Source organism: Suncus etruscus, chromosome X (genome assembly GCF_024139225.1).
Source record: "Suncus etruscus isolate mSunEtr1 chromosome X, mSunEtr1.pri.cur, whole genome shotgun sequence".
NCBI lineage: Eukaryota > Metazoa > Chordata > Mammalia > Eulipotyphla > Soricidae > Suncus > Suncus etruscus.
In genome coordinates this window covers 9,599,682-9,671,770 of record NC_064868.1, presented here as the reverse complement: position 1 = coordinate 9,671,770, position 72,089 = coordinate 9,599,682, and the positions used below count along the sequence as shown (strand labels likewise).

The 72,089-nt window shown below is 44.4% G+C and overlaps 1 protein-coding gene and 1 non-coding gene across 2 annotated transcripts; both read left to right on the top strand.

Moving 5' to 3' along the window:
- The first annotated feature begins 11,095 nt into the window (after nt 1-11,095).
- On the top strand, nt 11,096-11,201 carry LOC126000238 (U6 spliceosomal RNA). Its single transcript, XR_007492594.1, has one exon. It is a non-coding gene; the product is annotated as a U6 spliceosomal RNA (small nuclear RNA).
- A 3,871-nt stretch (nt 11,202-15,072) lies between these two features.
- On the top strand, nt 15,073-69,544 carry TXLNG (taxilin gamma). The gene is made up of 10 exons (XM_049766797.1): nt 15,073-15,179; nt 42,210-42,507; nt 45,719-45,810; nt 54,926-55,096; nt 57,065-57,259; nt 60,319-60,438; nt 62,439-62,513; nt 65,194-65,286; nt 67,338-67,433; nt 68,122-69,544. Exons 1-10 carry the CDS (start codon nt 15,078-15,080, stop codon nt 68,326-68,328), a joined length of 1,449 nt encoding a protein of 482 aa, XP_049622754.1. The 5' UTR covers nt 15,073-15,077; the 3' UTR covers nt 68,329-69,544.
- Nucleotides 69,545-72,089: the final 2,545 nt, after the last annotated feature.

Genomic DNA, 72,089 nt, shown 5'->3' with positions numbered 1-72,089 from the left:
CTATGTTCATTAGCTCTATTTGTAATAGCCAGTATCAGGAAACAACCCAGGTGCCCGACAACAGAAAAGTGGCTAAAGGAACTGTGGTACACAGGTGAATAGGATGCAGCTAAGAGAAAAATGATATCATGAAACTTACCTATACATGAATGAACATAAAACTATTATGCTGAGTGAAATAAGCAAGAAGAAGAGAGATAGACACAGAATGGCCTTACTCAGCTGTGGGATCTAAGAAAATTAAAAGACAGTACGACAATATTACCCTGAGACAATAGAGATGAAGGTATGGAAGAAGCAGCCCATGATATGAAGCTTACCACAAAGTGTGCTAAGCTGAGTTAGAGAAACAACAGCACTAACCACTCCATGACAATGATAGAGAGAAAAATACAATGTCTATCTCGTAGACAGATATTGGTGGAGGAGGAGACAAATACCAGGCATTGGTGCTGGGAATGTTGCACTGGTGAAAGGGGCTGTACATTGAAGCACAGAGCAGGTTCACAGTGTGAGTTAACGTAAATTGTCGATGACGAACTACAAACACAAATGTGCAATGGTTAGTTACTCCTCTTCTTCCAAAAGAGCATTCGGGCTAGGACCATCACTCACCGGGCTGAGCCCAGGAGGGAGGGCTCCACGGTTCAACTGCTGGAACCCCCAGGTCACCTGCACACGGACATAGAAACCCTTTGAGCAGAGAACATGAAATAAACCCCAGCACGACAGGTGTAGACCAAAAGTCCAAACAAGAAAATGTGTGTGGAAGAGGCATGCACATGCATAGAGAATTATACCACACAGTTGGGAAAATGGTGGAAGGTGAGGTACTTTGTTTGTTTGTTTGTTTGTTTTTATGACCCAAACCAGTGACTACGGGAGGGATCACTCCGGGCAGTGCCAAGAACACCTCAGTGCTAGACACCTATGTGAATTCAGCGGCATGCAAGCAACACCTTCACCTCTGCACTATAATTCTGAATCACCACCACTCCTCCCCAATCGCCGCTCTTTTCTTTTATTGGCTGTTGGGCAGCGCCCAGTAGTCCTCAGGGGCTACAGCTCTGGACTCTGAGGTGGCCCTGAGCCCTGTACATCTGGACCACTCTAGTACGGGGGTTACAACCTGGACGATCAGCCTGCAAAGTATGCCTTCAGCTCATTGAACATGCTCTCTTGCTCAAGAGCACACTTTTGATGCCACTGACAAGAATTAGCACCGTTACTTTGTTGAATGAACAGAACTAATGCTTGTGAGAATAGATCTATGATTCAGAAACCTTGAGGCAGTTCAAAATCATTTCCTAATTGGGGGCCAGAGAGATAGTCCAGTGGGTTTGCTCCAAAACCAAAAGCTAAACCAAGCATTGGCTAGCTCAGTGGAGGGCTACCTTGATTTTCAACTGAGCCAAATCTCGCCAAAACCACAGTTGAAATTTATTTTGTGAGCTACATTTTTAAAACCGAAACTCCGTAGGATGGCCCACTGTTTTTAGTTTCAATCATTTTATTGAGAATATTCTGCATGCAAGTACCCACATAGATCGGGAGAATACAAATAACACAACTAATAAAACAAAAACTTTTGAAAGATTATTTATCGATAACGTTAAATTCCGTAAAATTTGCCTTACACTGTAGAGAAAATTACACCCTGACAATGACTGACAAAGTCACAAACACTAATGTGAACATTGGCCTTGGTTCTAATCAGAGCTGTGTGGAGCCGGCCACTGGGGCTGCACCCAGGGCACGCACTGATAGAGGCTAGGAGCAGAGTCCTGACTCCTGGAGGGGCCACCCGGCACACAGAAGAGCCACATTAAAAAGTGTAAAGAGGGGCCGGGCGGTGGCGCTAAAGGTAAGGTGCCTGCCTTTCCTGCACTAGCCTTGGACGGACCACGGTTCGATCCCCCGGTGTCCCATATGGTCCCCCAAGCCAGGAGCAACTTCTAAGCACATAGCCAGGAGTAACCCCTGAGCATTACCGGGTGTGGCCCCCCCCCAAAAAATTAAAAAGTGTAAAGAAAGGGGTGTGGCCCCCAAACCAAAACAAAACGAAAAACAAAAACAAAAACAAAAAAACCGTTGCTCACGGCCATGGCTTGCTGACCACTGGGCTAGCTCTTCAAGCTGTACCTTGCTTGTCTCTATGTTTTGTTTTGTTTTCTTTTACATTTTTTTTAATTTTTGGACTCATCCAGTGAAGCTAAGGGGTTACTACTCTTAGGTATGCACTCAGAAAATAATCCTGGCTTGGAAACTGGTACATTGGGACTGAAAAAAAATCAATTGAGAGCAGAACATTCTGGGTTATGCAAATGACCTCAGGGCATTGCCAGTAGGGAAACCGGAAGTGGTGGTCTCCATAGTCAACGAGTCCTTCCACCATTCCTGCTTGTCTTCCTGGTTTGCGATTGAAGGTGTGCATGGAATATCGATGACAAACTACAAACACAGATGTGAAATGTTTGGTTACTCCTCTTCTTCCAAAAGAGCATTCGGGCTAGGACCATCACTCACTGGGCTGAGCCCAGGAGGGAGGGCTCCACGGTTCAGCTGCTGGAACCCCCAGGTCCCCTGCACACTGACATAGAAACCCTTTGAGCAGAGAACATGAAATAAACCCCAGCACTACATGTGTAGACCAAAAATTCAAACAAGAAGAAACTGTGTGGGAGAGGCATGTACATGCCACACATTTGCCACACAGTTGGCAATGTTGTGGAAGGTGAGGTATTTTGTTTGTTTCTTTTTATTTCTTTTGTGGGAGGGACACCTTTTGCCCTTCTATTTGTACTTTCTCTCCAGCCCCTATTTAGTATTTATTCAACACCTTTTTTGTTTGTTTCTCAGTTCACTTTTATGTTTTCAGTTTAGTCACTATCAATTACAGTTGTTTTTCTTTGGGGGGGTACTTCCACCAACACCACATCAACCACCAGAGTGTTGTTTCTCTCCAATGTTGTCTAAGGGTTACACCATCCTCTCCCCCACTATGGTAAACTTGGTTCTAAAGGCTATTTTATATATTCTGTTGCTTTGGGGCCATTAGTTATTCTGCTATTATACTTCTTTACAACCCAAAGAGGAGAGTTCATGCTGTATCTGTACCTTTTCTTCTCACTTCCTTAACTTGGCATGATACTCTCCAGATCTATCCAAGGGGCAGAAATGTGTATAATTTTGTCTACTCTTAGAGTGTACTAGAATTCCATTGTACATATATGCCACCATTCGTTTAAATGTTTGGGAAAACTTACCAGTAAATCAATCTGAGCCCAGGCCTTTCGTTGGTGGTGGTGGTGGTTGTTTTTGTTTCTCAAAAATGATGTTGAAGGCTTACTCTTGACTATGAGCTCAGGGGTCATTCCTAGAGATGCTCGGGAGACCATATACAATTCCAGGGATCAAACTGGGGTGTGCAAGTGTCAGGTAAGTTCTCAATTTACTGTAGTGTCTCTCCAGCCCCACTGAGCAGTTACTCTTGGAAGTACTCAAGTGACTATGTTATGCTGGCTTTAAACTTGGGTCTCTCCCCTATGAAGCCTGTGCTCAAGCCTTGTCTCTCTGGTCCTATTTCTGCCTTGGAACAGGCTATGTTTATCATCTGTGAACAATTTTTCACTTACTTCATAGTTCTTTGTAATGACTGGAAATTTTCAATGACTATTATCTGGGGACCATGAAGAAAGTTCAAAGATTCAGGCTTCTTGACCTATCCCAATTTATTTCTTGCTCTACATATGGTCTTCTACAAACCACCAGAAAGGAATCCTGTGACCAAATCCCAGATGAACCACAGGTAACATAGGAATTACTAAATGACCTGTGTCACAGCACTGTCTTTCAGGCATGAGACTGAAAGCCACTTCCTGGCATCGCCTTGCATGCCAAATGATGTTAAAATGGCATTCTGTTTGGGTTCTAACAATATGACAAAAATGTATGTTCTCTGGTGCACTGCAACCAAATGCGTTCAATCCTGGAAAATAAATATTGTGACACTGTGTATACTGTAAGCAAAGTGTATGGGCCAAGTGTTCCTTGCCTCTACTCTGCAATGAGGAAGAAGGGGGAAATAAAGAGAAAGGGGAAAGAGGAATTGGTCTATTTTTATTATTTTTTGGGGGGGGCTACACTTGTTGGTGCTCAGGACTTACTCCTAGAGCTGTGTTCAGAGATTGTAAAATTACCACACATACTGTATTTACAAACCCAGGTGAATGAGTCTGAATCAGGGTAGAGTATGAAATAATCCAAACCAGGATGAAGGTGAAAAATGTATATTCTGGGAATCTTCTACTTAGTATGGAGATCCCCTGCATCCTCAAACTCTCATTTTTATTGAGTACACTTTTATTGAGTACCTCAAGTGGAGTAGTCAGGACAGAGTAAATACAGATAGCGCAGGCTATCCTGAGCCAGTCTTACCAAGGTTTACATGTAAAGCAAAAAAATTTTTGGAGTAAATAGAAGTTGCAAACTAACATACAAAGGAACCAGGGATGATCTTTGTTTTAGGTAAAATAATGTGAAAACCAACAGCCATCACTCTTATTTAGGTGGAAAGCCACACCTGCAGCCACACATTCAGAGGTTAGTTACTCCTGGCTCTGAACTCAGGAATCACTCCTGAAACCATATGAGGTTCAGGGAACCATATGAGATGCCATACCTATAATTGAACTCAGGCTTGCTGCACATAAGGAAAGAACCCTAACCGACATGCTATTACTCTGGATTTTCAGGCATTATGCTTGGAGGTACTCAGGGGACTTATTCAGGTCCAGGGATTGAACAGAAGTTTGCACGTTCAAAGCAAATGTCTTAACTACTCAAGTATCTCTAGTCCCTTATTTTACCATTTTTCTAATTTTATTTATCTTTTGGTTTGGGGACTATACTTGGAGGTGTTCAAGGATCATTCCTAGCTGGCTTAGGAGATCATTAGCATGCCAAAGATTGAACCCAAGTCAGCTGTATGCAAGGCGTGGATCTCACATATCATACCTCTCCCACATATCATTTTGCCATCCTAATTTGCAAAAAAGACAAAAGGTAGCCAAAAATAAATGTGATGAAAAATATCCATGCAATTTAAGAAGATACTAAAATTCACCTAAAAATGGAAAAGATAGAAAATATTCATAGATTCTGGAAGACAACTATCCCTAATGCCAATCTTCTGCATTTTATATGGTCCCCTGAGTACTCCCGGAGATATTCTTGAGTAAAGATCCATGAGTAATGCCTGTGCACTGGATGGTGTGGCCTCCAAACAAAGGACAAAACAGTCACTATCCCTAAGAGCAATGAATAGGGTAGCCTTCTCTCCACATCCAGATAAACACTAGTTTTAGGTTTAGTTGGGGGGATGCAGGAACTTGACACACAACTAGGATTCTCAGTGTGAATGCAGAGCTCCTGGAATGCCAGAGATTGAACCCGGGTCAGTTGCATACAAAGCAAACATCTTACAATAGTTCCAGCCTCAGCACAGCTAGTTTTTCTTTTCTTTTCTTTTTTTTTTTAAAAAAAAACAGTTTATTTATTGATTGGTTGGTTGGTTTTGGGGCCACACCAGGAGATGCTCAGGGATTACTCCTGGCTCTGTGCTCAGAAATCACTCCTGGCAAGCTCGGGGACCATACGGGATCCCAGGAATCAAATCGGGTCTGTTCTGGGTTGGCCGCATGCAAGGCAAATGTCTCACTGCCATGCTATCTCTCTGGCCTCAACACAGGTTGTTTTTATCTTTGTGATGTGTGCCATAATGCAAAATTTTGTTGTTAGTGGGTTTTTATGTTTGGGATTTTTTTTTTGAGGAGGAGGGCCATACCTGTGGTGCTCAGAGCTTATTCCTGCCTTATTTACTGCCATGGATCATTCCTGGCAGTGCCCAGGGGACCATATGGAATGCTGGGGGGGGGGGGAATTGAACCTTGGTCACCCATGTCTAAAGCAAATGCTGCAGACATTATACTATTGCTCTGGCCCGTCATTATTGCTTTGATTTGTACATCCCTGGTGATGGATGATGCAGACCATTTTCTTATATGCCTTCTGGCTTTATTGTCTTTTGTGGGGGGGCACACCTGGTAACACTCAGGGGTACTCCTGGCTATGTGCTCAGAAATAGCTCCTGGCTTTGGAGGACCAAATGGGATGGCAGGGATAGGACCCAGGTCTGTCCTGGGTCAGTTGCATGCCAGGCAAACGCCCTACTGCTGGGCTATCACTTTGGCCCCATTCTTATCTTTTCCTTAGCAAACTTTATTTTCATTAATTCTCCAGTTTTTGATATGATTGTCTTATTTTTTTATCTTACCAGGGCCTCATATATCTTGGGTGTTAATCCTTTTTTAGATCACTGTTTTTCTCTTGGTCTCTGGTATATCATTTAAAAAATTGTATTTTAAGGGGCCAGAGAGATAGCACAGCGGTGTTTGACTTGCAAACAGCCAATCCAGGACCTAAGGTGGTCGGTTCGAATCCCGGCATCCCACATGGTTCCCCGTGCCTGCCAGGAGCTATTTCTGAGCAGATAGCCAGGAGTAACCCCTGAGCATCGCTGGGTGTGGTTCAAAAACCAAAAAAAAATGTATTTTAAAATTATATTTAAGGGGCCAGAGCGATAGCACAGCAGTAGGACATTTGCTTTGCACACAGCCAACCCAGGACTGACTCCAGTTCCATTCTCAGCATCCCATATACTTCCCAAGTGCCAGGAGCACTTTCTGAGTGCAGATACAGGAGTAATCCCTGAGAACTAACGGGTATGACAAAAAAAGATATTTAAATTTTTTAAAGTACCATGATTTATAAACTTGTGCCTGAAATACAAATCCAGGGCAGCCATGTGCAAAGCAAACACCCTATGCTAACACACTGTGCTATCATTCTGGCCCCAAAACGTTGTAAAGTGTTTCTTGTTGTTTTGACATTTGGGCCACACCCAGATGTGCTCAGGGCTTACTCCTGGCTCTGTGCTTGGGGATCACTCCTGACTGTGTGCTGGGTCCAGGATCAAACCTGGGTTGTTGAGGGCAAGGTTATCAGCTATACTGTCTCATCAGCTCCTCTCTGACAAAAAAAAATTTTTTTTGTTTTTTTGGGTCACACCCGGTGGTGCTCCGGGGTTACTCCTGGCTGTCTGCTCAGAAATAGCTCCTGGCAGGCACGGGGGACCATATGGGACACCGGGATTCGAACTAACCCACCTTTGGTCCTGGATCAGCTGCTTGCAAGGCAAACGCCACTGTGCTATCTCTCCGGGCCCGACAAAATTTTTTGGAAGGGATAATTAATCCTGGGACTGCGCTAATAAAGCATAATCTTTTTTCCCTTTTTTGAGGGGGAAGGTGATTTTTTGGCCACAACCAGTGGTATTTTGAGGTTACTCCTAGCTCTGCACTCAGGAATCACTCCTGGAGGGCTCAGGGTACCATATGGGATATCAGGGATCAAACCCCAGATCAGCCTCATGCAAGGTAAGCACCTTACTTTATTATCTCTCCTGTTCAAAGCACGATCATTTTCTAAATTCTTCCATGTCTGCTAGAAATGTGAATGTGTGTAGCAAATGCTGAAATGGGCAGAAAAGGAAGAACCAGAATGAGTTCAGAAGGATGGTCTCAGGCAATGGAATTAAATAGTATGATCTTTGTTCTAGGAAAAGGCAAATGTGCCTTTTGATCACCTTCTATCCCCAGTAGTATGCAATAAACATAAAATTCCACTCTTCACATGGAATACTATTCTTGGCTGCTTTAAAAGGTAGGAGCTTTTCTTTCTCTAAATATCATCATAGGTGGATGAATCTAGTGGTTTTAATTGATTTATCAGTCCTTCTAGAAATAATGCCAATGTCATTGTAAACCTCCCTCCTACCAGTAGAAAACAACAGTCCTTCAGAGCTTACTTGGCAGTATTTCTGTCTTATGAATTAGTTGATTGTTTTGCCTGTTACTGCCTGGGATCCTGATTATAAATCATGTAGATAGCAGTTAAGAAGGTGCTGGGGTCAGAGAGATAGCGCAGTGGATATTGCCATACCTGGGTTTGATCCCTGGCACCATTGTTGGTTCCCTGAGCACCTCCTAGAGTGATCCCTGGGAACAGAACCACAAATAACTCCTGAGCACAGCCAGACTGGCCTCCAAACCAAAATAAATAAATACATTCAAACAATTTTTAGAAAGCATTTGGTTTTCATGAGTTTTGAGTCAATGATTAACCACCCAGTGAAAATGTTCTCTTGCCACATGTTGAAGAGTGATCTTGGTCCCACAGCTACAGACCTGAGGTGGTGTCAGGTTGTCCCAGTGTAGTTGGTGGACTTCACCACCAGGAGGCTTTCCAAGAGGTAGATGTCACTTTGGGAACCTGAAGGTTTGGCCTCATCTTGTAAAGATTCAGGAAACTGGGTGATGAGAGCATTTGGTTATCCAGAGCCTCTTGTTTGTCATGAGCATGTGTTAAACATGTTCTCTGAGCCTGGCATTCTCCTGGTCCTTGGAAATACACGGGCTGTATTCCCTGGCTTTCCCTTGATTACCAACTGTAAAGTGTCAGGAAAACCAGGAAAACAAGCTCTTGTCCTGGACAGGACAAGGATTGGCCTGATATAGGCAGTACTACTGCCAGAGATACCTAAGTCAGAGTCTCAGCAAACAGGCTTCCTGGAGAGACCACCCATAAGGTTCCAGAATAACAGCCCCTGAAACAGATTTGCAGCATTCAGAGGTCCCTTTAGGAGTAGTGAGCCTCAGAATGGGATCCAGCATGGAAATGTCTTCCAAATGGAAATTGATGTTCTCTCTCTATGGTCTACCCCATGTAGGGAACCAGGTTGCAATGGAAGGTTTGGTGAGGCATCACTTTCCCAAACTTTAAAATGCATTACAAAGCTATAGTCATTAAAACAGCATGGTACTGGAATAAAGACAGACTCCTCAGATCAGTGGAATAGACTTGAATATTCAGAGAATGTGCCCCAGATATACAATCAATTAATCATCAATAAAGGGGCAAGAAATGCAAAATGGAGCAAGGAAAGCCTCTTAAACAAGTAGTGTTGGAGCAACTGGTCAGCCACTTGCAAAAAAAGCAAATTCAGACCTCCATCTAACACCATGCACAAAGATCAAATCCAAATGGATTAAAGATCTAGATATCAGTCCCAAAACCATAAGGTTATTGAACAACACATAGGTAAAAACACTCCATGACATTGAGACTAAAGGCATCTTCAAGGCAGAAACATCACTCTCCATGCAAGTGGAAACAGAGATAAACAGATGGGACTATATTAAGCTGAGAAACTTCTGCACCTCAAAGAATATAGTGACTAGGATACAAAAGCCACCCACAGAATCGGAGAAACTATTCACCCAGTACCCATCAGACAAGGGGCTAATATCTATGATATACAAGTTACTGACAGAACTTAACAATCAAAAACCATCTAGCCCTTCAAAAAATGGAGAAAAGAAATGAACAATTTATCAAAGAAGAAATACAAATGGCCTAACGACACATGAAAAGATGCTCCACATCACTAATCATCAGGGAGATGCAAATCAAAACAACAATGAGGTACCATCTCACAGCACAGAGACTGGCACACATCACAAAGAACGAGAACAATCAGTGCTGGTGGGGAGAAAGGAACTCTCATTCACTGCTGGTGGGAATGTCGTCTAGTCCAGCCCTTATGGAAAACAATATGGAGATTCCTCAAAAAACTGGAAATTGAGCTCCCATATGATCTAACTATACCACTCCTAGGGATATACCCTAGGCCTAGGAACACAAAAATGTAATACAGAAATCCCTTTCTCATGCCTATTTTTTATTTATTTTTATTTATTTATTTATTTTTATTTTTTATTTTTGGCTTTTGGGTCACACCCAGTAGTGTTCAGGGGTTTCTTCTGGCTCTACACTCAGAAATCGCTCCTGGAAGGTTCGGGGAACCATATGGGATGCTGGGATTTGAACCACCATCCTTCTGCATCCCAGGCAAACACACTACCTTCCCATTATCTCTCTGGCTCTAATCACACCTATATTCATCGCAGCACTATTTATAATAGTCAGACTCTGGGAACAACCAATATACCCTTCAACAGATGAATGACTAAAGAAACTGTGGTACCAAATGGCCAAAACGCATATGAAAAGATGCTCCACATCACTAATTGTCAGGGAGATGCAAATCAAAACAACTATGAGGTACCATCTCACTCCACTGAGATTGGCACACATCACAAAGAAGGAAAACAAGCAGTGCTGGTGGGGATGTGGAAAGAAAGGAACTCTCTTTCACTGTTGGTGGGAATGCCGTCTAGTCCAAGCTTTATGGAAAGCGATATGGGGATTCCTCCACAAACTGGAAACTGAACTCCCATATGATCCCGCTATACTACTCCTAGGAATATACCCTAGGAATACAAAAATACAATACAAAAACCCCTTCCTTCCACTTATATTCATTGCAGCACTATTTACCATAGCAAGACTCTGGAAACAACCAAGATGCCCTTCAACAGATGAATGGCTAAAGAAACTGTGGTACATATGCACAATGGAATATTATGCAGCCATCAGGAGAGATGAAGTCATGAAATTTTCCGATACATGGATGTACATGGAATCTATTATGCTGAGTGAAATAAGTCAGAGAAAGTGAAAGACACAGAATGGTCTCACTCATCTATGGGTTTTAAGAAAAATGAGAGACATTCTTGCAATAATTTTCAGAGACAAAAGAGATGAGGGCTGGAAGATGCAGCTCCCAACATGAAGCAAACCACAAAGAGTGATGAGTGCTGTTAGAGAAATAACTACATTGAGAACTATCCTAACAATGTGAATGAATGAGGGAAGTAGAAAGCCTGTCTTGAGTACAGGTGTGAGTGGGGTGGGGAGGAGGGAGATTTGGGACATTGGTGGTAGGAATGTTGCACTGGTGAAGGGGGGGTGTTCTTTACATGACTGAAATCATACAACTACAATCATATTTGTAATCACGGTGTTTAAATAAAGATTAAAAAAGAATATGAAAAAAAAGGAAAGAAACTGGTATGTGTTCGCTTCGGCAACACATATACTAAAATTGGAATGATACAGAGAAGATTAGCATGGCCCCTGCGCAAGGTGACACACAAATTTTTGAAGCATTCCATATTTCTCAAAAAAAACCTGTGGTAAATAAATGATTATTCCTCCATCAGGTGAGAAATCATGACATTTTTCTATGCATGTATGGACATGGAAACTATTAATCTGAGTGAGATAAGTCAGAGGGAGAGAGAGACACACACAAAATAGTCTCACTTATATATGGGTTTTAAGAAAAATAAAAGACATTATTTTAATAATGCCCAGAGATGAGGGCTGGAAGGACCAGCTCACAATATGAAACTCACCTCAAGGAGGAGTGAGTACAGTTAGAACACTAACAACTACCATGACAATGTTAATGAGTGAGATAAGTAGAATACCTGTCTTGCATACAGGGAGGGGGTGTGGGTGGAGGGAGATGAGGTGCATTGGTGGTGGAAATGTTGCACTGGTAAATGAGGGTGTTCTTTTTGTGACTGAAACCCAACTATAGTCATGTTTGTAATCACGGTGTTTATTTTTTTATTTTTGGCTTTTGGGTCACACCCAGTAGTGTGCAGGGGTTTCTTCTGGCTCTACACTCAGAAATCGCTCCTGGAAGGCTCGGGGGACCATATGGGATGCTGGGATTCAAACCACTGTTCTTCTGCATGCAAGGCAAACACACTACCTTCATGCTATCTCTCTGGCCCTAATCACAGTGTTTAAATAAAAATAAAACAAAAGAAACCTGTTAGCATTTAAGGTAAAAAAAAAAAACATAATCTAAGCAAAGAATGGTGTGTCTTCAACTCAATGAGCTGAATATAAAGGATCCAAGACCTATCCTTTCTTTGTAAGCTCCAAGTCATTCTGGGTAGTGCCAACCATGTGGACTACCCACGTATAAGAGGAGGAAATGGGAAAGCATCCAAGAACTTCGGGACAGCTTTAAACCAGCACAGTTTACGTTAAAGGTGTTACAAGACAAGTTGAGCGTGGATATTTCTCGCAGGAGCAGCAATTGTTCTTTTTTTATTTGAGCAACCAACCGGCATGGTTTTTTGTGAATGTTGTGAATCACTCTACAAATTCTTTCCTCACTTGTCAAGAAATTTAAAATAAAACTATGCCACACCTTCAGTTTGTGTACAAGACCTAAGGCATGTGTCTGATGGATTCAGTTTACCCATGATTTCATCTTACTTTTCATGTTCTTCTTTACTCTCCTTTCTGTTTGGGAATAGTTGAACCTGGAGTTTCACTCATGCTTATATGTGTATGAATGAGAAGATAGAACACGATAGACAGATATCATGGAATATTACACACACACACACATATATATATATATATATATATGTTCACAGTCCACTCAAATCCCTTTTGAAATAAGGACATATGTAAATAAAAGAAATACAATGAAATGCTTTTAATTTTTTTTCTTTTTTCTTTTGGGTTTTGGGCCACACCAGACAATACTTATGGGTCACTCCTCACTCTGCACTCAAGAAACTATTCCTATGGGGCCAGAGCAGTGGCACAAGCAGTAGGGCATTTGCCTTGCACAATGGACTATGATTCGACCCCCTGACGTCCTATATGGTCTCCCAAGCCAGGAGCGATTTCTGAGCACATAGCCAGGAGTAACCCCTAAGCATCACCAGGTGCGACCTCAAAAAGCAAAAAAAAAACAAGAAAGAAAAAGAAACTATTATTGGAAGGCTCCAGAAACCATATGAGATGCCAGAGATCAAACCTGGATTGGCTGCATGTAAGACAAATGCCCTACCAGTTGTGCTATCAGTTTGGGCCAAAATGTTTTTTATGTCTGAGATCACTTGCACGGCTCTTGTTTTTTCATAGTTACATTTGACAATATAAATTTTCATTTCTTTTTTTAATGTATTGGATCACCATGAATCACAAAGTTATGCATAATTGAGTTTCAGGTACACGATGAATACCAATCACTTCACCCGTGTTCATTTCCATTTGTTTTCTTTTTCTCTTTCTTTTTTTTCTCCCCCCCCCCCCCCCCCCCGGTCTTCTTTTAGACTATATATACCAAGCAATTGTCAGGGGTTATTCCTGGCTTTGTTCTCCAGAATCACTTCTGGGGGGCTTGGGAAACAATATGGAGTGTCATGGATCAAACCTAGGTTGGTTGCATGCAAGGTGAGAGGCCCCCCTACTGTACTATCACTCCAGCCCCAAACTTGGGCTTCTGGTATGCACTCCAGCACTTTTAAGTCATATTTCCTGCCCCTAAAATTGTTTTACATTTATCATTTTAGTACCGATTATACCATAACTAAGGTGCATTCTGACACTCAATTTTCTGGATGGATTAGAAGAAGCATTACCAATTGATTTATTTTGCATTTTGCCGGGACAATTTTTAGCCACTGCCAGAGGAGCTTGGGTACCATGTATTTCTGGAGATTGAACCAGGGATTTTCACATGCGAAACATGTGGTCCTTGCTAGGCTTTCATCTTGAAAGATGAGTTGTGGTGGATAAGCCACAGTTCTCCCAGTCCCTCCAATTCAGTAAAGGTTAGAGAATCTGAATTTTGCTTCATTTACTGCTCCAGGTTTGAAATCTCAGAGTAGAACTAAGGTGTTTTGCCTGTGAAATAAAATAATGGTGCTTTTCAAAAATGTACAACATAATTAAAATTAATAGGTAAAATTTCTTCAATATCAAACTTTACTCACAAAAGCGTTTTTTTTAATATTGACTCTAAGAGTAGCCCCTGAGCACACTAGGTGTCCCCCTTTCCCCCTAAAAAATAATATAGGATTTATACAAATTTTCCAAATAAATTATTGAAGGCAATATGTCAGCAATTTAATGATGGCCTGTGACTTTCAGAAGCTTGTTGGTTACACGGGGAGATATAGTACAGTGGGTAAGGCGCTTGCTTTGCAGGCGGACAACCCGGGTTCAATCTCAAGCACCCTTTATGGCCCCGATACCCTGAGTTACTTCAGGAGTGATTCCTCAGTTCAGGAGTAATCCCTGAACTTCGGGTGGTGGGGAGGAGGAGGAAGAGGAGGAGGAGGAGGAGTTTAGCCTTTGGAGAACTGGTTCTATTAGTTGGAAATGGGGAACCTTCCTGGAAAACTCCACTGCCCCTCCTCCAGCTCCTGTCAAGTCCAGAAAAAAAATAAATTCAGCAAACCTACTTTATTTTTTTAAACCAAATACAAAAGCTAGCTGGGGAGGGGAGGGGGGAAGCAGGATACATTCAACATGTATTGATCGCCAGCTATGTGCAAAGAACGGTAAGATCAACCCAGGCGGTTCAGCTAAGGTGACTGGCAGGCAGCCCAAAGCCCGCAGGCGCTGGGGATGGTGGGAATGGTGCAGGCGCCACTGGGGCAGGGACAGGTGTCCCAGCCTGAAACCTCACACTTTGAAAGTCTCAAATTCTGTCCTAATCTCCCCCCAAATGATTCTGTTTCCACTCGGAAGGATAGCAGCAAAAACCAAAGCACAACCAACGCTGCCCCGCTACCACTCCCTTCCAACACGGGAATGTTTCTCAACTTTTCTGCAGGCTCCAAAAGAATATCATCCGGTAGAAGAACCGCCAAGAAACTACAAGTCCCAGTAGGCTCCGTGAGAAGCCCAGCCGCTCCGCTGGGAAGGGCCATAATTCACCAATCCGGCTAGCTGTGAATCCGCGGCTTGCTGGGATTTGTAGTCTCGTCCGGAGACGCCCTGTCTGCGCAAACTCGCGCGCCCTCTGAACGCCCTTCAGTCCCGCAAAAGTCCTGCTCAGGCCTCGGTGTTCCCCACCCGCCTTACCGCTTGTCCCCTCCGGGGCCAACCTCCTCCGGTCACGTGAAGACGAGGCAGCCACGCGATTGGCTGGCTGTATTTAGGGGCGGGGCGCGAGGACCTACGAGGTTCCGTGCCCCTTGTTGGGCCGCTTGTTTGGCTGTTGCCGTCACCTCATGGCGACGCGCTTAGAGGAGGCAGCTTTGGCTAGAGGCGGCGGCACTGAGGAGGTGGTTGAGGCCGGACGGAGCGGACGGCGACGGAGTCCCCGTCAGAAGGTCAGTCTGGGGGGGGGGGGGCTCGCGTTGCAGCCGAGTTGAGGAGTGATCGGACGACCTCTGTCGGGGTCCACCTTTGGGGTACCTTTTGCCCGGGACAAACATCCGGTCCTTTTCCCTCCGGGGGTGACGACAGTGGCAGCAGGTGCGGGACAGCGGGGCTGGGAGGGACCGTGCACCAGAAGACGACCTTTGGGGGTTCGGGGTGGGCAGGAGGCGCTGTCGGGGGTTCGGGGGCACCGGGGCTCGGTGGGGGCGCGCCAGGTGTGACAGCCACGTGCGGCGAGCGCCGCGGCTCTCCGGAGTGCCAGCTGCGCTGTCTCCCCGCTTCTCGCGATCCCCGGGCTCCGATCGCGGGGCGCCGCCGTCCCGGGGCAACCCGGGGGCTCACCGGCTCGCTCTTGCAGCGCGGGACAGGTGCGCCGGGCGAGTTGCGAGGTGCGCCCGGGTGGTGCGGGGAGACTGTTGCGCAGTAAGATAAGCGCCCGGGAGCCGGGGCTGCCTCGTACCTCCTTTTCCTGGCCCCTTGGCACGAGCCAGAGGGGCTGTGTCCCCCCCCCCCCCCGCCAGCAGACCCCGGTCAGGGGGCTCGTATCCGGGCACCCCGGACTACACGTGGAGTTGGAAATGTGGAGGCGGCGCAAGATCCCGCAGTTGCCAGCAGCATCTCGGGGTAGCGGGTTGCCCCTTCTTCCTGCAGGCCCCCACCCCACCTCGCTTCCTCGAGCCCCCCCCCCCCCCCTCGCTGGCCGATTTCTCCCCTTTCTTGATCCGATGAGCGGAAATTTGATTGCCTCCCGGACTCTGGCCTTTGGTCTCAAGCCGGAGACAAACTGGAAGTTTTCCCCCCTCGCTGTAACTTTGACTCACGTCAAGGAGTTTTCAGTGTCTCCCTGGAAACGGGGGTGCTCGAGCCCTTCAGAATGGGAGAATTCCACTTGTGCCCGAGTCGGCGGGTGGAGTTCGCAAATGATTGCACAACGAGTGGGGTTCAGGGCTTCCAGCGCCGGGGAAAGGAGAAACTTCAGGGTATAAGGGGTTCGGAACTGGCCACCCCAACTCTCCTGGCGGTTGAACAGATTGGAACTTTCTGGCTTGTTGGACATCTGGCTTGATCACTCGGAGCTATTTAATATTGCTTAGTTCTGCATCTGGAAACTGGACAGATTACGACATGATCTTTTTTTTTTTTTTTTCTCTCCTGCGATTTGTGAACTTGGGAAAAGTAGAGCAAAGGTTCGGTTTACATCTGAGTGTCCAGAAGTAGCTTTGGGGCGCCTGTTTCTCTAAGGTCAGGTTTTTGTTTTTGTTTTGGTTTGGTTTTATGTCTCTGCATGAGGGTGTTATTACTTCTCAGTTACCTCTCTTTCTTTTTCTTTCTTTCTTCTTTGTACTCTGAAAGTTCCAGTACTTGCAGGAGTGAAAAAGAAGCTGTGGGCCCGATGTTCCCCAGGGAGTCCACAGTCACTTTGGACATTTCACTTACTCCCCAAGAGTGGGGAGCCAATCTCGGGCTTTGATTTCCTACGTCCCCCAGGGGAGGACTCAGATAAAACGCCTGTGCTATTGAGGACATAAGTTCCCTTTTATGCCACTGGGATATGGGCAAAAACCGTGAATTAGGAACTGAGCTTGAATCAGCCAGCACTTTACCCTGCTGAGATAAGACGTAATGAGTTGGGCCCCTGCACTCTCTCCGAACTGCGCTTAACAGCTGTACCTGGCTTAACAGCTGTACCCTGTGTAGCCCTATGCGGGGCTGACTGCGTTTGCTAACATCAGGTTGCTTTCTTCTTTACTCAGGCTTTTCCTTGTCCTTTTTATCCTTTGGGTTTCCAATTGCCATGGAATTGAAATCCGTGCTGAAGTATTCGTTTCTGAATTTATATTTGAAAAATAATAATCAAATGTCTCCGGGGTCTGCCAATAATTGCTTTCATCGCCATAGATAGACCCTTGCTTTTTTGATTTCCTCCTGGTTTTTGACTTGAAAAAAAAAATTTCCCCCCAATTTCTAATTTAACCTTTGTCCTATTTTTCAGGAAGCAGAAATGTTTGAGTTGTTTTGAAAATACTGAAGGAATTAAAGGAAAAGTGCCCATTTTGTCATTTGGTAACATGATGGAACTTCAAATGAGAAAATTGGAAATGTGCCTTTATTTGGTTCCTGGTTGTTTTAACCATTTCCTTAGTCACTCTTGACCTACTACTCAATTAATTGTGGCATTGTTTCATAACTATATTTAACCGGTCTTCTGAGGTCATTTTATTCTTCTAAAATGCACATTTGTTAGCTTTATGTTTTGTTTATTTGTTACAGAATTTTATTTTATTTTGTTTTTTGGGGGGCCACACCTGGTGGTGCTCAGAGATTACTCTTACTCTGTGCTCAGGTTCAGTACTGGTGGGGCTTGGGTGACCACATGGTCTACTAGGGATCAAACCCAGGTCAGCCACAAGCAAAACCATCACCTTCCCCATGTACTCTCTTCAATCCCTTGTTACAGTATGTTGAATAGTCTAAAATTGTGCTCTTTAATGTGCTTGCCATTAGCCATATGGGGCCATTTAAATGTTCATTAAATGAGAAACAATAGCAGTGTATTCCTCAGCTGCTTTTGAATATTTAGTAGCCAGTGTGACCATTGACTACTCTCTTTAGAGCAAAACTTGAATATTTTCATCATTGTCTAAAATTCTGCTGGACAGTATCTAAAATGATGGGATATGCATTATCAAGTACCGTATTACATGCATTGTTTTTTAGAACATCTGGTACATTCACATTACTTCCTACATCTCCAGGTAGAAGTTATTTTACATGGTTGATTTTTCGAAATTTGCTAGGTCTTTTTCTTTTCTTTTTTTTTTTTTTTTGATCAATTGTAGATTTTATGTTTTGTTTTATTTTATTTTATTTTATTTTATTTTATTTTATTTTTTTGGTTTTTGGGTCACACCCGGTGGCGCTCAGGGGTTACTCCTGGCAGGCATGGGGGACCATATGGGATGCCAGGAATCGAAACACCATCTGGGATCAGGTACATGCAAGGCAAACACCCTACCTCTGCTATCTCTCTAACCCCGCAATTGTAGGTATTAAAAAAGGTATATCGGGCCTAGAGAGATCTTAGAATCTTAGAGCTGATAAAGTGACTGACTTTCACGGGACCTATGGAGGTTCAATCCCCAGCACCACATACAGTTCCTAAAGCACTACTATGAGTGATTCCCAGAGCTTAGAGCCAGGAGTAAGCACTGAGCACTGCTGGGTGTGGCCCATATCATCCTTCCCAGAGCCCCCTAAAAAGTCAAACAATAACGAAAATCAAATATAAATTATAGAGCTTCCCAACTCATAGATAAAATATCCCACCCACGTATAGAATTTCCCCACCCATACCCCAGCCAGTGTTACTTACATCTTGCATTACTGTGTGTTAAATTTTCTTACAGTAAACAGTTTATTACAGTACTGATTTTTTTGTTTGTTTATTTTGTTTGTTTTTGGATCATATCTGGTGGTTGCTCTGTGCTCAGAGTTTACTCTTGGTAGTGCTCAAAGGACCATATGTGGTGCTGAGGATTTGAAGTGGGGTTGACTGCATGCAAGGCAAGTGTCTTAACCCTTGCACTTTATTTTATTTTATTTTTTTTGGTTTTGGGGTCACACCCAGCAGTGCTCCGGGGTTACTCCTGGCTCTACGTTCAGAAATTGTTTCTGGCAGGCTCGGGGGACTATATGGGATGCCGGAATTCGAACCACCATCCTTCTGCATGCAAGGCAAACACCCTACCTCCATGCCATCTCCAGCCCAATTCTTGCTTTTGTATGCTCTGATGTTTGACAAATACATAATGACCTATACTATCAAATATAGCAGTATGCAGAATAATTTTATTGCCCTAAAAATCCCTGATTCTGCTTTTATTCCCTCAAACCACTGGCAGTCACTCACCTTTTATTAGTGCCTTCACCTGTCTTCCTAATTTTAGGTGGGTTTTTGGGAGGGGATCCACACCTGGCAGCACTCAGGGGGTACTCCTGGCTCTGCATTCAGAACGTTCTTTGCAGGCTCAGGGACCATATGGTATGCCAGAAATTGAACCAGGGTCTGTCCAGGTTTGGCTGCAAGCAAGGCAAACACTCTACCACTGTGCTATTGCTCTGGCCCCCATAATTTTAGTTTTTCTAGAATGTCTAAGATTGATGTTTTGCATGTGTGTGTACTCTGCAACTGAGCTATATTTCTAGCCCTTTATTTAAATACTTTGTTCTTGTTTTCAGGCTATACCCGACTGTGCTCAGGATTTTCTCCTGGCACAGCTCAGGGCACATATGTGGTGCCAGGAATTAAACTTAGGTTGAGTGCATACAAGCAAGCACCGTACGAACTCTAATGTCTCTGGCTCCCTTTAAATTTTTTTTTTTGGTTTGGCAGCACTCAGGGTTACCCCAGCTCTACGCTCAGAAATTGCTCCCGGCAGTCTCGGGGGGCCATCTAGGATGCCAGGAATTGAACCTGGGACCATCCAGGGTTGGCCATGTGCAAGGCAAATGCCCTACCGCTGTGCTATCGCTCCAGCTCTTTCCTCTAAATATTTTAGAACTGATTTTGCTTTGGTTGCCATAGCTGGAGTGGCTCGAGGCTTCCTCCTGCTGCCTTTGTGCTTGTGGGTAACTCCTGGAGGTGATTAGGGGACCAGGTACTACCAGGCATTGAACCTACAGTCTTCTGCAGGTAAAGCATGTGTTCAACCCATTGACCTATTTCTCTGGTCCTCTGATTTTTTTGAAATCTAGAATTTTTCTTGAAAGTGTTTAAAGTGATTTAATGAGAAATAGTTACTTTTTGCTCTTTTTTTTTAAAGTCACCATGAAGTCATGCTTGAGGTTTCAACACTAATTCCTTCACTTATTTATTGGGTTTATGTTGCAAATCAGCCCCTGATGAGGTTGACTGATGGAGGGATGGAGGATGAGGCCTTTCTCCTCCAGCTCGGACCACGCCTCTGTTACCCTGTTCAGCCAGCAGTTCTGAGGTGAATGCAGCAGGAAGAAAGCCAGCAGGCAGTCAGGCTTCCGAAGAAAACAGCTCTTTATTCCTTGAAGAGGCCAAAGCCAAAAGGCCTAAGAATAGGCCCCAGGATAAAAGCCCCTCACCTTCCACAGACCCTTGCTTTTATGCCCCAGAATCAGGTACCACCATAGGGTGGGAGCAGAATGCCAGGTCACACCCTAGGGTAGGGCACAATCACCAATCAGGGTAGGGTCAGTAACATAATAATCCCATAAAAATGTTTACATACACAACAGGTTTAATTTTAAGACTGTAAGGCTGATGGCCTGCTCCTAGCTCTTCTTCACTCAAGCAGTGTGATCTCTGATGGTGCTTGGGGGATTGGCTTGTGTCTGGGATTGAATGAGGGTCAGCTGTGTGAAAAGATTAATTCCTGTACTAGCTCTCAGGCACCTAAATTCATTTTGACTGAAACTAGGAGCCTGACTCTGGTCGAGCTCTTGCTTTGCATGTGAGTTCCTGGGTTTGATCACTGGCACCATATACACACCAGGTGTGTATACATACATGTCTATGAACATATATATATATATTCATACATATGTAGAACCAAGTGAAAATGAGCAGTATCTGTGGATTTTTGTTTTTGGACCACACTTGCTCTGTGCTCCTGGGTGATGGTGGGGAAGGCAGCCAGCATACAAGACATGGGTCCCACCACTTTGCCTTTTCCCAATACCTTCATTTACATCACCCAGTTAAGTTTTTGCGGTGTGTTTGCACATACTTGCACAACTCATTCGGCATCACGCAGATGAAGTGAGGAAGGCCAGGCAGCTGTCACTGTACTCATTTACAGATGGCAAATTACTTAAGGCCAAGGGCTTTGCCCCAGGGATGAAGCTGAGTCTGGAGCCCAGTTCCCTTTCATGTGCACCACAGTAATAAGTAGTGTAGTAAATGGGTATACGCAATCTGCATGTTGGAGTCAAGACTCTTGGCACTCGGCCACTCTGTCACTAAGCAACCTCAGGCAAGGTTCTCAGCCTCAGTTGTGTCATCTGTGAAGGGGGAATATGATGCACACACCTGTCACCTGGGGTTGGGGCCACAGGGGACTTGGCTTGGGTTTGGAACCACTACCAGGTATGTGGTATTTTACGATGGAGAGAACATGTATGAGAGACATCCATTTCTTTGGATTTTAGGGTGCTCTCAATTTTGGCAATCCTTTGTATTCCCTTTTCCTCCTGAATCTCTGTGATTACCTTAATGAAAAGGTAGGTCAGGATGAGGTAAGAATAGGGAGGCAGGGTGAACCCATTTCATTGTCTAATTTTTCTCCCAATTTACTAGCAAGAAGTAAATTCTTTGTTGTACTACATTGTTGAACTACATTGGGAGAGTGTCTATTTCACTTTCTGGGTGCCCGGAGATCCCCAACACCAAAAAGGAAAAATAAGAACCCAATTATTGTCATTTAATTGTGTCACCAGTTTTGAAAAAACTTTATTTTTATAGAGGAGGGGAACCAAATAGGAAAAATAGGTCAGATAGAACTCATTCCTCTAATATAACAACAGGGTTTCAGTCATAATAAGCCACACTGTAAAACTATATTACTCAAATATGTTTTATGTATTAGTATATCATTTCTTTTCTCTGTTTTGTTTTTGTTTTGGACATTATCCAGTAGTGCTCAGGGGTCACACCCAGGGGTGCTTGGAGATCCCATATTGCCGTGCTAGGGATTGAACCAGGGTCAACGATGTGTAAGGCAAGCACTTTAATGCTTTAATCGTCTCTCATGAAAACTCTCTCTGGCCCTAGTACATGTCAAATCTGCTTAGCTTTTGTAGGATCCTCTACAGAAGAATCCTTTATAATAGGTTTCTTTTCAATAAGTATACTGTTCAGATTTCACATTTTCCAGACAGTTGCATTTCATAGCGGGAAAAGTGAGTTTATTGTTTGCTGCACTGTATTAAACACTTCAAATGTTCTTACATTGCAATTTATCTTTGCAATAGGTGGCAGGTATGCATGGACAAGGCATTTAAGGCTCAGTAAGAAAACAAAACAAATAAAATTAGTATCAATAGCATAGCTCAGAGTTAGGAAGTTGGGTTTGCTTTAGTCTTGTAATAGTGTAGTTGTGCAGTGGCTGGATAGCTTTTGCTTACCAAGAAATCCCTTTGCCAGGCTGGAGAGATGCTAATAGGCCAAGGGTGTTCTTTACATGTAGGAGGCCTGGATTTGATCCCCAGCTACACATAGGTTCCCAAATACTGCCAGGACTGGCCCTACCTCTCAGCTGGGAGTGCTACTGGAGTGCTACTACTGCTCAGAAAATAATAGAAAATAATAATAGAATCAGAAATCCCTGTACCATTTCTTCCCCTTCCTACTCCTTTATCCGCAAAGTCCTTTCTGTTTGATCTAACATGATTATTAGTATCTTTTAGTGATATAATAAATGCAAGCATAGTGAATGTGACCATATTTTAAAGTGAATAAAGGACCAGAACAATAGTACAGTACAATGAAGGCGCTAGCCTTGCATGTGTCCAACTTGGGTCTGTCCCCCAAGTCCTACCTGGAGTGATCCCTGAGTGCAGAGCCAGGTGTAAGTCTTGAACACAGTTATGTGTGCCCCCTCCAAAGATGCACAAAAATAAAGTGTGTAAAGTAGCATACAATCTTAATATGTTATCTACCAACATGAAAATCAGCCATTGCTAGAATTTTCCAAAGTGGTGCATTTCTAGGGGCCAAAGAGATAGCATAGCAGTAGAGCAATTTGTCTTACATGCAGCCGACCTGGAAGGGACTCGGTTTGATTCCCAGCATCCCATATGGTCCCCCAGCCTGCCAGGGGCGATTTCTGAGTGCAGAGCCAGGAGTGACTCCTGAGCACTTCTGGGTGTGGCCCAGAAACCAATAAAGTGTTGTTTAAAAAAAACCAAAGTGGAACATTTCTAGAAGAGGATAGTAGTAGATCAAGTAACTTTGTTTTGCAGGTAGTGGGATGTGGGATGCTCTTGGCTGTGCTCAGGTAACCATCTGTAGTACCAGGGGTCCAGCCAGGTCAGTAGGTGCAAGGTTAGCATCACCTGCTGGACTCTCTTTGGCTCAGCTCAGACAACCTTTTAGGAGTGCATTGAGAGTCTGTGTTTATAATTCAGTTTATTTGCTAGATGAAATTCTCTTGGCATTTATAACTACTTAAACTTGATTACTTCAAGGAAAAGATGTATAAAATGACTAGCATTGTCCTCCTATGCTGTCAAAGTAATTTAATATTATTAGCATGTATTACTCAGGTGTTGATTTGCTTTCTGTGTTAACATTTTCAAAATGACCTTCATTATTTCCCACTTCTGTAGTCTGCTGCAAATTAGAGTGTTCCTTGGATACTCTGAGTTTCCTTCTTTGGCTGTTCTCCTGAAGGTCAAAGTAGAATGGGTTTACAAAGAAGAAGTGTCGGGAGCTTAGGATTAGAAGCACCTTCTGTTAAGGGCCTTTCGAACAGAGGAGAAGAAAGTAAGAATATATGCATTTTTCGGGGCCGGGCGGTGGCGCTAAAGGTAAGGTGCCTGCCTTCCCTGCGCTAGCCTCGGACGGACCGCGGTTCGATCCCCCGGTGTCCCATATGGTCCCCCAAGCCAGGAGCAACTTCTGAGCACATAGCCAGGAGTAACCCCTGAGCATTACCGGGTGTGGCCCAAAAATAAAAAAATAAAAAAAAATAAAAAAAAAAGAATATATGCATTTTTCATCATTTGCAAATGTGCCCTTGTTCTACACTGATTAGCAGTCATGCTCCATGCCAGAAATTTCTATTAATGTAGCTAATCTTAACAATCCGTGTGATACCTACCACACACTCCAGTTTCTGGAGAAGACAGCTGAGGTTGACCACCTACATCCTCAGAGACTCCAGATAGAATAGCCAAGTGGTACAGTCTAAGATTAGACACATTTCTTTTCTGTAAAATAGTTAAAATTTTCATGGTGGCTCCAAAGCCTTGCACACACAAAACATTCATCCACTCCACCGCTGCTGAGCCCAGCTTCCACCTCAGAACTTAGTCCTTGAGGATGGGAAATAAAAGCATGCTTCTGGTTACATGTGAGTAAAACTAGGTGGTCAGGAAAATGGATCACGTTTTTGCTGTTAGAGCAAATTTGGCAAGGCTTGTGTGCTTAGGGGGTACCAAAAGCTACTGAAATCCAGGGACCAGCAGAGTTTGGAGCTTTATAGATTTAGTATCTTTAGCTTGATTAACTTAGGTTGATGTTAACATGATTGGTAGTGTGCTGGCTGTGACTACCTTGAAAGCACTTCCAAATGTAACTTGGAGAAGTTGAAAGTTGACGTTAGAGCAGTACCCCCTTTTAACCTCTCAGAGTTCTCAATGCCGCCATGTTAACCCTAGAGTTGAAGTGGTCTAAGTAAGTAGGACAAGTCCAAAGAGAAGGTTTGATGTTTAAAATCCACATTCTGATTGGTCCTTGTGAGATGACAAAGGATGACTTCATACAATTGGGACAGAGGTGTCCCATTTAAGTAATCCATAAAAGTCAAGAATGATTTTACATTTTAGGAGTCTGTGACTTCAAGATGACCCAGGGAACTCCCTGACTCTTAACAAACTAGGTCAGGCCCAAGGGCATTTCACTGGTTTGGGCCATTAAGGATCTGTGGGTTGACTCATTCTTCTGCTATCTGGATACATGTGTAGGATAATACAGGGATTTTTATGATTGCACATAATCACTGAATTATAATTTGAGAGCCCAAACTGATTTTTGCCACCGCTGGTAATCGAACTGGGATCAACTTTGTGCAAGGCAAGCACCTTACCTGCTGAACTGTCACTTGGGCCCTGTCCTTAATTATTTGCTCAGAAAATGACCTGGTATTGTAAAAGTTCCTAATGACTGTAAAATAAGTCTCTCTCAGAATTAGTGCTGGGAACAATTATGATGTCCCCTATCTTGTAGATCTGGAATTTGGCTGCCAGCAAAGGGACCAGAGAGAGTGAGTGGCTGTATATTGGAGGCCAGGTTCTCTCTCTAATCTCCACACAGTCCCCTGAGCTCCAAGTCAGAAGAACCGCTGAGCACCACCAAGTATATGTTCCCCCAATCAGTTTGAGAGAAAAGGAAATGGCCATTCCATGGAAATGATCACCCACCTGTTTGAGTAACTCTCCTGAAGAAACCAGTCCTGATGTGCCATATACAATGGGAAGGAGACTGATTGCACATGGTTGTGGATAACCGTAGGGTCACTGGGATTATTGGGGGAGAGGGGCATCAGAAGCTACCTATCATACATAAACTTCAGTCATGCTTCTGAGTTAAAAAGGATGACTTTCTGAAATAAAGGTCAGTGGGAAGAAAGGCGTGACTTTATGGTTTTTTGGTTTTGTTTTGTTTTTTTTTTGCAGATTTCTGTATGATCAGAAAACGTGGGCAAGACCTGATCAGAACAGGATATACTTTTTGCTTTTCTTTGGTTTGGAAGGCATGCCTCAGGGCTCATTCCTGGCAGTATTTATGGGGACTACATGTGCTGAGGACTTAGCCCTGGTACTAGCTCCCAGGCTTTTTAGATGACTTAAGTTTTAGATTTCATTCTGCTTTTATTTAATTGATGATAGAATTATATTTTAGTTGAAATGCAAACATAGTCTAGCCTCACAGATAAAGATAATTGAAACAGTGAGGAATATTTTTACCATTTTTTAGGTAATCATAGTAAATCTTTGTTACTGCATCAAAATTATCATACTTGACATATGTCAAAATTGTTCTATTGCTGTACTTGAAGGTTGGTTGCTGTGTGGGGTCTGAAACCCACTCTTTCAGTACTTTATGTCAAAAAAGCTATTGGTCTGTCTTGCATTTGTTTTGAAGATTTGTTTTAGGGCCACATCCAATAGAGCTCTGGGCTACTCTCTTCTTGGGACTAAAGGTGCTAGGGATTGAACTGGAATCTCACAGCAGGCACACCAGGCCCTTAAGTGATCTCTTGTCTTGTCTTGCACTTTGGCTGTTTTTCCCATTCCTCATTTTATAACATCATCCATTAGGTATTTATTTGGAAAATAATTGGTTTACCTAATTGTGTTATTTTCCAAATGCTGATACATTTTGGTGTTTTGTTTTGTTTGTTTGGAGGAAAGGGCCAACCCACTCAGGGTTTACTCCTGGCTCAGAACTTAGGAATTACTCCTTGTGGTGCTTAGGTAGGGGGCCACATGGGATACCCCAGATTGAACCTAGGCAAGGCAAATGCCCTCTCTGCTATACTAATGCTCCACTCCACATTTTGTTTTCAAAACCTGTATTTCTAGAGTATCACCAAGTTTCTCTTCCTAGAAGTCTTGGTTTATTTTTCTCCTGTTGTACCATACACTGAGTCCAGGGTCTCACACATGCTCTATTTCCTGACTTCCAGGAAACTCTTCAGTATTGAGAAGCTGTCAAGCTTATGGTTGCAGATAAGTTGAGGACTTTCTCAATTTTGCCTAAAAACACAAATGAAGAGGCTGGAGTGATAGAGCAGCGGTACTGCATTTGCCTTGCAGGCGGCTGACCCTTGGTTCGATCTCAGGCATCCCATCTGGTCCCCCAAGCCAGGAGTGATTTCTGAGCATCTAGCCAGGAGTAACCCCTGAGTGTCACCGGGTGTGGCCCAAAAACAAAAAAGAATCCACAAATGAAATCACTGGCAATAATATACCAGTTGCTTTAGTTTAGAGAAAGCATCTGGCCGATAATCCAAGTCTGGCGGTAGTTGATCAATTGCTTGCAAGGTTCACATCCTACCTGTTATACTATTGCTCTGGCTCGTTATTTTTTTTTAAATTGTTCTTTTGGGGCCAGAGAGATAGCATGAAGGTAGGGCATTTGCTTACATGCAGAAGGACGGTGGTTCGAATCCTAGCATCCCATATGGTCCCCCGAGCCTGCCAGGAATGATTTCTCAGCAGAAACCAAAAAAAAAAATTTGTTCTTTTGGCAAAGATGGCAACTAAAAAGATAGTGTTTTTTATTTTTTTTGTTTTTGGGTCACACCCGGCAGCACTCATGGGTTACTCCTGGCTCTATGCTCAGAAATCACTCCTGGCAGGCTCGTGGGACCATATGGGATGCTGGGATTCGAACCACCGACCTTCTGCATGCAAGGCAAACACACTGCCTCCATGCTATCTCTCCAGCCCCAGGAAGTTTTGTTTTGTTTGATTTTGGTTTTGGTTTTTGGGTCACACCTGGCAGTGCTCAGGAGTTACTCCTGGCTCTACACGCAGAGATCGCTCCTGGCAGGCTCAGGGGACCATATGGGATGCCAGGATTTGAACCATTGTCCTTCTGCATGCAAGGCAAACACCTTACCTCCATGCTATCTCTCTGCCCCCCCCAAAGATAGTGTCTTACTTTGATTTGGATTTTAACTTGTATTTCTCCTTTTTTTTCATTTGTTTGTTTTTGTTGTTGTAGTTGTTTTTGTTTTGGAGCCATACCCAGTGGTGCACAGGGCTTTACTCCTGGCTTTGTGCTCAGAAATGGCTCCTGGCAGGCTCAGGGAACCATATGGGATGCTGGAGATTGAACCCAGGTTTATCCCAGATTATCCGCGTGCAAGGCAAATGCCCTACCGATATGCTGTCACTCTGGCTCCACTCGGATTTCTCTTAATTAGGAAGTTGAATATATATTGGCCTTTTTTCAGGGGGCTAGGGCTACTCCAAGAGGTGCTTTGGAGTTACTCTGGGCTTGCTACTCCATTTTTGCTGTGGTGATGTTTAGGGGCCCACACACAGTCTGAGGCCCAAGCCTTGTCCTGAATGAGAAGCTCACACCCACTGTGTCACTCTGAACCCTGTACAGTGGACTTTTTAGTCTCTGACTCTCATTTGATTGCTCGCAAAACCTTGAACATTTGATCTATCATTCGTTTATGTGTGTTTTTGATTTGGAGGCCATACCCCATGGTGCTGAGGGGTTACTTCTGACTCTGTGCTCAGGGGTCATTTATGGCCGTGCTTGTGGGAACATCTACAGTGTTGGGTGTTAAACCTGGGTCAATTATGTGCAAAGCAAGCCCCTTATCTGCTGTATTCTCTCCAGTCCTTTCTAATGCCTTTAGAAATGTGGCCTGAAGTTTTCTTGTCTTAGGGACGCTGGAAATTGGGAGCCAGTGCTTGTGATGCTCTACCCAAGGGCCCGGTGACTCAGTGCTAGACCTGAGGGTACAGAGTTGTTCTTGGCTCATTTGTGCTATGGGACCACTAAGGTCCTGTGCATGGAAGGCATGTACCCCACTGAGTCACCTCCCTGACTTGGGCTTGCAAGGTTTTTTTGTTATTGTTTTTTAAGTAAGACCTACTGGTACTTTGGGATCATTCTTCATGGTATTCGTGCAGCTGGAAATTTTCATTGTGCATGTTCTGGTTGTGCTCAGGGCTTACTCCTTGCTCTGCACTTAAGGATCATTTCTAGCAGGCCTCTGGGAACCTTATTTGATGCCAGAGATCCAACCCAGTCAGCTGTGTATAAGGTGCTTTACCCACTCTTCTGGCTCTCAGACCCCTTGACAACATCCTTTTGACTATTTATTATAAAATTTTAATAGAAAACTTATGTGTGTACCTTAGCAGCCCATTTTCAAGTGTAGCAGTATTTAATTAGGACGTCTCAGCAAAGAATTGCGTGCCTGGAATAAAATTTAGTTTCTGGAGCTGTAAAGATAACTCAATGAACTGAGTGCATGCTTTGCATGAGTGTGACCTGGGTTCAATTGTTGTAGCTCATGGTTCTGAGTGGCTCTAAAATCAGAGAGAAAAAAATTAAGATCCTACTTTGGGGGGGGGGGGTAAAAAAAAAAAGTTCCTACCTTTGGGAGTTGATATTTTAAGATACTAATAATTTATAGCATATTATAGAGACAGGTATACCAGGATTTAATTATATACTGGTGCATAGTAATATATCATTTATCTGTTAAAAATATAACCCTTTCATTTCATCTTATCCTTTGTTCTAATACCACAAAATCGACTACTATTTAATCAAGTTATATAATATATATGTTAAAGACTAATCCAAAATTGTTAAAACAGAACTTTGAATTATTGGTCAACAGCAGTGTTGAAAACATGCTATCCAAAATAATTAGTCGAATGATTAAAATAACCTTAGTATATATAAACTTAAAAATTATTTATTTGGTTCTTGGGCCACACCCAGCAGTGCTTAGAATTTACTCTTGGCTCTGTGCTCAGGAATCACTCCTGTAGGGATGGGATGCAGAGAACAACATGGGTCAGCTGCAGACAAAGCAAGCACCCTACCCATTCTACTCGTTCTCCAGCTCCATTATATAATCTATTTTAGCAGATAATTCATTTTCTAAGCACATGATAATAAAAATTTTCTTATCAAATCTTTTAGTAGGAAATATAAAAGCTCCTCAAAATACTCGAAATGCTTGAGAAGGGATCAAACCCAGGTTGGCTGAGTGAGCAAAGCAATTGCCCTCCCTGCTGTAGCCCAGGGTTTTTAGAGATAACTTAATTTTTCATAAAACATTACCTTAAATCATCCTAAAAATCACTTAAAGATAACCCTAAATTAGTTTTCTTCTTCAAGAGTCAATCACTATCACAAATAAACATTTTAAAACTGTTCCTCAGTGTTTTCCTAAGTTCATACAAGCATCTCAGAAGCTTGACTTTGACCTTTTCTTTTCCAAGGCTGACGGATGGTGTGAGGAGGTGGTGCTGTAATTGAGCAGGGCTCTTGAATTTGGAAGATCTGATTTTGAGTTTTGCTGGCCCTTTTTTTCTGATTTCAGTGTGGTTTTGAACAAGTTGCTTCATGCCTGGCACTATCTCATTTTTTCTTATCTGGGAACAGTAAGACACACCTTTCAAAGGAAGTTGGGGAAGGTTAAATGGGGTAATGTGGCTTGTAGGTTCTAAAGCCATCTTACTAAGTTCCTTTACCTATTTGCTAAGTTTCTTAGACTCTTATTTTTTTGTTTGTTTGTTTGTTTGTTTGTTTTTGGACCACACCTGGCGGCTTTCAGGAGTTACTTCTGGCTCTGCACTCAGAATTCGTTCTTGGCAGGCTTGGGGACTATATGGGATGCCGGGGATCGAACCTAGGTCTGTCCCGGGTTTGTCCCAGGTTGGCCATGTACAAGGCAAACACACTTTTGCTGTGCTATCTCTCTGGCCCCCGAGAGTCATATTTTTTATTTTATTTATTTTTTGGGGGGGGGCTATTTTCAGTGGTGCTCAGGGTTTACTCTGCACTCAGGAATCACACCTGGCTGGCTTGAGGGACCATATGGGATGCTGGGGATCAAACTTGGGCCAACTCTGTGCAAGACAAGTGCCCTCCATGCTGTACTGTCTCACACACACATACACACGCCATATTTTAAACTAGGGACTGCGATTGTTGCTTAGGTAGGAGAATGGACTGATGAACACATTGAACATTTGAGTGAAAGATTTGGTCTTCTGGTTCTTTAAGGGAAAAAGGCAAATAGAAATTCATTTCGAAACTCTGTTCTGTTGGTTTCATTTTCATTTGAGATTGGAATTTAAATAAACATTTCCTCCCCTTGTTTTTCCTAAAAGCAGACACTGTCTTAGAGAACCTTGTTCTTTGCTAGAACTCTGTTCCTCTTAAAAACAAGAGCAGGCCCAGAGAGATAGTACTCTGAGTAAGGCATTTACTTTGCATACGGCTAACCCTAATTTGATCCCTGGCAGCAGATATGGTCCCCTAAGCACTGCTGGGTGTGCCCCACAAATGGGAAAAATGAAAAAAATTAAATGAAAGGCTTATCAGAAAATAATCGATGGGCCCAGAGCAATAGTACAGCTGGCAGGGCGCTTGCCTTGTATGTGGCTGGCCTAGATTTGAGCCCTGGTACCCCAAATGGTCCCCAAAACCCTGCCTGAAATGATCCCTGAGTACAGAGGCAGGATTAAGGTCTGAGCACTGGCAGGTGTTACCCTAAAGCCAGACAAAACCGGGCCCGGAGAGATAGCACAGCGGCGTTTGCCTTGCAAGCAGCCGATCCAGGACCAAAGGTGGTTGGTTCGAATCCCGGTGTCCCATATGGTCCCCCGTGCCTGCCAGGAGCTATTTCTGAGCAGACAGCCAGGAGTAGCCCCTGAGCACTGCCGGGTGTGACCCAAAAACCCAAAAAAAAAAAAAAAAAAAAAGCCAGACAAAACCAAACCAGTCAGACCTGGCTCTAAGTATGAAAGCAGAAGCTGGTCTGCTATAAGAATGAGTCCCTTACCCTCCCTCTCTGCCCCAGCAGCCACTTGGTTTCCTTCTGGTAGTGCTTTTTCTTGTATCTTTGGTTGGTTTGGATACCACTCATGGCAGTGCTCAGGAACTTCTCTGCGCTCAAGGGTTATTCCTGGCAGTACATGGGAAACATATGCCATGCTGGGGATCAAACTGAACTCGGTTGCATTCAAGGCAAGTACCCTAAGTCCTGTCCTGTCTCTCCAGCTCAGCTGGAAATGATTTTCTTTTTTCCTTTTTGTCTTATCTGGTGCCTGCATTCATATAAGGATTATGCAACTGCTTTATAATTTGGGAAGCTAGAAAGTATACTGGGAGCTAAACCTCTGTGCTAAGGAGACATGCCTGAATTGAATCTGCATGCAACACTTAAACTCTATCCCATTGTGGTCTCTGGTCTAATAATTTATTGTACTTTTTTGTTTGAGCTTTGGGTTATTTTGGGGAGGGCACACCCAGAAATTCTCAGGACTTACTCTTGGCTCTGTGCTCAGGTATCAGTCCCAACAGGGCTGTGTGCGGAGATTTAGGTTGGGGGAAGGAACTATATATTGTGCCTGAAATCAAACCCGAGTCCAGGGTTGGCTGTGTGCAAGACAAATGCCCTTTCACTGTACTGTCTCTCAGCCCAGAAATTTGTTTTTACAATGTATTATTATTATTATTATTTTGGTTTGGGGCCACATCTGGTGGTGACCAGGGCTTATTCCTATTCTTTGCTCTGGGATCACTTTTGGTGGGCTTCGGGAGGGATTGTTGGGGTGCCAGGCCTGGCAGTGTACAAGGCAATCACCCTGTCCTTATCTCTGTACTCTTTCTCCCTTCCTCTAGAAGTCATGTTTGGGTATATCTATCCTCCATATTTATGTATGACGGGCTCAGCCAGGAGAAGAAAGAACAGAAAGATAGAACAGAAGATAATGTGTGTCATTGTGGGGCAGACCATGGACTTGGAAACTGTAACTTCCAGGGTTCAACTGTGTGGCCTAAGGCATGACACTTAATTTTATCAGGCATAGTTTGCTCCCTGCCAAATGTAGATATAGTACCTGTCATGAGGACTTAGTTCCTTTATAAAAGTGCTTACAGATGTGTTTGAGTGTAGGATTTGCTGTCTAAGGGTTAGCTGCTGTTGCTGTGATTATTTGTAACTGAGACTGTATTTGAGAAAAAGCATCCAGAATGGCTATCAGGGTAGAGTAGGAAGTTTATTGGCCCTATAATAAAGCCTCTTCGACTACAGAGATGATAGCTAAGAAATAAGTTAAAATTTAAATAAGGTGATTTTAATAATTTGCTTCATATCAAATAGCCCAGTGTAGAGTCTCAAGTTGGTTCTTTTTTTGTTTTGTTTTGTTTTGTTTTGTTTTGTTTTTTGGTTCTTGAATAGTCTTTCTAGTGCACAAATTGGGGCCTGCTATTTTAAGTGTTAGGCTCATGTTTTATTCAAGGCCAACTTGAACTGGGCTTTTTTATTTATAAATAAAATTTTGTAGAGTATAATTTCTATTAACAAATGTGAACGAGTCTCAAATGTGCTAATACAGACTACGCTGGCCTGTTGCATAAGCATGACAGTTCATTCTCTGTTAGGCTGCAGAAATTTTTTTTATTCTATAAAATCTTTATTTAAGCACCATGATTACAAGCATGATAATAGTTGCATTTCAGTCATAAACAGAACACCCCCTTCACCTATGAGTTTTAAGAAAAATTAAAGACTTTATGGTAATAGTGCCCAGAGACAATAGAGATGAGGGCCGGGAGGACCAGCTCACAATATGAAGCTCACCATAGAGTGGTGAGTGCAGTTAGGGAAATAACTACACAAGCAATCAGCATGACACTGTTAATCTGTGAGAGAAGTAGAATGCCGTTCTCGAATACAGGCAGGGTGGGTAGGCTGCAGAAATTTTGTGAGTGAAGTTTTGAGCAGCTTCCCTGCCCTATGCAATATCTAAGCATGGTAAAGATGGTTTTATTCTCAGATTCACTCCTGAATCAGTCGCTTCACCAAACTCTTTCCCTTGAGTTGACATGCACCCCTACCTTTGGATTAGCCCCTTTTCTTTTCTGCTATTTCATTTCTGCTGATCCAAGCCAGCATATTTTGAGTTAACCAGCAGAAGGAGCTCAAATTTGGGGGGGGGGGTCACACCCAGCAGTGCTAAGGAGGTACTCCTGGCTCTGTGCTCAGAAATCTGGGGAAATAGAGGGAAATCCTATTAAGTTTCCAAGTCCACCAAAACGCACGAGCCCAATAGATGAGAATCTAAAAGCAACAATGAATGCCTTAGCAATGGAAATCCAGGAATCACTAACCTGCAAGATTAAGAAATTTATAGATGGGCCCAGAGAGATAGCACAGCGGCGTTTGCCTTGCAAGCAGCCGATCCAGGACCAAAGGTGGTTGGTTCGAATCCCGGTGTCCCATATGGTCCCCCGTGCCTGCCAGGCACTATTTCTGAGCAGACAGCCAGGAGTAACCCCTGAGCAACGCCGGGTGTAGCCCCCCCCAAAAAAAATTTTATAGATGAACTATTCAGTCAACTCAAAGAAGAACTTTTGCAACAGATGAAAGAATCCATACAATTGGAACTAGGGGAAATAAAGAACATGTTAGCAAGCCATAATAGCAGAATTACACAGTTAGAAGAATGCATAGAGGAATTTGAGGAAAAACTACAAAATAACAATGACAAAGAAGTCAATAAGAAAGCAAGAGACAAAAAAAAAAGAAAGCAAGAGACAAAACATTGGAAGAAATGAACAAAGATAAAAGAAATAACCTACGAATTGTAGAAAAAAACAGAAGGGGAGAAGGGAAAGGAGAAGAACAGGTGGTGAGGGAATTAATAGCAGAGAATTTTCCCACCCTCTGGAAAGAGACACCAGCACAAATCCAGGAAGCAAAAAGAGTCCCTAATAAAATAGACCCTAACAGACCAACACCAAGGCATATAGTAATCCAACTGGCAAAAAAAGAAAAAGACGGAATTTTTGGGGGGGTTTTGGGTCACACCAGGTAGTGCTCAGGGTTACTCCTGGCTGTCTGCTCAGAAATAGTTCCTGGAAGGCACGGGGAATCATATGGGACACCGGGGTTCGAACCAACCACCTTTGGTCCTGGATCGACAAGGCAAACACCGCTGTGCTATCTCTCCGGGCCCAAAGACGAATTTTTTAAAGCAATAAGGTAAAGAAAAACCCTCAAATACAAGGGAAATGACATTAGAATAAAACCTCCCATTTGAAAAAATTCAAGCAAGAAGGCAGTGGAGTGACATTTAAACTACTGAATGAAAGAAACTTCCAACCTAGAGTACACTACCCAGCAAAACACTCATTTTTATGGGAAGGAGAACTAAAAAATTCTTCAACAAAAAAAGAACTCACACTCTTTGCACTAACCAAACCATCTTTAAATGAACTTCTCAAAGATGTCCTGCACAATCCAAACCCCCAATTGTAATAACAACCACTCTACTCAATACAATAGCACAACAACCCTCTCTGGCGGTAATCTCTTTAAATGTCAACGGGCTAAATTCCCCCATTAAAAGACACAGAGTAGAGGGATGGATCAAAAAATAAAATCCAGATATCTGCTGCCTCCAAGAAACATACCTAAAAGAATAGGACAGGCACAGGCTTAGATTTAAAGGATGGAAATAAATTATTCAAGCCAATGAAAAACAAAAAAAGCTGGGACAGCCATTCTTATATTAGACCAAGTTGCATTCAACCTCAGGAAAGTGCTCAGAGACCAAGAGGGTCACTACCTACTTATCAGGGGAACATTAGACCAAGAAGTACTAACTCTAGTCAATATTTATATGCCGACTGCAGAGCCTGCAAAATATGTAAGGCATTTGCTCACAAATCTAGAGAAACATATGGAAGGAATTGTGATATTAGTAGGAGATTTCAATTATCCACTATCACCACTAGACTGATCTACCAGGCAGAAAACTAGCAAAGACATAGGAGACTTAATGAGAAGTTAGAGGAAATAGGACTAATGGACCTATACAGGTCTCTCCACCCCAAGAAAGCAGAATATACATTCTTCTCAAGTGCTCATGGAACCTTCTCTAGAATACACCGTATCTTGGGATATAAATCTAACTTGCACAAAGTCACAAATATAAGGATTATTAGAAGCTCCCCATCAGACCATTATGCAACAGAGATCAAGAGCGATTGTAAAAAGAAAATGTGGAGAAAATCCAACACCTGGAGATTAAACAACATGCTATTCAACAACAGCTGGATCAAAGAGGAAATCAAGGAAGAAATAAAAAGATTCCTTGAGACGAATGATAATGAAGAGACAAGCTGTCAAAATCTGTGGGACACAGCAAAAGCAGTAATTAGGGTGATAGCAATACAGGCCTATGTCAGGAGAGAGAAAAATGATAAAATCAACAGTTTACAAGGACACCTTAAAGATCTGGAGAAACAACAACAAAGAAATCCAAACACAACCAGAAGAAAAGAAATAATAAAAACCAGGGCAGAAATAAGCAACATAGAAACAAAGAAAACAATACAAAAAAATCAATGAGACCAAGAGCTGGTTTTTGAAAGAATAAACAAGATAGACAAACCACTGGCAAGACTTGCCCAAAAAAAGGGAAAACACCCAAATAAATAGAATCACAAATGAAAGGGGAGAGATTACAACAGAACCCCAAGAAAACAACGACATCATGAGGGCATACTATGAACAACTATGTTGTATATGAAAATATTTCCATAAGATTATCCTTTGCCTATTGTTCCACCTTGACTCTCCAGGTCGGGGCGCTATTGAGAGACAAATAAATAGCTTAGGTTCCTGGCGTTGGGGGGTCTTTTGCCAGAGTTGGCTGGCTGGCTCCAGGTGTTTTGGAACTAGCAGCAGGCTGACAAAGGACTCTCCTCACCCAACCTTTTAACCCTTAACCCTCCTATCTGTGTGAATTATTTGCTGCAGATAAATATTACCAAGATCACCCCCCAAAGAGGGAACAAGGGGATGGGAACCAATTTCTCATTCTGGGAGCTCTTTGCAGATACTCAAACAATCAACAAAGGTGTAAACGGGACCCAACAAATGGGGCAACACACCTATACTCAGTTAGGCTAGAGAACCCCGAAGAAACCGACAGATTTCTGGAAAAATATCATTTCCCAAGACTGATAAAGAGGATGTAGAAAGCCTAAACAGTTCAATCACATCTGAGGAAATCGAAACAGTAATTAAAATACTCCTCCAAGAACAAAAGTCCAGGTCCAGATGATTTCACAAGTGAATTTTATCAAACATTTCGAGAAGAATTACAACTACTGATTCTCAGGCTCTTCCAAAACATCAAAAAGACAGGAATCCTTCCTAACTCCTTTTACGAGGCGAATATCACACTCATTCCCAAAGATGACAAAGACACTGCCAAGAAAGAGAACTACAGGCTCAAGTTGTTGCTGTTTCCTCATGTCAGGATGTCATGGTAAAACTGGTGCAAGTTGGTACCGGGGCGGCGTTCGGAATTTCCCTGGGTGGAGTCTGGTTCCTGGTGCTGTTGCTCGGACCTGTGTCAGTTTCATGTCTGGGATCTGGGATTCTGGGTTGGTTGCCCTATCTCACCATCTAGCGGTATGATACAATTGGGAGACATGTCATCCTTTGCCCTGAGCAAAAACCAAAATTGCTATTTACAGAAGACTGACCTTGACAGACACGGACTGGACAGAACCTAGCAAGGGACCAGTGAGGAAGATCCTAGACTAGGCCTCAGCTTCGGTTCATACGAAAACCAAGATCTCTAATCCCAGAGGTCTGACTTTGACAACTGTAACTGAGCAGAACATCTAGAACCATGCTGAAAGACTATAGCCTAGGCTCTGACCTAGGATTTGAGCAAAAACCAAGTCCACTAACCACAGAAGACTGATTACAATAACAGTGATGGGACAGAAATCCTAGAACCATAAAAAAAAAAAAACCTCTCTTCTAGCCTTCGCCCTATGATCTACAGTCCAGGGGTCCTCAAACTTTTTAAACAGGGCCAGTTCACTGTCCCTCAGACCACTGGAGGGTCTGACTATAGTAAAAACAAAACTTATGAACGAATTCTTATGCACACTGCATATATCTTATTTTGCAATGAAGAAACAAAACAGATACAAATACAATATGTGGCCACGGGCCATAGTTTGAGGACCACTGATACACAAATAGCAAGATCTTCAGCTACAGAGGCGGGATGTCATTGCCCACATCTGAGCGGAAAGTCTTCTGGCACCATAAAACGACCTTGGGGTGTGTAAAAGATTGAGTACAGAGCCTGTGGTTGTTCCCAAACCATGTATCTCTTAGGCCAAGGGAATTCCAATTCTAATTTCCCCAATGTTTACTGTGCTATGCAAAAAAAACTTTTTTAAGAAGTTGCTGGTCGGGCTGGGCGGTGGCGCTGGAGGTAAGGTGCCTGCCTTGCCTGCGCTAGCCTAGGACGGACCGCGGTTCGATCCCCCGGCGTCCCATATGGTCCCCCAAGAAGCCAGGAGCAACTTCTGAGCGCATAGCCAGGAGTGACCCCTGAGCGTCACAGGGTGTGGCCCAAAAACCAAAAACCAAAAAAAAAAAAAAAAAAAAAAAAGAAGTTGCTGGTCTGTTTTTTTCTTGTTTTTGCTTTTATTTTTGATATTGTTTGTTTGTTTGTTTTTGGTTTGTTTCTTCATAGCTGATGGTTTTGGTTTTTGGTTTACTCTTTTTATTTTCTTAATTCTTTTTGTACTTTTTTTGTTACTTATTGGTTTTTTGTTTTGTTCTGTTTTTGTCTAGTCTCGTTTTGATTTGTTTTGGTATTTATTTCTTCTTTCCCCTTTCTTCTTCCAAAGGGATACTTACAGCACCTAGATGGACCCCTCCCATATCCCTTCTTATATCTCCAATAGAGCCACATTACTGGAATCACCTTGATCAGCATCATAATTGGAGGGAGAAAAATAGATGGTACCAAGACCAGTCAGTTGTATGTCCATTTGGTGGAAATAAAAAGCGATCATACTTGATTACAAAATCCAAAGTCAACGACAACAGAAATGATAACCAATCTACATCAAGCTGTACATGGGGGAACAGTTGCACTAGCATTACGGGGGGGGGGGTAGAGGAAGGGGAAGTGGGATGCATGCTGGAAACGGGTAGAAGGAAGACAACACTGGTGGTGGGAATGCCCTCATTCATTATTACTATGTGCTTTAAATATTAATGTGAAATATTTGTAATTCACTTTGCCCACAATATAGAAAAATAAAGACTGTAAAGCATCATGCATCAGGGGATGATGAGATTAAAGAAACCAAATCCTTATGTTAAAACATATGACTAATCATCTAAGGTTGATAAATCAAATCCTGTGCTTTCTGCTTTGGGGAGAAAAGAAAAAAGGCAGCCTCTTTGAAAAATGCTTTGGCAGTGTGAATACCTTCCAGTTCGTTCTCCTCAGATTTTACTGAAGTGCATCCATGTGCAAGCCAACAACACTATTTGAAGTGGCCTCAAGATGGACTGAGCCCAAACTTCAGACCACATAAGAATGGGCACACTGGTGTGTTCATTCATACTCTGCAGCATGAGAAAGAACCACCTCTACTACAGCAGCACACATGGGCTTTACAGAGCATTGGGAGGGAGGGAGGCACAAGAAAAAAAAAAACGATTATAGGAACCATGGTCTCACAGTTCCAAAGCAGGAATGCTAATAGACACTACTGGAATGCTGCATAGGGATTCATTGTGTGAGTAGGGCTCTCCAGGATACTTGGTGACATTCTATTTTCTTGATCTAGAAGGGTGAATACAGATATTCACTTTGGGAAAATTCATTAAGCCTAAAAATTTAGGATTTGTATACTTTTCAGAATGTATATTTTACTTCAGTATGGTTTATTTTTAAATTTGCAGTTTATGCATTATTCAAGAGATATGAAGAATCAAAACAACTATTTTCCACTAGGTAGACTAGAGATGTGTTGCTTTTGATGAGACTTAAAATAATGTGTACATAATACTGTTTCTTTAAAAATTGGGTGCACTGGGCCGGAGAGATAGCATGGAGGTAAGGCGTTTGCCTTTCATGCAGAAGGTCATCCAGCATCCCATATGGTCCCAGTGCCTGCCAGGAGCAATTTCTGAGCATGGAGCCAGGAGTAACCCCTGAGCACTGCTGGGTGTGACCCAAAAAAACCACCAAAAAAATTGGGTGCACTTATGGAGAAGCAAGTTGTTTTCAGAGTAAACTAATTCAGATTAAAAAAAAAAAAAACTAAAAATTCTGAAAAAGCTAAAAAATTTTCTTCCTTCCTCCCAACACTTGGCATTGTTCAGGGGCTTTATGGGGTGCTGGGAATTGAACTCAGGTTAGCTGTGTGCAAATCAAGCACCTTACTCATTATACTGTCTGTCTCTTTAACCCCATAGATTAAAATTCTTTTAAAAAATTAAAAATTTACTTTCGTAGGTACTCAAGGGTAATGCAAAGTGATTATAGTATACATGTAACTGCTAGTTCCACTTTTTTGTTTTTGATTGTTTGGGGGACCATACCTAGAGATGTTCAGGGCTTCCTCCTGACTCTGCACTCAGGAATTAGTCCTGGTGGTGCTCAGGTGACCATATGGGATACCAACCATATGAGATGCCAGAGATCGAATCCAGGTATGGTTGCATACAATCAAGTGCCCTATCCTGCCCTACCTGGTTTCATCCACTTCAAATATGTTCCTATTGTGTGTGTGTTTATGTGTGTGTGTGTGTGTGTGTGTGTGTGTGTTTGGGCCACACCCAGCAGTCCTCAGGGCATAAACCTATCTCTGTGCTCAGGGATCACTCCTAGGTGGGCTCTGGAGGACCACTGTGGATCAAACCCAGATCAGATATGTGCAAGGCCAGCATCTGACCGAGGTCTAGATACTAGTTACCTAGCATTTGACCTAGATACTAGGTCTCTGGCCATCCACCTCTACTTTATATCTGATAATAAACACCAAGTGGCCTCTAGATTGTTTGGAACCCTTTACACCACAACAGTATAGAGAAAAACTGACCCTATTACTACCACCACCGCAGTTTGTGGGGTGAGCTGAGGCCACATCTAATGGTGCACAGTGGTGCTCTAGGGGGCAGTCCTGCCAATGCTTAGGGGCTCTATGTGATCCCAGGATCTAGCCTGGGTTGGCTATGTATAAGGAAAACACCTTAATCCCCCTGTACTGTCTTTTTAGAAATTGGAAAAGAAGCCTCCTTTCCCCTCCATTTCTAAATATTAAATTTCAAACTTATTGCCATTAGGGTAAGAAAAGAACAATAAAGGCTGGAGCAATAGCACAGTGGGTAGGGCATTTGCCTTGCATGCTGCTGACCCAAGTTCAATCCTTGGCATCCCATATGGTGCCCTGAGCACTGCTAGGAGTGATTCCTGAGTGCAGAGCCCTGAGCACTTCTGGGTATGGCACTCCCAAAACCAAACAGCAAAACCAGAAAAGTGCTATGAAATAACAATATGGACCTTTAACTATTGATGGAAGTCTGCTAAAAGATGCTGAAAATGGAAGCGTGCTGATTTCTAATGTAATAGAATTTCTCAGAAACATAATGAGAATGAGCCCACATAATGCTGCCAATGGTGTCTATTCATCTCTGTCATATATGAGGAAGAAGGGCGGCAGTTCTGGAACTTGAGGATTTGGGGGGTTTTGTCCTCTGTCATCTTTCAGTGCTTCGGAGACCTGTGTACTCAGCCCTTGTGGGGCTTGTGGGAGGTTTAGTGATTCTGTCTCATTACCTGTGGAGGGGTGTTCCCAACTGGCTGTCCGGCCATGCTGGGAAGTGTAGTCCTTGGTCAGGTCAGCAGGACCAGCTTCCAAGGGATGTAGGAGGTATGAGAGTGGGGCTTTGCTGGATCATTTATAAGGCACTTCAGCTGTGCCAACTTGAGAACAAGATGAGAATCAATTCTGGTCTATAAATTTGGATCATTTTCGATATATTAAGATGCAAATTATTTGGAGTCATAATTTTTTACAGGGATTTACATCTAAATGGGATTTTTTTCTTTGCTATCTTTGGTACCACTTAATTATTTGGTCTGTTTGTTTATTAATTTACTTGTGGGGCCGGAGAAATAGCATGGAGGTAAGGCGTTTGCCTCGCATGCAGGATGGTGGTTCGAATCCCGGCATCCCACATGGTCCTCTGAGCGTAGAGACAGGAGTAACTCCTGAGCGTTGCTGGGTGTGACCCAAAAAAATTAATTTATTTGTACAGTGCCCAGAATTAAGGGCTCTTCCTCTGAGCCACATCCCCCTCTAAATTTTTTGCCATATCTTTTTGATCTGAAGTTTAATTTTTCTTTGTGGGTATACTGCTGGATTAAGTATATCTACTTCACAATTAGGCCACATTTCATGAAAATGTAGAGCTATCAAATTTGTATCAATTTTATAAATCATTAGGGAAAAAAAACATTGTCAGCCAATCCTAGTTCATGAGTTATTTTATATCAGATCCAGGGCCACTAAGCTACATCCCCAGCCTTTGGGACTATTGGTTATAAATATTAATTGCAGCTGATTTATCCCCCTCTTCCATCTTTTATCTCCTCCCCCTTTCCTCTAGTTTGTGATGGGCACAATGGAAGAAGCTGGAATGTGTGGGCTAGGGGTGAAGGCAGATCTGCTGCATAGCTCGCAGTCCAATGATATTCTTCAGCGTCAAGACTCAAATTGTGGGACAAGTCACACACATTCTCTGGAAGAGAATGAAGGGCGTAACTTTATAGCAAAGAAGAATTTGGTGGGTCCTGCATTCTGCAAACAAGAGCCAAGAGAGGGAATTCCTGGACGAGAAGCTCGAACAGATCCCCCTGATGGTCAGCAAACTTCGGAGTGCTGCAGGAGCAAAGAAAAAACACTAGGTAATTTCACTTCGGGGGTGGCGCTTCCCTTGAGCGGCTCGTCCTGTTGATGTTTCTGCAGTGCGGGATGGGGTGGGCAATGAATATAGCCAGTGCCGGTTTGAGGTTGGGTAGTAGTTAAGACGTCTATTGTGCCCCATCAGGATTGGCTACCCTGCCTGCCTGCCACCATTTAGTACAGGAGGCTAAGATAGCCGAGTCATAGGGCATTTCATTATTTTTCTGACATAATCCAAAATTGACTGTCTTGAAAAAAACTCAGATCAACCTGGTGGAATCAGTATTTGGCTTCCCAGTTTGCTTTTTTTTTGGTGGGGGGGAGGTGGCTGCACTCGGCAGTATTCAGGAATTACTCCTGGCTCTGCACTCAGAAATCGCTCCTGGCAGGCTCGGCAGACCTTTATGGGATGCCAGGAACCGAAATGGTTCCTTCCTTGGTCAGCGGCATGCAAGGAAAAACACACTGCTGTTGTGTTATTGCTCTGATTCCCCTCGGTTTGCATTTGTAATGTAGCCTGAGCAAGATGTACTGTGAAACTATTAATTCGATCACTTACTTTGGAATTGTCTTGCATGTGGCCAATCAGAGTTCATTCTCCAGCATCCCATATGGTGTTCTGAGCCCTACCACAAGTGATCTCTGAGCACTTCTGGGTGTGGCTCCCAAACTGAAAACGGAACAAAAAAATGAGTTACCCTTCTTGTTAGCGGTTTTCTGCTAAGTTGGAAAATGAGTTTATAGAAATATGAAAAATAGTTTAAATTTTTAATTTCAAAATCAGCAGCCTCAATTACATGGATAAAAAACAAGGTCCAGAGAGATAGTGCAGTAAGTAAGAAGCTTATTTGCCTTGCACACAGCCTAACCCGATTTGATCCCTGGCATTACATAAGGTCTCCCTAGCCTTCCCAGGAGTAAGCCCTGGACACAGCTGGGTATGCCCTCTCTCTGTCACTGCAACCTAAATAAACAAAAACCAACAAAAAAGCAGAAAATATTTTAGAAAGTGGTATAATGTTCCCATGTGAGCCAGCAGTTCTACTTGTTGTTTTGTTCCCAAGAGGATTGAAAACATGTACACAAGTATTGACAGGATTATTCATAATAATACCCCAAAATCAAACAGCACACTTCTCTCTCAACTGCTGAGTGAGTATAGAAAATGTGGCCGAGCTGTCCGGTGGGATCTCAGCCAGCCCTGAGGAGGAAGCAGCGCAGTTTATGTGCAGAGCCGTGAAAACTTGATGCTGAGTGAAGAAACCCAGACAAATGACCACACGTGGTGTGATCTCTTTGATACCAAGTATCCAGAGTTGGAAGATCCATGGGGATAGACGGAACTAGGGGTTGCCTGGGTCCAAGAGGGGGAGCCAATGGGGGGGCTTGCCAATGGTGTGGAGTTGCTGCTTGGGCAGATGATCACGTTCTATGGTGGTGTGACCTGGGACACTCACTGCTTGGGGGACCATATCTGGTGCCAAGATCAAACTGGGGTCAACTACATGTAAGACCTTATGTCCTATATTATCTCTCCAGGCCTACAAGTGGGGAGTTATACAATAGCTCAGCAAAAATTAAAATAATTAAAAACAAGCAAACAAACAAAACCACCTAGATACAATGTGAGTTTTAAAATCTTAGGATGATGGGGCCAAAGCACTGGTGCTAGAGGTAAGGATTATGCCTTGTAAGCACTAGCCTAGGACAGACCTAGGTTCGATCCCCCAGCATCCCATATGGTCCCCCAAGCCAGGAGTGGTTTCTGAGCACCTAGCCAGGAGTAACCCCTGAGTGTCAATGTTTATGGCCCAAAAACAAAAAAAAAATCTTAGGGTGAGGCTCAAGAGTTATCTATGCAAGGCAGAACCCAGGTTTACCCCCTGGTGTTTTATGACTCCCTCTTAAGTGGTGCCAGTGGTGCCCTGAGCACTGTCAAGTGGGGCATAAAAGCCAGTAAATGATCTTGGCCCAGAGAGATAGCTCAAAGGATTTAGCGCATTTTTTTGCATTGTGGAGACCCAGGTTTGAGCCCCACCACTGGGAGCAACACTGGTCAAGCAATAGCCCCCAAGCACTGTCAGGTGTGGCCTCAAACCAACAACAATAACAGCAGCAACAAGAATCATCAGGAAAAGCAGGTCACTCACTTCTGGTTATATTCAGTAATATTGTTCCCCAGTCTCTTGAAACATTTGAGTCTTGTGAGCACACTCAGCAATGCCAGCCTGGGGACCAACTTTGAGCCGTCTCTTCAGCTCTCTTTGAACATTTTTATTGGCTTTAGCTGAAAGAGAAATTTGATATTAAAACTTTATAGAGGAGAATATTATTTTGGGGGTAGTCCACACCCTGCAGCACTCAGGGCTTACTCCTGGCTCTATACTCCAGGATCACTCCTGGCGTTGTTTGGGGAACCAGATGAGATATCGGGAATTGAACCCCAGTGGGCCTTGTGCAAGGCACATGCCCTTCCCTTAGTACTATCTCTTCATCCCCTATATAGAGAATACTCTATTTTGAAGTCAGTCTGCATGCCAAAGGCATTTTAATAAATATAGTTAATGAAATAGCACACATTCAAGAGTGAAGTAAGCATTTAAAAGATGATGACAGCACTACCACTAGCTTCAAATACACATCACTTACTTTAAAACACCATTTCTTTGATCTCAGCCACCTGTTTCTCTGTCCAAGTTCTTAAAATACTACATTATCTCTTTTCCCAAAGACAAGAACTGTCTTTGATGGCCTTTATTTACTCTATGCTAAGTTAATATGCAAGATAGTTATGAAATCAGAAGTTGTGTAAATTATTCATAGGAAAAGATACATCTTCAGTGGGCAGGGTAATAGGCTGAAATTCCCTTTGAACTTCTCTATTTGTGCTTGGTTAGGAGGAAGCTTATAAAATATTCTGCCCTTTGTAATTTGCCCTTTGTCTTACCTTGGACCACATTGGTTAAGCAAGGGAAGTTTAAGTGGAGAAAATTGAGGTGACGGTGGGAAAGGGAGGGGTGACTGCTACTCCAGAATTTAAAAATAGCTTTCTTAATTTAGCTGGTAAATCTCTTATCACCAGTTATAAAGAAGATACAATTTATAGATAAAAAATTTTTTCACTTTGGCTGTCAGAACATAGGAAGTATCATGTAGAGTTTACAGGTTAGATTTTATCTCATTTTTTTCTGGAACTTTTGTCTTATTAATTAGGAAAAGAAGTTTTATTATTGATGCAAGCCCTACACACTCTTTCAACTCCAGAGGAGAAACTGGCAGCTCTCTGTAAGAAATATGCTGATCTTGTGAGTATTAAGCCAAAGGAATGAGGTCCATATAAAGGACAGCAAAATGTGTATATGCTGGCTAAGCTTTCAAAAATATGGGTTTGGTTTACTTTTTTTTTTTTGTATGTGGTGCCGGGAATCAAACCCAGGGCATCACACATGCAAGGCAAGTTCTCTACTACCGAGCTCCATTCCCAGGTGCTTTTGGTAGTTTCTTATGTCAACTTTTATTTGTTTTGGTTTGGGGACCACATTAGTGACATTCAGGGCTTACTCCTAACTCTGCACTCATAGATCGCCCCTGGCTGGCTTGGGGGAACAATATGTGATGCTGGGCATCAAACCCGGGCTGGCTGCATCCCCTACCCACTCTAGCCCTGTAAAAGTAATTTAATTAACATTTAAAGAGGAGAATCTGATTTATTGAGGCTTTTAGGTTTTTGTTTTGTTTTTGACCACACCCAGCTGTGCTCAGGGATCACTCCTGGTGGGGTTAAGGGCACTCTGTGCTGTGCCAGAGATTGACCAACTGAGTTCAACTGTGTTCAAGGCAAGCTCCTTAACCCTTGCACTATTTCTCCAACCCTCCTGGGATTTTTGGAGGGAGGTTAGACAGGGGATGGTTTGTAAAAGTAATTACTCCTACAAGGTCTTTGGGTTTTGAACCCAGGTCAGTTGTGTGCAGAGCAAGTGCCTTCACCCCTGTATGACCCTCTTTGGACTTTGTATTACTCCCTTTTCTAATGATACATATAGAATATTATAATCTTAAACTACAGCCTAAATTTTCTGATACCCAGACTTAGGAGTAATTCAGTGTGGGCTGCCCATTGAACCAGACCTTGGTCATTAAAAGTACTTGTAAGTGGGCCAGCCTTTTCATTCCTGTGTTGTGGTATGCTTGATGCCAGTTAGGGTGTAGTGGTTCCTGTATTTATCTTTTCCCAAGGGAATTTGGAGATAAAGTCTAGAACCATTGTGATTAACATTGTGAGTTAGATAGTCTACTAAAACAATACTGCATTTCAGGAAATATCTATTTACCATCTGCTATCTGTAGGCATTTCTCTTTCTATCATGCCGAAGAAATTGATCTTGTTTGTTCAGGGCCTTTGTTATTTCAAGCAACATTAATTTTCTTTAAAATCATGGGAGCTGGGGCCAGAGTGATAGTACAGCGGGGAGAGTATTTGCCTTGTGTTTGCAACCTATATGGTGCTCTGAGCACAGCTGGTGTGGCCCCCCAAACAGTCACAAGAGCTATCTCAACACGGAGCCACTGTCATCTGTTTTAAGTGACAGCATGTGAAACTCATAGAACACTTTGAAGGAAGAATTGTGAGATTTTTTTAGTTTTGTTTTGGGGCCAGACCCTGCAGTGTTTAGAGGTTACTCCTGGCTCAGGGAATTATTGATATTGGTGCTGAGGGGCAGGAAGACCATCTGGGATGCAGGGGATTGAACCTGGATCGGCAGCATGCAAGGCCAGCACCCTCCTCACTGTGCCCACCTCGCTTGGGTCTATGGAGAGTGTTTGGAATGCAATTGGGATTTGGATGCTAAAATGAGCTTTTGCCTTAGAACAGGAACTCTCACGGGCTGCGCCTGCAGCTCCTCTGTGAGCAGCCATGGCCATGCACATCAGAAATGCTCTGCCAGTGTGTAGCTGTCCAGATGCATCCAGTGCGTTGGTTCCCTGCTGTGGAGGTGCTCAAAGGGCCCCAGGGGCATCACACCCAGGAGCTCCATGAATGCAAACTACCGTCTAGCCTTGAGCCCATATCTCTGGCTCCTTCTTTCTCTACTAGTCAAGGAATCACAGCTCCTTTCCTGGGGGTGCCCGTGTGCCTGGCATCCAGCAATCTGACTTCTTTTATTTGGAGTACCAGGAAGCCCTGTGCGTCATGAAAAGGGCTGCGACCAGGCCCACACACTGTGGCTAGAAGGTAGGCTTGATAAAAGCAGTGCTTCGACCGACTGAACAACAGTCTCAGCTGGGTTCATCCGCTTCACAGAGGAACATGAAGGCACAATGTCACGGGTCTGCCCCGACCTGTGTTAGAACAGCTACAGACAGCCTGGGATGGATCGGGAGGAGAAGGAACCGAGCATTGCCCAGAGCACCACATTCTGGGGCACTAGGTCTGGGTGCACCCAGGAGTCAGATTGAGAGGCTCCCAGGTGGTAAGTGTGGCTGCTGCTAGCTCTGAGGTGGTCTCAGGGTGGCTTTTCAGCCTTTCCGTGCAGGGGGCGGGCACTAAGCACACCCACTCATAAGCCTTTCACTGAAGTCTTGTGTACACATTTAGAGTCCGAGTAAACATACAATGGGCAGAACACGCACTGCTTTCAGCGAAGCTTCTAAAACTGGATTTCTTGCCATTACACTTGGCTTTCAAGGTAGCAACACAAAGGCTCTGTAGCCATGAAACCGTCAAAGGAGTTGCCTTTTCTTTTCTTTTTTTTTTTTTTTTTTGGGCCATACCCAGCGGTGCTCAGGGGTTACTCCTGGCTGTCTGCTCAGAAATAGCTCCTGGCAGGCACGGGGGAACCTATGGGACACCGGGATTCGAACCAACCACCTTTGGTCCTGGATTGGCTGCTTGCAAGGCAAACACCACTGTGCTATCTCTCCGGGCCCAGGAGTTGCCTTTTCACGAGCCTTCTCCAGACCCTTTTCTTGACTATCACAGTTCTCTTGCCTTTTTGTGCTAACAATGTCAGATGTCTCTGGGGATTGAAACCCAGCTTTGGGGAACAGGTGGAAGCGAGCACTGTCCTGCCTCTGGGGGTTCCCAAGGTGCTGGGCTCATGGGCCTCTCTCAGACTTTCAGTGCCACTGGTGCCCCTTTTTCCTTGGTTGTATTGGTTCTGAGAGTGAAAGCATCCCGGTCACTGTGGAGATGTGTTTGGCACCCCTCCCCTCATTCCTTTGGCTGCCTATTTTCTGCTCTTTCACTTTCTAAAATCTAGATTCAGGGTCCGAGATGTAGCTCAGCTGAAGAGCCTTTCCTCCCCCAGGGCTACCACAGAATCAAAAATAATTACAATTTATTCACTGTACTAGTTCCATGGGGTGGGATGGGAACGACCCCCTCTTAGGCTTTTTTTTTTTTTTTTGGTTTTTTTTGGGCCACACCCGGCGGTGCTCAGGGATCACTCCTGGCTGTCTGCTCAGAAATAGCTCCTGGCAGGCACGGGGGACCATATGGGACACCGGGATTCGAACCAACCACCTTTGGTCCTGGATCGGCTGCTTGCAAGGCAAACGCCGCTGTGCTATCTCTCCGGGCCCCCCCTCTTAGGCTTTAACGTGCATTTCATGATTCTCTAGATGCACTTGGGAGGATTGCCATCCTTATGAGAGAAATGAAACTTGATGAACTTGTATCCTTGGGAGCAAAAGAGAATTTGGGGCTGGGATTATCTCAGTGATACAGTAGTACACGTATCTCATATTTATGTTCAGATGCAGAAGGATTAAGGATTTGTATGTAAAATTAAGCTTTAAAAGCTTGGGGGGGGCGGAGCAATAGCATAGCTGTAGGGCTTTTGCCTTGCAAGCTCCAAAGCCGGATACTCTGGTTCAATTCCTGGCATTCCATATGGTCCCCCAAGCCTGCCAGGAACAATTTCTGAGCAAAGAGCCAGGAGTAACCTCTGAGCGCCAATGCATGTGACCCCCCCTCCAAAAAAAAAACTGCCTTTAGGCTGGAGCAGTGGCGCAGCGGTAGGGCCTTTGCCTTGCACAAGACTGACCTAGGAAGGACCGTGATTCGATCCCCAGGCATCCCATATGGCCCCCAAGCCAGGAATGATTTCTGAGCACATAGCCAGGAGTAACCCCGGAGTGTCACCAGGTGTGGCTCAAAATAAAAAAAAAATAATACAAATAAATAAAAGCTTCCTAGGGATGGAGAGATAGTATAGCTGGTAGGGCATAAAGTGGAGTTAAGGGAAGGATTTCTTTTTTTTTTTTTTTTTTTTTTTTTTGGTTTTTGGGCCACACCCAGTGATGCTCAGGGGTTACTCCTGGCTATGTGCTCAGAAGTCGCTCCTGGCTTGGGGGACCATATGGGACACCGGGGGATCGAACTGCGGTCCATCCAAGGCTAGCGCAGGCAAGGCAGGCACCTTACCTCTAGCGCCACTGCCCGGCCCCTTGGGAAGGATTTCTTAAAACAAAAAAAAAGTACTATCAGAAAAAAGACTGAAATTTAGAAATGAAGATTCCTTATTCATCGAAAGAATCTTTTTTTTGTTTGTTTGTTTTATGGGCCACACCCATTTAATGCTCAGGAGTTACTCCTGGCTAAGTGCTCAGAAATTGCCCCTGGCTTGGGGGACCATATGGGACGCCGGGGGATCGAACCGTGGTCCTTCCTTGGCTAGCACTTGCAAGGCAGACACCTTACCTCTAGCGCCACCTCGCTGACCCCAATCAAAAGAATCTTTTAAAAGAACTCTAAAATCCATGAAAGGACAGGGATGTAGCTCAGCAGTAAGTAACGATAAAATATGTTAGAAACTGGGAAGAACATATTTTCAGCAAAAATAAGAGGTGGGCCCGGAGAGATAGCACAGTGGTGTTTGCCTTGCAAGCAGCGGATCCAGCACCAAAGGTGGTTGGTTCGAATCCCGGTGTCCCATAGGGTCCCCCGTGCCTGCCAGGAGCTATTTCTGAGCAGACAGCCAGGAGTAACCCCTGAGCACTGCCGGGTGTGGCCCAAAAACAAAACAACAACAACAACAAAAAAAAGGTGGTTTAGGGCCAGAGAGAGGGTTCAGGGGTTAAGGTGCTTGTATTGTGCGTTGCTGATGCTGCTTTGATCCCCAGGACTGCATAGGGTGCCGTGAGCACCACATGAGTAAGCCCTGGCACCAGGTGTGGTCACAAATGCCCCAGTACAAACAAGTGAACAAGATTTAATATTCAAACTAAGGAAAAGGAAGGAGGAAGGCTGAGAGAGAGCTCAGAGGGTGAAGCACATACTTTGTTTTCAGGAACCCTAGATTTGAATCCTGCAGATGAACTGAGTGAGACATTTAAATGGCATTTCACAGAAGTGTAGATACACATTTTTGTTGTTTTAGAGCCCTCCCCAGCCTTTCTCAGCTTATTCCTGACTCAGTGCTCAGGGATCACTCCTGGCAAGACTAGGGATACCGTATGCAGTACAGGGGATTGAACCTGTGCCAGATGCATGCAAGACAAATGCCCTGCCCACTGGACTATCTCTGTATCCTCATATATTTTTCTTTTACTTTCTATTTTTTCCTTTTTAATGGACTTTAAGGGCCACAGAGAAAGGACAGGCACTTACTTGCATATGATTGATCCCACTTAGATATCCAGCACTGCATATGGTCCATGCCACCTGGTACGGTTCAAATCTATGCAGCACTCTCTCTCTCCCCCAGAAAAAAAGGACTTTATTTAAGAGATCTTAACAAAAAAGTAAATCAGGACAGAGTAAGAGGCCGCTTCCTGTCCATTGTAAAGGAGAAATATGGGTCTGTGGGTATAGATAGATGTTAAATTTGGGAACATACCAGGCAGTGTCAAGGAGCTGTTCCTGGCTCTGCTCAGGCCACTCTGGTGCTGAGTAAGGATTGGGACTGACTGTATGCAAGGCAAGCCGCCCCCTACCTGAACTATTTTTTTTGGGGGGGTCACACTTGGCAGCGCTCAGGGGTTCCTCCTGGCTCTATGCTCAGACATCGCTCCTGGCAGGTTCAGGGGGCCATATAGGATGCCGGGATTCGAACCACCGACCTTCTGCATGAAAGGCAAATGCCTTACCTCCATGCTATCTCTCCGGCCCCATTACTTTAACTATTGAACCATCTCTCCTGCCATCTTTGTTTTGGTTTTGGGGCCACACCTAGTGGTACTTAGGGAGACTACTCTACTCAGAGCTCATCATGCCTTGTTGAGCTTTGTTTACATGTGAGGCAAGTGCCTTAACCACTGTATTGTATCTTCCTCTGCATTCTCTATATTTTGTTTGTTTGTTTTGGGGTCACACATAGTGGTATTCAGAGCTTACTCCTGACTCTTTTTTTTTTTTTTGGTTTTTTTTGGGCCACACCCGGCGTTGCTCAGGGGTTACTCCTGGCTGTCTGCTCAGAAATAGCTCCTGGCAGGCACGGGGGACCATATGGGACACCGGGATTTGAACCAACCACCTTTGATCCTGGATCGGCTGCTTGCAGGGCAAACACCTCTGTGCTATCTCTCCGGGCCCCACTCCTGACTCTTGAACTCAAAGATCTCTCCTGGCGGAACTTAGGGGGATCATATTGGGAGCCAGGGAACTCAGGTTAGCTGCCTACAAGGCAAGTGCATTATCTGCTGTACTATCACTCTGGCCCCCTTCCCTTTATCTTGAGCTATTGGCCCTATATTTTTTAATTAATCCATTAATATTTTTTGTTTATTTTTTAGTGCCAGGGATCAAACCCAGGACCTCACACATGCAAGAAAAGCAGGCATTCTATTACTGAACCGTGTCCTCAGTGTCATATGCTCTAGTTATTTTTCAAAATTGGAGTGTTAACTAGGGGTGTGGCTCAGTAGGAGAGTTCATGCCTTGCATGACTGAGAGACCTTGGGTTTGAGCCTGAACATCCCCACACACCCCCAGAAAAGTGGAATATTAAAGTCTGTGGCCAAATCTGTCAAGATCTGTTTATTTTGTAAAAGCAAGCTAAGAATAATGGTTTTTGCCGTATTTATCGTACTATAAGATGCACACACACGTGCCCCCCCCCAAAAAAAAAGATGAGTGGAAATGTCTGTGCGTCTTATGGAGCGAATGCTGCCTGGAGCTTATTAAGCCTGAGTGCAGGGGAGGAGAGCATATACTAACCACTTGACATCCACAGTATTACACTCCCTCTATTGTGCAGGCATACCACATCGTCAGAGCAATCAGGTTAACACACTTTCACTGTCACATATAGAGCTTTCGTTTAAGGCTACTTTGTCGCTGCTGCGATTTTTATTTTTTATATCAATGAAAATGTATTTACAGAAATGGTTTTCTTTATTTTCTGATGTAAAAAAAAAGTTAGGAATGTGTTTAACCAGCTGTGGACTTGCAGGTTGGTTGTTCTCAGCTGCTGTCTCCTGATGGCATCTCACATTATGTTTTTTTAAATATTTTAGTATGCTATTTGCTTTAGAATATTTTTTCTTGTTTTCCTCATCTAAAACCTGTGTGTATTATGGTCCGGTGCATCTTAGAGAGTAAAAAATCTGGTACATTTTAGGGGCTTTTTTTTTTTAACGAGAGCAATTTATTTGGGGTCTTCTGGGGAAGGATCAAAAACTGGTGTCCTTGGCCAGCTTGGATCTCCCTAGCCATTGCAACCACAGAAAATAGTTGTTTTTCTTAAAACATTTTCCGTTTTTTTTTTTCAGAATCTAAAATACGTACTTTCTGACCTTTATGGAAAGCTGGCCCCTGAATGTTTTTGCTGCACCCAGAATGCGTGAGTGCTCACAGCATACTCTGTAGCAGTACTCTGTGGAAATCACACTAACCATATGTGGCTATTTGAAATCATTTCATTTAATAAGCCAGCTCCTTGGCCAGAGATGTGGCTCAACTGTAGAGTACTTGCCTTGCATGAGTGAGGTCCTGGGTTTAATCCCTGATATTGTAAAAAAAAAAATTAATAATAATAATAATAGTAGTAGCGGCAAAGATCAGGGCTTTCCCAGGTCCTTAAGGGATTATGTGTGTGTGTGTATGTATATATATATATGTGTGTGTGTGTGTGTGTGTGTGTGTGTGTGTGTGTGTGTGCGCGAGCGCGTGCATGCAGGAAAGGGAGCCCAGAGGCAGTTTAAGCAGAAATAGTAAGTAGTAAGCAAAACTTTTTTCTAGTAGTTTCTGCAAAGAATTGTTAACATTGCTAAGAAAGTCTATGGTGAAGGGAGGTATTCTTTTTATGACTGAAACCCAACTACAGTCATGTTTGTAATCATGGTGCTCAAATAAAAAAAAAATTATTTTTTGGGGTTTTTGGGCCACACCCGGCAGTGCTCAGGGGTTACTCCTGGCTGTCTGCTCAGAAATAGCTCCTGGCAGGCACGGGGGACCATATGGGACACCGGGATTCGAACCAACCACCTTGAGTCCTGGATCCGCTGCTTGCAAGGCAAACACCGCTGTGCTATCTCTCCGGGCCCAAATTAAAATATTTTAAAAAAATTAAATTTTAAATACAAATAACTATAGTAGAATGCCTGTCTCGAATACAAGCAGGGGATGAGAAAGGGGGAGGGAGGAATATTATATTGGTGAAGGGGGGGTGTTCTGTTTGTGACTATAACCCAACTATGATCATGTTATTTAAATAAAAAATATACTTTAAAAAAAAGCCTGTGGCCTGCTAAGATACAGGGTTATATTCACTGGGGCCACTAGGTGTCACTGTTGCTTTAGAAATGGAGATCCAGCCTCATTTTTCTCTCCGGACGTCTTACAGGCTGCCATCTTCTCTGTCAGTGTCCAGAGTACCCTGGAATCCTTTCCTTTGCTCCACAGTTAAAACCCCTGTGACTCTCTGCCCGCAGCCATCCTGGTTACTGCTGCCTCAGTGCTAATTCAGAGGCCCTGTTCTGTATGTGTTTCAGAAGAGGCAAACTCTGGGGTGATGGGTGTCCAGAAAGGTTTTGGGAAATTGCATTTCGGGTGTTTCTAATAAGAAATCAAAGGGGCCGGGAAAGTGGCGCTAGAGGTAAGGTGTCTGCCTTGCAAGCGCTACCATAGGACGGACAGCGGTTCGATCCCCCGGCGTCCCATATGGTCCCCCCAAGCCAGGGGCAATTTCTGAGCGTATAGCCAGGAGTAACCCCTGAGCGTCAAACGGGTGTGGCCCAAAAACCAAAAAAAAAACAAAAACAAAGAAATCAAAGAAATTCAGGCTGTTTCTTTTATTGGCCTCCCACAAATTATTTACTTGGTTTTCTACTGCAAGTGAAAAAGAGAAAAGGCTTGGCAGAGTAGCATGGCCAGAAGCATTTAAAACACAACTTACACCCCAAAGTTGGGTTTTGGAAAATGCACTCTGTTGATCCACAATACAGAGGTTCTCACGATGAAGTGATTGTTCATTTTAGCTGGAGGAGAGCAGGAATGTTCAGAAGCAAATGAAGATTCTTCAGAAGAAGCAAGCCCAGATCCTGAAGGAGAAAGTCCATTTGCAGAGCGAACACAGCAAAGCTATCTTGGCAAGGAGCAAGCTGGAGTCTCTCTGCAGAGAACTTCAGCGTCACAATAAGACACTAAAGGTTAGTTGGTTCATCGTTCTGGTTTTTGGTGGTTCTAACTGACTTGTCATAGAATTAGTGTGTACCGATTGGAAACCAATCTTTGTCTCCTTGGAGATAGATCCAACCTGGCCTGGACAAGAAAAACCGACATGAGGTGGTTTCTGATTTATTTGGGGTGTTTTTTGGGGGTGTGCATAACCAGTGCTACTTAGAGACTACTCATAGCTCAGTGCTCAACAGATGACTTCTGACTAGGCTGAGGGATCCATGTGGTGCCAGAGATCAAATCTGGGTCTCCTACACAATAAGCATCATTCAACTTCTGGTGCCTTTTCGCTGGTCCTGAGGTCGATGCCATAATCACTGCATTTCTGCTTGCACCCATGACCTCACCAGCTTCAAGCTGCCAGCTTCCTGTTGAGCACCGATGTAGTTGGTCAGGTCAGGACACTTGGTTGCAGACTGTGGGCATGAGTTGGAGAAGCTGCTGAGGTGGTTACTGCCCCACAGCCTAAGTGCCCTGGGGTTTCCTTTAAGCCCCCAGTTTGCCCCTGGTTGCTAAGTGCTTTTTAGACAGGCTTATTAAAAAGGAAAACTAAGCAGGAACACCTGGAGGGAGGAGGAAAGAGCAATGACCAGGCCAGAGGGTACAGTTCCTTTCATTGGGGTGCATGCTCTTTCCTGGATTAGGTGTCACTCAGAGGAGGCAGCGGTTTTCTCCCCCCTAGCGAATAAGTCAACTGTTTGGATTTGAGCCCCCCAGAAATCTCGTCAGCACTTTGATCCTAGCACAAGTTGAATGTCATCATTTCAGGTTTTCAGGTCCATACCGGGCAGTGCTTTTGGCTCTGTGCTCAGGGGGGTCTCTCTTGGCAGTGCAGGAGGCCATATGGTGCCAGAAATCAGACCTCCCTCCTGTGTGCCCTGTATGTGTGGGCTCTGGTTAAAAGGCAGCTTTGGAGTTTTGGTTTTAGGGGGCGACATTTGGTAGTGTTCAGGGATCACTCCTGACTCTGGGTTCAGGGATCATTTCTGGTGGAACTCTGTGGTACCAGAGATCAAACCCGAGTCAGCTGCATGCAAGGCAAGCACTTTCGTGCTACACTGTCTGGCTGTTTTAAGGTTTGTGTTCTTTCTGCCCCTTCTAAGAAGTACATGTGACCCAAAAGGAGTCTGTAAGGTGGGACCCTAGTCTGCCTGTCTGGCTGCCCCTATACCATCCTGCCTGGCTGCAGGTAAACCCATAGGCCTGGCTTTGGGGACAAGCGCCTTATAGCTCAGGAGAATGTGGGGTTGGTTGATTTGGTTGGGTTTTTTATTTGGTTGGTTTTCTTTGTTTTTGTTTTTGGACAACACCCTGGCTATGAGCTCAGAATTTGCTCCTGGCAGACTTGGGGGACCATATGGGATGCCGAGGATCAAACCCACATTGGCCACATGTAAGGCAAACATGCTGTTTGCTGTTGCTCCAGCCCCATGGTTTTTATTTTCTTATTTCTTTGGGGGGATTTTTGGTGGTTTTTTTTTTGGTTTGGGACCACACACCAGCTATGCTGAAGGCTTACTCCTGATTCTGTGCTCAGGGCACCATATGGGGTGCCTGGGATCAAACCTGGATTGGCTGTGTGCAAGGCAAACACTCTTCCTACTATACTATTCCTCTGACACTGAAATGTGTTTTTTGTTTGTTTGTTTGTCCTTTAAAATTTTTTATTGAGGGAAATGTGTCTTAGTTGGTGTGTAACACTTGTTTTTATAGCCAGGCAGTTGCTGTCTCCCTGTTTGCTCTTGTCCTTTGGATAAGATGCTGTAGCATATATGCTTTCTGGGACAGAGAAAAGGGGGGAAGGGGAACAACTCCCAGCAGAGCATCCTGGACTGTGGCTGTGCTGAAACCCAGAGCCTGCAGCTACTCAGCTACCGTGCTGAGTGCCCCATCTCCACCGGTAAGCTGGTGCCGGTAACACAAGTGCTATGTGTCCACAGGAGGAAAACCTGCAGCAGGCGCGAGAGGAGGAAGAGCGACGCAAGGAGGCCACAGCACACTTCCAGATGACGCTCAATGAGATCCAGGCGCAGCTGGAACAGCACGATGCACACAACGCCAAGCTGCGCCAGGAGAATGTGGAGCTGGGCGAGAAGCTGAAAAAGCTCATCGAGCAGTACGCTCTTCGGGAGGAGGTACAAGCACAGGGATGGGGACACGGCCGGGTTGGGCCAGGAGGTGAAGGAGTGGCCATCTTGGAGCATCATGTCAGGTGACATCAGATGGGTGTGACTGCTGTGGGAGAGCCAACTGTCTCCCTACTTGGGGACCCTGGGTCTCCGTCACTGTCCTCATCTGCTTGATATTGCCCTGGCTCCAGCTTTTCATGTATTCAAAGGGGGCTCAGGCCATCTGGGCAATGTTCTCACCACTCACAAGTGCACCCAGCGTGGCTGCAGCTGCCCAGGGTCACAGGGCTCCAGCTAAGACCCAGCAGAGCTCAGCTCATGATGACACACACAAGGGGACAGCCAGCTGGGCAGGGGGAGAGCAGTGAGTGCATCTGGCTTCAAAAAAATTTTGGAGGCACTGCAGTGATAGATACTTCTTATGAGTAGGGCACTTCACTTACACATGGCCAACCCAGGTCGATCCCCAACACCAATATAGTCCCCTGAGCACTGCTAGAAATCATTTCTGAGTGCAGAGCCAGGAGTAAGCCCTGTGTACTGCCAGATGTGGCCCAAAAATCAAAAACAATTTTTAGTAACTTTTTATTTAAAGAACTATAGTTTACAGTTATTGATAGTGTAATTTTAGGCATATAATTCTTTAAAATTTACTTTTCAAGGCCAGAGTGACTAGTAAAGAGGGTAGGCTGCTTGCCTTGCATGTGACTGACCTAGGTTCTATTCCCAGCATCCCTCTGGTCCCCTAAGCACTGTCAGGAGTAATCTCTTAATGCGGAGCCAGGAGCAAACTCTGAGCACCACTGGGTGTGGCCCAGAAGCAACCCCCTCCAAAAAATAACTAAGAAAAATAATTTGAATGCACACCCTGCTTTTTACATATGTAAATTGTGGTTTTAGGTGAATTTATTTTTACATAAGGAAATAAATTGGGGCTGGAGCAATAGCACAGTAGGTCGAGTGATTGCCTTGCACACAGCCAACCCAGATTCAACCCCTGACATCTCATTTAGTCCCCTGGGCACTACCGGAAGTAATTCTGAGTAAAGAGCCTGGAGAAACCCCTAAGCACTGCCAGGTGTGGCCCAAAACAAACAACAAAAAGACAAAGACTTATGTGTCCTCCAGCCCATGAGTTCCAGCCCTGGGCCCTATTGGTTTGAGTTTGAGTACAGCTCCTCTAAAACTGAGTGCGGAGGGAGTGCCAGAGCTTGAACCCAGGGCCTTATACTTGACTGTGGTGCTTGGGGTGGTGGGGACCAAGCAGTGCCAGGGATTGCACCCATCAATCTTGTTCAAGTCTGTTAAGTCCCCTACCTGCCTGGGCTATTTGAACCATATCCAAAATGCTGTGGTATTTCCCTGCGAACTATCCCGAGTGGGAACCTCAGAGGTAAGGATAATATTAGGGACCAAGGATAGATGCTTTGCTTTTAGGAGGCCCCAGTTTCTTCCTTGGCACCCCCGATACCTGAGCACTGTTGTAAATTACCCCCATCCCCCAAGTACCAAGAAAAGAATGGTCTCAACATGCAAAACAAAAGTTATTCATAACAATACTAAAAGTTGGATAATTTTTTCAAGATGTCCTCAATGTATCTTCTAAAATATTGATTTAAGTTCTAAATAAATTCCATGTGACTGGTTGATGTTTGAAATCTCAAACATGATTGCCTCTTCTATTTTATTTATTGAAATAATTTTGGTTTTTGGTCCCATGTAGAGTAAAATTTGTTTGCTTCTAAAGCCCTCAGTTTTCTTTTCTTTTTTGGGGGGGTGGTTTTTGGGTCACAACCAGCAGCGCTCAGGGGTTACTCCTGACTCCACACTCAGAAATCGCTCTTGGCAGGCTTGGGGACCATACATGAAAGGCAAATGCCTTACCTCCATGCTATCTCTCCGGCCCAGCCCTCAGTTTTCTTAAAATTGCTCATTTTGTCTTGTTGTCCAGTGACAGTTACTTTATAATAATGTAGAAAATTAAAAAAACTATATTTCTTATTTCAAACATACGGTGTCCAATTTTATTTTCAGCTGCTTTTGGTTTGTTTTTGTGTTACACACAGCTGTGCTTAGGGCTTCCACTTGGCTTTGCATTAAGGAATCACTCTTGGTGGAACTAAGGGGACTCTCTGTATTATCAGGGGACAAATCTGAACCCAGGCCAGCAAAACGATCATTTACCCCACCATTCTAGCTTTGGGACCCGAAGTCCTGTTTGTTTTGAATACAGTCAGATGTCCTTCGCTCCAGGGAGACATTAATGGTTAAGAGATTTCTAGGTAGAGGCAGTTTGATGGGCTCTCTACAAATTTAGGCTGCCTTCTTCTCAGTTTGCCTTTTCCCTTGCACCAGGAAGGTAACCAGGAGGGTTACCTTTTCTGCCTCTGAAAAGGAGTGTTCTGGTGGTTTTCTTTTATATAAATAACCACCTGACAGTTTAGTTGGGAACAATGAGTTTTTGCCGAATAGGTCTAATGTTGGCCAGGCAGCCAGTCCCTTACTACAGTGTTGCCTCTGATCAGCTTTTTCAGTGCTGCAGGACCCTCATTCTCCCCCTTGGCCCTGGAACAGAGTTTTAGTCCAAGGCCAGCCACTAGCCAGACTCCTGCTGTTGGAACAGGCAACCTCTCCTGGGGGATCAGGGCATATTGAACCAGGGACTGAGACACTTAGCAATGGGGTGGGCAGTACTGGCTGCTTTGTGCAGTTTTCTCCTTGTACATCTTGTGCTGGGTTGCGAGCATTCTTCTGAGGACTGGTGTTCAGTAGGCAACAAGGCACTTGAAGGGGCTGAGGACTAGGCACTCTGCTGGAGGAATGTACTTTTTAAATAGGCAGTTTTTTAGGATGTAGGAAGTGCAGATTTGCACGTTTGATGGCCTCTTCTGAATGGGGCCAGCAGGGGGGTTAGGACCAGGTGCTCCAGTGGTGCTGGAGATGGTGTGCAAACAGAGGAAGGCACAATGTGGTGCTGGCAGACGGGGAAGTAAACTGGAACAGGGCTGCTCATGGGGTCTCCCCTGGACACCTGAATGATGGACGCCACTTTGCTTTTCCCGCAGCACATTGACAAAGTGTTCAAGCACAAGGAACTCCAGCAGCAGCTGGTGGATGCCAAACTCCAACAGACGACACAGCTTATCAAGGATGCTGATGAGAAGCACCAGCGGGAGAGAGAGTTCGTAAGTCCCATTTCTACCCATTGAGCAGTCAGGCCCAGGGGAAGGGACCTGCTTTTCAGTGGCTCTCCGGCCTTTCTACAGGGCATCCAGTGGAAAGCTCCACTGGACCACAGCCAGTCAGTTTGACTCCTCATAGACCAGACTTGTTAGACTTACTTCTTCAGCACTATTCACAGTATGAGGATAGTACCTTCTATTGGGCCACTCAACTGAATATTCAGCTTACCAGACATGGATGACAAGAAGTCACTTGAAACTAGGGAAAGCATTTATATTGGTACAGTTTTACCTTCCCTGAGAAGATTTGACACTTAGCATTGGTCCCAGAGTACATGCTACGATTCTATTGCCTGTAGTAACAGAATACAGTGAACTCTCTTATTTAAACGTTCTTTTGTTCTGGGTTTTGGGCCACATCCAGCAGCATTCAGGGATTACTCCTGTCTCTCCGCTCAGGAATCACTCCTAGCAGTGCTCAGAGATGGGAGATAGGCCAGGAACCGAATCCAGGTTGGCCATGTGCAAGGCAAGCACCTTACGCACTGTGCTATGGCTCTGGCCCCTCTAGATTTAGATGTAATAAGCAGAACAGTGAAGGGAGTGATGAAGAGGCGAATGAGAATTGTTGGCTCCAGTGCTCACTCAAGTAGATAGAGCAGGCCCAGGAAGTGTGCTTGACAGTTTTGTTCCCAAGAGCGCTTGGTGGACTGGCTGGGCAAGCTCGCCTCTGGACCGGGTTAACACAATACCTTTTCCACACAGCCCAACTTTCCCTACAAACTGACGGGGGGAGGGGGATTCCAGATTTCATATCCACACGTGCACAGGTTTCTACTTTCTGGCTAATAGACTAACTTTCCAAGGTTTCTTTGTACTTGGCTACATAACTTCATAGCTGCCTGCCATACAAATTCACTGTGCAATTTTTTTCTTTTGGTTTTTGGGTCACACCCGACAGCACTCAGGGGTTTCTCCTGGCTCTATGCTCAGAAATCGCTCCTGGCAGGCTCGGGGGACCATATGGGATGCCGGAATTCGAACCACTGACCTTCTGCATGAAAGGCAAATGCTTTACCTCCATGTTATCTCTCCGGCCCCACTGTGCAATTCTTTAAACTAGCATCCACTTTAAACACAACTTTTAAAAAAGTGATCAGAACCGGGTTTATTTTGGTTTTTTGGTTTTTGTCCACACCTAGCAGTACTCAGGTTCACTCACTCCTGGCTCTGCACGCAAGAATCACTCCTGGCAGGCTTGGGTGCCATGTAAAGTACTGGGGATCAAACCCAGTTGGCTACATTGCAAGGCTAGTGCCCAGCCTGCTTTCTATTCTCTATATCCCCCAGAAACCGGGGATCTTTCTAACTTTGTCGCTTAACTGTTTTCTTTAACCCTACTTTTAAAACTCAGCAAGGAGAGGGACTTTTGAGTTACTAAGCTAATTTCAAGAGTTTAGCCATGTTTTCTGCTAACACCATTATTATTGGCAGTGCTCTGATTAATTATTTTCACCTGAAATAGAATAATTTCATCCTTATTATAAACCATATTAGACCTCCAGGCTATTTTTCTTAAGTAGTAAAAGATGATTTCTCAAAAAAAAAAAAAAAAAAACCATGGGGCCATGGAAATTGCATGGAGGTAGAGCATTTGCCTTGCATGCAGAAGGACAGTGGTTTGAATCCCAGCATCCCATATGGTCCTCCGAGCCTGCCAGGAGCAATTTCTGAGCATAGAGCCAGGAGGAACCCCTGAGCACCTCAGGGTGTGACCCAAAAACAAGAACAACAAAAAAGATGATTTCTACATTCCTAAGTGTTGACAAGTGAAACAGATAAAAGAAGATCCAGGTAATTGGCAACTGATGTAACAAATTATTTCCTTTATAGATTGTAGTTCTTGCTTAAATAATGAGTAGAAGGATTAACCCTAGCCATCTGGTCATTGTAGTCTTATTTCTAATTTCTGCTAGTATTTTGCCAAAATGTTTGTTTTTCAGTTACTAAAAGAAGCAACAGAATCAAGACACAAATATGAACAGATGAAACAGCAAGAAGTACAACTAAAACAGCAGGTAACTCCTTGGCGACAGGGAGTGGTCAGATTTGTAAGAGGAAAAGCCTTGGTTTGTTTCCTTTTTTCTTTTTTCTTGGTGTTGGGGACTCAAACCTAGGATTTCAGTCCTGTGAGGCCTTTTGCGCCCAAAGGCTCTTTCAGTCTTGTTGCAAGTGGCAGGTTCTATTTTTGAATTACTGAAGAACATACATGCATATGTCATACGTGTGAGTGAGTGAGTGATCCTTGTGTCAGCACACTCAGGGTGGCCCTTGCTTGCTCACCTCAGTCCTCTGCTCTGTGTTGCCCAAGCTTTTGATATCGAATCCTTGGCATCCCATATGGCCTCCCAAGCCTGCCAGGAGTGATTTCTGAGCACAGAGTCAGGAGTAACCCCTGAGCACTGCCGGGTGTGGCCTCAAAACAAAAAAAAAAAGTCCAGAACTCATTGCCGAGACAACAGATGTCCAGGAACAGTTTGCTGAAATGGAGAGGGGCCAGGTAAAGTTCGGCAGAGGGGAAAAAAGGTGTCCCAGGTACAGGACTTACACGGAGCAGTATTGGTCCAGTGAGTGCTGGGACACAGGTGGCCAGGTGCCATCCCCTGGGGATGTTAGGGACCGCTGTGGCCACCCTTTCTGCACCCTCTGCCCTCCCCTGGCTTTCTCTGGTCGATATTACCTGGCCAGTATGTAGAGTCCCAGCAGAGCAGTGTTTCGGTCCCCTCTGTTGAGTGTTCACTGGCTGATAGTGCTGGACAACTCCAGCGTAGGATTTTGGGTGGGGGGATGGAGGACACTTGGTAATGTTCAGGGATACTCCCCATAAAGTGCTCGAGGGTCTATTCTGTTGTTTCTCAGGGGATCATGCAACCTGGGGATTAATCCATGCTTCCTGTATCATAAAGCATGTTGAAGTAAGAGGGGCAAGTTTTGCCATCCAAGGGGACTGTTGCCCCCCTGGAACCCCTGCCAGAGTTCTAGTGTTCTAGTGCCCCAGTGTGTGCCTTTAGGGGCATTTCCTAAGCTCTGAGGTCCCTTGGACACTTCTGCTGATGCTTGACCAGGTAGGGTATGAGACACAGTTCAATGTTTGAGCTTGGTAGTGCTGGGGGCCTCCCCCAAGGGTGTTCAGGAGCCCTGAGGTGCAGAACGGAACCAGAGTGGCTTCTTACTAAGCAGGCAGCACCCTAATAACTCCTCTACTGTCTCCTGGACATGGCTTTTGTATCTGGAAACTTTTGAATTTTTTCCTTTTGTGGGGGGCAGGGGTTGTTTGGATCTGGATTTTGATTTTTTGGGACCTATTTTTGGGGACTAGGGTCACTCCCAAGAGTGGTGCCAGTGATGAGTCTGTGTCTGAGCCATCTCTGAGCTAAGGTCTGGATTTGGGGGGTATCTTTGAGTTTCTAGTAGAAGTTCATGACAGTAGAAACCACTTGATCCCTCCTTTCTCTCTCGGATGCCGCTTTCTTCTGGCACAGTCTCAGAGCTGTGGTGAGTGGGCGCCTGTCGCCTGCTGGTCTGAGGGAAATTGTCACCATTCATCTGTGGGCTGCCTTTCCAGTGGAGGTCTCCAGGCTTGTCTATGTCATGAGAGGATGTGGACCAATTCATTTGTCTGTTGAGATAATCATGAGATTTGCGTTTCTCATGCTTTAATGTGAGGGTCACCTGTACATATTTGCGGGTGTCGAAGGATCTAAGCCTGTTGGCTGCTTGCGTTCTCACATGCTACTGCACTGGCTGGCATTTGGTTGGGATGTCAGGGTGTTCAGCACAGAGGCCTGGGCTTTAGTTGCACCCTGCCTTTGCCTTCTCCCAGGAGGCTGAGAGGAGTCTTTTACTGTTGACAGTCAGGGTGAATTCCCCATGGGGTCTCTGGCCTGCACTTCCCTTGCTCCTCTTCCTGGTCTTGTCGCTAGGAACCCCTCTTCAGTTACCCTGATTGTCATCTCTGGGGAAAGTGCTGCTGACAAGGTCATGATGTGATAGCTTCAGGCCACATGTTAGTTCTACACTTCGAGTTCTGTTGCCTGTTTTTGGGTGTATAGGAATTAGGGGACCTCTAGCAGACACGGGCACCCTGTGTCTGCTTCACTGACACATGCAGGTAGACGGGGTGAGTCTAATGCAGAAGCTGCTTCACCAAAGCTGGTTGCCAGCAGGTGCACCACAGGCCAGGCTTTGTGTAACCGTGCAATACTGCCGCGTGTCACGCCACACCTGTTCTGGGAGCCCCCGTTTCCAGGCCTTTCCCTCACTAGTGCCCAGCAGAATACCAGGCCTCAGCCTCAGTGTCTGTGTGTCCAAAGTAGGCCCATGCATTTTTATTTCTGTCCCAAGTCATGCCATTTTAACCCTGTTGTGTTTAGTTTGGACTCGGGACAGAGCTCAGCAGTGGAGCACTTGGTTCGCAGGCAGGAGATCTGGCTTCAGTCCCCGGCACCACCAAAAAAAAAAGAGGGCGGGGCTGTAGCAAGAAGTATATTGGGTAGTGGGGAGGGGACTGCCCCAAAGGTGGCTGACCTGGCTTTAATACCCAGCCATTGGTCCCTCAAGTCTGCCCAGATCGATCCCTGAATACAAGGCATCAGAGGATCCCTGAGCATCGCTGGATATGGCCAAATCCCCCCCACACTCTAGAGTACCACTTTTGTAGGTTATTTGGAACTCAGAATATTTCTTTTTTCCCTATAGCTTTCTCTTTATATGGATAAATTTGAAGAATTCCAGACTACCATGGCAAAAAGCAACGAACTGTTTACAACCTTCCGCCAGGAAATGGAAAAGGTATTTGTTTGTTCTTAGAAGGGAAGCAGACCCCGCAGTTTTTCTTCTCAGGGCATTGCTGAAGTCTTTGATGCTCCAGTGGCACGTGCAGCCAGGCCTTTGGGCTCGGCTCATTAATTGCTTGATGCTGTGGCAGTTTCTTCTGTTCATTTTGTTTATTAAATCCAGTTGGTTGGAAAAAAACTGTGGATTCTTTTCGGGTTTTGTTTGTTTGTTTGTTTTGGATTTTGGGCCACACCTGGCAGTGCTCAGGGGTTATTTCTGGCTCTCTGCTTAGAAGTCACTCCTGGCAGGTTCAGGGGGACCATATGGGATGCTGGGGATCAAACCCAGGTCCATCCCAAGTTGTCCACATACAAGGCAATTGTGCTATCACTTCAGCCCTCTTTTTGGTTTTGTTTGAAGCACTTCAGATAGTCCTCTCCTCCTGCTCGTCACAAGCACTGTGTCTTAGAAATCATATGGTTTCAGGACATCTAAGCACAATTCATGCATGTCTGGGCCGGTGTCTACACACAGATACATGCTGTCTTTCCACTTTTTTGCCCTTTAGCAGGCTCCACTAAATTATTTCCCTGCGTTTGCCCCGAAAACAGGTCTTCTGTTTATCTTGTACTTCCCTACCTATATCAGGAAAAAAGATCTTTGATGTCAAGCTAAGAATCAGAGTATCTATCGAAATGTATATGCCCATGTTGCTGTGCTTCATCTGTCACAGCCCATGCAATGAGCCTTTTAGAGTGGCAGTGGCTAGGCCTGGTCGTATGGCCTGGCTGTGCTCCACGCATGCTCACAGAGTTCAGGGCTGTCCTGGAGGCTCTATACTGCTGGCTGGGCACATGTGCTGATCACGTTTTAGCTGCATCTTCTAACAGAGTTGCTGACAAGATAATTCTATACCTTTCTGCCCCTCTTTACAAGGAACTAAGATACCCACCTGTCTTTAGATAGCTGAGTGTTCCAGAGAGTTCCTGGCCCTTCACAGTGCTCAGATGACCCCCTTTAGTTATTTTTAGCCCCAGAAATGTGGGGAATTCGGGGTGCCGCAGAGGGGGTGCTCTCAGCTCTGTGTGGCAGTAAAGGCCAGTACTGCTTGTCACTGCCCTGCTGGAGCCTTGGCACCTGCTCACAGTCCTGGCACCAGGGAGCCTTGTCAGCACCACCCTGGGTCCGCACAAGTTTTCCTTGCCCAGCCCTTGCCCACTCTGCCTCGTGCCATTTTGTAGGGAATGAGCCACAGTACAGGGCATGGAAGTTTGGCCATTTCCCTCCACAAGTGTGTGACATTAGCCTTCTTGGTGGTTGATAAATCTCATGAAGAACTTCTAGGTTCTTTGTTTTGGGGCCACACCTAGCTGTGCTCAGGGCTTAGCCTGCCCCTGCATGTAGGGTTCACTTGAAGCAGGGCTACAAGGACCATAGGGGGTGCTGGGGATCGAACCCTGGTCAGCAGCATACAAAGCAGACATGTGGCCCACTATACTTGGGTTTTCTTTTTTAAATGATAGGGCCACACCCAGCAGTGCTCAGGGATTACTCCTGGCTCTGTACTCAGAAATCGCTCCTGGCAAGCCCAGGAGACTCTATGATATGGAGTATTGAACCCCCATCTGTCCTGGTCGACCATATGCAAGACCAACACTCTGCCACTGTGCTATCACTCCGGCCCTGGGTTTTCTTTTTTATCAGGGTCACTCCTGTTTATTCCAGCTTGGTGCCTGTGGTCTGGTGGGTTGATCCTTGTTCAGCCCACAAGCTGCTGGGGCTAACCCAGCCATGCTAGAAAGGACTCCCTCACTTTGGGGCCTGTTTTCTCTGCATCAAAAATCAGATAAAAGCCTTGGAAACAGAGACGGGCTTTGTTTTTCTCCTTGACCCCCTTACCTGACTTACTGATGCTCTTCTAGCAGCTTGAGATAAGCCTGACTACAGCACAGGCCACAGCTGTCATCTGGGGGGTGGCAGGAAGGAGCTTCATAAGACGATGTGGGTATTAGTGTGTGGAGATCATTAATAGAAGAGTTTCAGTTTGCAATTGCGTTGATTCACAGATGACAAAGAAAATTAAAAAACTGGAACGCGAGACCATCGTGTGGCGCACAAAATGGGAAAACAATAACAAAGCACTTCTGCAAATGGCCGAGGAGGTGAGGTGGTGCCCCAGTGTGCTTAGTGGGCAGTGGACACTGGCCAGAACTGGGGAGCGGGGCACTGCTTGATAGCAGGGCCGACGGTCCCCCATTTCTCGCCCACTCAGCCCTGCCTGAAGCGGCTAGATTTGGCTCCCGCAGCAGCTTCTCAAATTTGAGCTGCTGTCAGACCCCCCCACCTGTCCGATCCGGCTTGCCAAGCACCCCCTCTGAGGCAGCAGGCGGTGTGGGAGACCGCCTTCCTCTCTGACAAGTAGCCTCCAAGCTGGCACAGGCCGCCTTGAGCAGTGCCAATCAGCCCAGTTCTTGGGCCCTTCCCGCACCAATGTGGTCTCAAAGCAGCTTTCTGGCAGTGGAAAGGCATTTCTGCCAGCACTGATTGCAGCCGAGTCCCTTGTTTTCAGTTAGGCCCTTACGTTTTTAGATCTTCTTGTCTAGTATGTTGGGTTTGGGGCATTTCCTTAATGCTGGGTCCATCCCTAAATGTGTGAAAAGTGGATTTAACTGCAAGACTCCTGTCTCCCTAGAACAAAATGTGTTTGTGTACACGCTGTGATGATGAGCTAAAACGTTCTTAGATGGAACATACACAGAACGTGTTCAGGAGGGAGGAAGGCGGCCACACTGTTATGGCTCAGATACTTGATTATATTTGGTTAAGACAGAACTGATTTTTCTCCTCCAGAAAACGGTACGTGACCAAGAATGCAAAGCCCTGCAGGTCAAGGTGGATCGGCTAGAGAAGCTGTGCCGGGCCCTGCAGACAGAACGGAACGAGCTCAGCGAGAAGGTTGAGGGCCTGAAGGGGGGCAGCCCTGCAGAGTTGCGCTGCTGCGCTCCAGGCGCCCCTGCCGAGCTGGAGCCCGCCCCTGCCATCGAATCGGTTGACTAGGACCCCGTGTGGGCCTAGTATGTATGGAGAGCTCTATTTTGTGTAAAACTTTCTGTTAGTAGTAACTATTGGTTTTGTGGTGAAAATTTTTACTTTTTCTACCATATCTGTATTTTCTTAGAACTACTGGACTTCCGTGGTACAGGAGGCTGCTTAGCAGTTTCAGATAGTTTTATTCTCCATTTTCTCAGCTCTGTTGCACACCTGCCTCATTTCTCTTCCACTGGAATGCATGTAGCCACTGCCTTCTTCCCACCCTGCCCTCACATAGGGTTAGCCCAACCCAGAATTTCCCTCGACAAGACCAGCCATTACCAGGAAGGAAATGCCTGTTTTAACATCCTGGCCCTTTTTATTCAGAAACAAAACCAACATTAGTTTTATCTAATAACATGTTAAGTAAAAGTAAAGCTAGTGTTGGGTCAGAAACAAGCATAGCATTTGAAATTCAAATTTAGTTCTGGATATTTATACTGACAAATTATACAATAATCCCAAATCCCTCAATTTTTTTTAACAACGAAGTAGACAGGTTAAAAAGACCTACGTTACTCAGCTGGCTTTGGTTTCAGTTTAGTTAGAGCTGGTGTGTATGGACCACTGTGGAGTAGCGGGGTCCAGTTCACCTTTCTCAGTCCCCCCAGTACTGCTCTCCAGTTTTTTGAAAGGGACTTCAGTTATGGGGCCACAGGTTATACTGAACTCATTTCTAAAATAGCACAACTGGAATTTGGGAAAAACGTGGCAAAAGTTCATCCAGGTCTATTGCTTATGCCTTCTGTCTGTTGCTCACTCTTTCAGTTACCATCCCAATGTTCAAAGAAACAAACCAGTATTATCTAGGTCTCCACGTTTGGGAGGAAAGGAGCTTTGGAAATTAAGTGCATCCTCTTTAGGTTATTGCAAAAAACTAATCAGACTGCACGGGTGGAAGTTAAGCCTTTGTCCCTAGCACAATTTGCATTGAAATGAAATTCAAATGATTTATGGAAATCACGTGTTGTTAGCACATTCCACTGAGCAAAGCTATTGAACTGACACCTCTGAAATGCTATTCTGTCCAGTTTCAAGTTTGTCAAGTAAGGCTGCCACATTCAGGCTCTAAACTGGCATTAAGAACAGACAGTTGGGGGCCGGAGAGACAGCATGGAGGTAGTGTGTTTGCATGCAGGACGGTGGTTCTAATCCTGGCATTCCATATGGTCCCCCGAGCCTGCCTGGGGTGATTTCTGAGCGAGTGCTGCCAGGTGTAACCCAAAACAAACAAAAAAAAAAGAAAAAACGAACTGATAGTTGGGGGCTTGGAGTGATAGCACAGTGGGTAGGCCATTTGCCTTGCACGTAGCCAAAGCACCAACCGGGTTCATTTCCCGGCATCCTATATGGTCGCCTGAGACTGCCAGGCTACTGAGCACAGAGCCAGAAGTAACCCCTGAACTCAGCTGGGTGTGGCCAAAAAACCCACTCTCCTTCCCCCACACACACACAAAAAAAAAGTTCAGCCGGAATGGTGGCACAAACCTTAAGGCATCTGCCTTGAGCAGGCTAGCCTAGGACAGACCGCAGTTAGATCCTTGGGAGGCATCCCATATGGTCCCCCAAGCCAGGAATGATTTCTGAGCGCATAGCCAGAAGTAACCCCTGAGCATCACCGGGTGTGGCCAAAAAACAAACAAACAAAAAAACAGTTCAGTATAGGAGAAACAGCACCTGAAAACTCTGATGTTACCAATCATATTAGTCAAAGGGCCAGATGACAGAAGCCCACTGAATAGACAATAAGTGATCAAAACAAAACCAACCACCCCCACCCTATCGCCTCTTTTGGCTACATTTCCTCTCAAGGAAATGAATGTATGAAATGTAGTAAATAACCACATAATAACCACATTTCTCAGCCCCCGATGTGTGACTCCTCCTACTGTATCCTGTCATGTATGTAGCCCACCACATTCTGTGGTGCTTGTTCTGTGTGGAAGATTGTCACATCTGGAGCCTGTTGCATACTCTCAAGGGTAGAAAGCATTGTGATTAACAGCACTTTGGTCTGCTTTTGGCTTACTATGTATTTTTAGCTAGATGCTTTCATGGTGTTTCAAGGATATAGATTCTGTCTGGGATTTGTCCTTTCAGAGTCTTTTCCCTCCCTCCATTACTTCCTGTGAAAAGAAAACCAATGGGGTCCTCCAAGGATACTCTCCAAAAGTAATCACCTCACCACCAGCCCAGTGTTGTGGCTTTATAGCACACCCTCTACCTGTTGATTCTTGAACATTGCAATGCTACTAGGCTGGCCCAGAAAAGGTAAACAAATGTCCAATTCGCTTAAATTCGCTTAAATCACACCATCATGGAGCATCTGTGTACTAATTGTGGCAGTAGACTCCAAAGAGGAAAAAATTGGATCTTGGGCACTGAACCATTTCATTCTCAGAGTTGTAGGAGTACATTTCGTGGTCTTGAGACCAGTATATTTTAGTTATGTATGCAACTGCCTTTATTACACCTGGTTATCACAATCCAATTCTCAGGTGTTGCAGAAAAATCTACCTCTTTCAGACTGTAGATGGAAATAACTGTGAAAAATGCAGATTATCTTCTAGTTTGTGCTAATAAACACACTGCTTTATTTTTACAGCCCACGTCTTTCATGAGGATACAAATTGTTGAGGCAGTCTTGTTTTGCTTTTCAAAGACATTTTGTAGAGATTTTTCACTAATGTGAATCTGATTTTATCTACTCGATTCTGTATAGCTTAAGTAAATATGTATGATAAATACTAAGTTTCTGTGTGTTTTGTTACTCAAGTGACAAGCAAATTGTGCTCTGCCTTTAAAATAGATGAGTACAGGTAAAGGTAAGGAGAAAAGAAAGCAGGCATAGCCACAGGGACGATGGTTTTTCTGGACTCATCTGAGAGAACACATCTTAGGGCACCCAACTGCACAGGGGGAGTGCTGTGTGTGGCTGCCATTGTGTCACACAGACAGAATGCTTGCAGCACATCACGGGTTGGGGAACTTTTTTTTAATAATGTATTTAAAGGTTAATAATTTTCAACGAAGTCATACATAATTACTAGTTAGCAAAAGGTTATAAAAACAAGTCAGCAAAAGGTTATAAAAACAAGTCAACTTTTGGGCCCGGAGAGATAGCACAGCGGTGTTTGCCTTGCAAGCAGCCGATCCAGGACCAAAGGTGGTTGGTTCGAATCCCGGTGTCCCATATGGTCCCCCGTGCCTGCCAGGAGCTATTTCTGAGCAGACAGCCAGGAGTAACCCCTGAGCATCGCCGGGTGTGGTCCAAAAACCAAAAAAAGAAGTCAACTTTTAATGACTACAACCTTAAACTATCTCTTCAGTTCCATACAAAGAAAAACTAAAATTTAAGTAAAACTTCTGGAGGAGTGGAAAATTGGAAGAGGTCCACAATGAGAAACTCCAATAGCAAAAAGAAATGTGTGAATATATCATCCATTTGACTTGGGATCAGAACTATGTAAAGTTAAAAAAAAATGACACATTTTATTTGCAGTATTGAAAAAATAAAGCTTGATATTATCACAAATTGCAGTAGTAAAACAAAATGTTACTACTACTTGAGAGAGCAGTTTGCACCATCCTGGGGATTTGAAAATGCATGTAGTCAGTTTTAGTTCAATATGTACCTGAGGACACTATTCTTCCACATACTTGGAGTTATATATATTATTATTTTCACTGAAATGTAATTTTTTTCTTTTGAAGGTAAAAAATTAAAA

Coding starts and splice junctions, on each gene's coding strand:
- TXLNG (XM_049766797.1), top strand. CDS start 15,078: ATGGCGACGCGCTTAGAGGAGGCAGCTTTGGCTAGAGGCGGCGGCACT. Junction 42,508..45,718: donor GAGCAAAGAAAAAACACTAG/GTAATTTCACTT, acceptor CTTATTAATTAG/GAAAAGAAGTTTTATTATTG. Junction 45,811..54,925: donor GTAAGAAATATGCTGATCTT/GTGAGTATTAAG, acceptor TGTTCATTTTAG/CTGGAGGAGAGCAGGAATGT.